At 46.6% G+C, this 70,229-nt stretch overlaps 3 protein-coding genes across 6 annotated transcripts; 2 read left to right on the top strand and 1 right to left on the bottom strand.

Moving 5' to 3' along the window:
- Positions 1–10,071: 10,071 nt before the first annotated feature.
- On the top strand, positions 10,072–15,801 carry LOC121442294 (ORM1-like protein 3). 2 transcript variants are annotated; one of them, XM_041643782.1, is made up of 4 exons: positions 10,072–10,196; positions 13,065–13,258; positions 13,938–14,089; positions 14,324–15,801. In XM_041643782.1, exons 2-4 carry the CDS (start codon positions 13,085–13,087, stop codon positions 14,457–14,459), a joined length of 462 nt encoding a protein of 153 aa, XP_041499716.1. In that variant the 5' UTR covers positions 10,072–10,196; positions 13,065–13,084; the 3' UTR covers positions 14,460–15,801. The 2 variants fall into 2 exon arrangements, with proteins under 2 accessions (XP_041499716.1, XP_041499717.1); XM_041643783.1 differs by lacking the exon at positions 10,072–10,196 and adding an exon at positions 10,231–10,331 and having other exon boundaries at positions 13,060–13,258.
- A 4,664-nt stretch (positions 15,802–20,465) lies between these two features.
- Positions 20,466–31,257, top strand: LOC121442330 (gasdermin-B-like). The gene is made up of 10 exons (XM_041643835.1): positions 20,466–20,575; positions 21,382–21,621; positions 25,316–25,529; positions 27,051–27,216; positions 27,849–27,930; positions 28,294–28,338; positions 29,824–29,984; positions 30,098–30,239; positions 30,567–30,637; positions 31,108–31,257. The coding sequence occupies exons 2-10, from the start codon at positions 21,387–21,389 to the stop codon at positions 31,255–31,257; spliced, it is 1,266 nt and encodes a 421-aa protein (XP_041499769.1). The 5' UTR covers positions 20,466–20,575; positions 21,382–21,386.
- A 10,151-nt stretch (positions 31,258–41,408) lies between these two features.
- LOC121442470 (zona pellucida-binding protein 2) lies at positions 41,409–48,791 on the bottom strand. 3 transcript variants are annotated; one of them, XM_041644055.1, is made up of 8 exons: positions 48,580–48,791; positions 48,392–48,457; positions 47,222–47,347; positions 45,922–46,083; positions 45,159–45,377; positions 44,552–44,634; positions 42,803–42,983; positions 41,409–41,717 (listed from the first exon to the last, which is right to left on the bottom strand). In XM_041644055.1, the coding sequence occupies exons 1-8, from the start codon at positions 48,626–48,628 to the stop codon at positions 41,623–41,625; spliced, it is 981 nt and encodes a 326-aa protein (XP_041499989.1). In that variant the 5' UTR covers positions 48,629–48,791; the 3' UTR covers positions 41,409–41,622. The 3 variants fall into 3 exon arrangements, with proteins under 3 accessions (XP_041499989.1, XP_041499991.1, XP_041499990.1); XM_041644057.1 differs by lacking the exons at positions 48,392–48,457; positions 48,580–48,791 and adding an exon at positions 47,648–47,808; XM_041644056.1 differs by lacking the exons at positions 48,392–48,457; positions 48,580–48,791 and adding an exon at positions 47,655–47,808.
- Between the last annotated feature and the right edge of the window lie 21,438 nt (positions 48,792–70,229).

Genomic DNA, 70,229 nt, shown 5'->3' with positions numbered 1-70,229 from the left:
AAAAGAAGGGACCATCCCACTGAACCCCCTCAGCCTGGAGGAGCTCAAAAGAAGGGACCATCCAGCTGAATCCCCTCAGCCTGCAGGAGCTCAAAAGAAGGGACCATCCCGCTGAACCCCCTCAGCCTGCAGGAGCTCAAAAGAAGGGACCATCCAGCTGAACCCCCTCAGCCTGCAGGAGCTCAAAAGAAGGGATCAACCCGCTGAACCCCCTCAGCCTGCAGGCAGGTAAAACATGTTGGCCCAAAACATGACTAGACTTGTATTATGGCAGTGACCAATCAAAGACCACAACCCAACTGCATCCTTCTCCAATTTCTCCAACCACTTCCTGTTTCTGTTGGTATCTCTCTCACCCCCATGCCACACTTAAGTATTCGATGCTCCTTTGATCATCAGTGATCTTGTGCGGAACTAACTCTCTGGTTCGCTCCCACTAGGGTGGAAGAAAAGAGGAATGGGGGGTGTCACAGAGTAGGGGAGACATGAGAAGTACTCTAAGGAGGACAAAGTCAGACTACAGATCTTCCTGAAAAGAAAAACTTACTGGGTTATTATTATTATTATTTTTGTTTAAGACAAGGTTTCTCTATGTAGCCTTGGCTGTTCTGGGACTTGCTTTGTAGACGGGGTTGACCTTGAACTCAGAAATCCGCCTGCCTCTGCCTCTAGAGTGCTTGGATTAAAGGCGTGTGTCACCACGCCCAGCCAATTATTATTATTATTATTGAGACACTGTTTCACTACGTAGCTCAGACTGGCCACAGAGTCACTATGTAGCCCGGGCTGGTCTTGGACTCACACTTCTACTCCCTTAGCCTCCCAGACCTTGCTAGATTTTGAATGAGCGTGTGTTTGATCAGGACCAGACACATAGCTGTAGAGTCTGGTGCACAATGAAATGTGGGGCCTTTGTTTGAAAACATAAGAATTTCATGGTAGTATAGAGTTTAAGACCCAGCCCGAGGTTTCTCCAAGCGTTGATGTGGGCTTTCCTAGAACTATGAACGTTACATGTCATAAGACTGCTCTTGTGACTTTGGAACAAGCAGTTTCAGAAGCGTGGTGGAGTTAGGACCAGATGGTAGGATACCAGCTGTCATCACCTCTGGGCATGTACTCACCTCTGACTCAGTCTTGTGATGTCAGCAGGGGCATTTCTCAGCTTCACATCTGTCTGAAGAATAAGATTATATATATTATATATATTTCCATTTTTTCTGTGTGGGTGGGTTGCTTTTCTATGTGGGTGGGTTGCTCTTGCATTAAGGCTAGATAGACATTCTGCCACGGAATGCATGGGAGTGCATTTGCGAACCTTTCCATCCTGCTGTTCTCTCGCCCCAGCAGGGAGCTTAGTCAAGGCCCAAGGGTTGAGCCTGGTTGTTTCTGGAGTTATCTTCTTGGACTAGGGCATCTGGCACATCAGAGTGAGACTGGGCTGCCTCACACACACAGGCAGCTGGCAGTCTGCCCGCAGGAGGGGCCTCCAGGAGCTGTGGCTGTGCTTTATAAAGAGAGACCAAGTACAGCACTCAAGAGATGAGCGATCTGAGGGGAGAAGAAACTGCAGTTAGGACGGTGTTCACTACCGCATGTAGACTAATAGAGATCAGAGGAGAAAAAGTTTAGCAGAAATAAGCAGATCTCTGTGAGTTCGAGGCCACCCTTGTCTACAGAGCTGGTTCTAGGATAGCCAAGGCTATTGCTACACAGTGAAACCCTGTCTCAAAAAAATTCATTCCAGGGGTTAATCTGGAGCAAGTACATTAAAATCTTCATGCAGCCGGGTGGTGGTGGCACACGCCTTTAATCCCAGCACTCGGGAGGCAGAGGCAGGCGGATCTCTGTGAGTTCGAGGCCAGCCTGGTCTACAAGAGTTAGTTCCAGGACAGGAACCAAAAGCTACAGAGAAATCCTGTCTCAAAAATCCAAAAAAAAAAAAAATCTTCATGCATTGATTCTAGGCACTAGTATGTTTCCAGTTTTGTCCAGGAATTTCTAATGTGAGCCTACAATAAGACTTATCAGTTTAGGAGATGCAGACATGTTGACACATGTCTTCTTCATACATTAGTCTAATGTCTGCCTTGACTGACATGTGTATAAGGAACTTGAAGCACAGACAAAATATGTAGCAGGACCTGGTGGCTTCCATCTTGGTAACTAGACTCCACCCCCTTCTGTAATGGCCACACGGATTTGGGAGAGTGTGTGGATACTGAGTCTCTGATGACGGAGCGTGATTGGTCCTTCAGACACCTCAGATTCTGTGGCTCACCTTTCCCACTCCTTGGCAGCTAGAAATGGTCCAGATTCCAGCCAATAACTTCTCAGGGGTTGGCTAAAGTATTTTCCGGGACAGTCTTTAATTTGTTCATAAGAGAGAATGGGGCCAGTCCCTTCATGCCACTATGCTTTGAACAGGGAGGGGCAGTCTGGCCGTCTTCTCACCATGGGGCAATAGAGCAGAGGAACAACCTCAGTGGGGTGTTGGCCTGGGCATCATTGGGTCAGTCATCAGCCTTACAGGGGGCACAGAGGGCTTTGGGCTCACAGACAAGCACCAGGGAACCTGGGATGTTAAGCAGAATGGGTTGTTCCTCCAAGGGAAGGGATACAGAGCCTGTTATCCATCCAGAAGGCCATAGGGGACATGCTTTCTAGCCTGGTGACCTTTGCACTCTGTGTGACTAGACACTTTTCTGGTACTGGACCCTCCCTTAGATCCTTCTCATAAATTTGTTCTTCTTACTCAAGCTGTAGAATCCATCTTTATGGATTTTACAAAAGTTTCCACGTAGACACGTCGGATCTGTATTTAGCTTACTTTGTTCCTCAAGGAGATAATTTATGTGTACTTTGTTGTGCATACGGGATCGAGTTAATTATGACCAGAATACTTTCCACCCAATTGTGCAGTGCAGAAAAATGCCTGAAATAAACCATTTGGAGTCAGACTACCAAAGTTTGAAATGACACTGGCTTCTGAGTTGTGTTAAGCTGAATTGTCTTCTTGCCTCCTTTGGCTGTCTCTCTGCTGCCTGTGAAGGTCACAAAGACAGCCCACCTCCCCTTGCACCTCCCTTCACCAGGTGGGATGATAAGCCCCTCCTTTAATGTAGCTACATAATAGGATACTGGCAGCTTTAAGAACAACTGGTGTGGATAAAGGAAAATATAATATGAGATATATAATGGAGGGGTTTTTTTGCTATGAAGAGGAGTAAAATTATGCCATTTGCATAAAAATGGATTGATGGAGAACCTCCTTCAGCCAATGATCTTTCAGAGGCTGGATTGGGTTAGGGTGTGACTTTTGGGTACCCAGAGAAAAACTGCCAGCCTGCCCAGGGCGCTCTCTCTGGTTCCGCATTACACACCTGAGGTTGGACTTCTCTTTCCTGTTCTGTGAGTTTGCCCTCTATAATAAAGCATTATAACTGAAATCTTTTGGAGTTAGCTTGGGATTATTTGATTCACGTCCTCACCCCCCTTTTCAGTAACAATGGATATAACTAGAGATCATTATGTTGAGCATATAAGACTCAGAAAAGTAATTATCGAATTCTTTCTCTCATGCAAAATCCATACACACACACACACACACACACACACACACACACACGAGAGAGAGAGAGAGAGAGAGAGAGAGAGAGAGAGAAGAGCTTGGGGGGGGGAGACACCTTTTGGTATTTATTAAGTTACATATCAAAAGGTTGCTTGCTATAAAACCTTCTCTCTTGCTGGGCGGTGGTGGCAAGTGCTTTTAATCCCAGCACTCGGGAGGCAGAGGCAGGTGGATCTCTGTGAGTTCATGGTCAGCCTGGTCTACAAAGTGAGTTCCTGGACAGCCAGGACTGCTACACAGAGAAACCCTGTCTCGAAAAACAAAACAAAACAAACAAAAAACCCAGAAAACCTCTCTCTCTCCCAATGAGTGAGACAATGAGGGGACTCCAGAGAGACTTAGCTAGCATTATAATCCTTGAACTATACCTGGTAAAGCGGCAGCAGGAGTGACCAGGGCAGCACAGGATCTACTAATGCCCTTTCCCTGTAAATGGAGGTCCAGGTGAGGCTCATGGGAAACTGGAGGTCTCAGCTGGGAAGGGAGAATGGTCTTCAGAGCTTGGTAACTGTGCTGGATTTCCTGCTGCACTGTTGTGTAGACATCTGGGTCGAGGGGATCCTGGGATTCTGCTGCATGTTGTGTAGACATCTGGGTTGAGGGGATCCTGGGATTTCCTGCTGCATGTTGTGTAGACATCTGGGTCGAGGGGATCCTGGGATTTCCTGCTGCATGTTGTGTAGACATCTGGGTCGAGGGGATCCTGGGATTCTGCTGCACTGTTGTGTAGACATCTGGGTCGAGAGGATCCTGGGATTCTGCTGCACTGTTGTGTAGACATCTGGGTCGAGGGGATCCTGGGATTTCCTGCTGCTTGTTGTGTAGACATCTGGGTTGAGGGGATCTTTTTCCTTTCTGGGTCCCTAAGACTTTCCTTGCCCTCGTCTTCGTCCTTTTTTCTTCAAGATGGGGCTTCACTGTGTAGCCCTGGCTGTCCTGGATCTCACTCTGTAGACCAGGCTGGCCTTGAACTAACAGAGATCTGCCTGCCTATTCCCCCTGAGTGTTAGAATTAAAGGCTCGCACCACCAGCAGCCCTGGAATTTTTCCTCAGCCTTCTATCCTGCCTCAGTGTGGCTCTCCTAGGGGTAGGCTTCACTCTCCTGTCCTGAGGAACCCAGAGGATGGAGTAGCTGCATCACCTGGGCGATGGGGCCGGTCTCACAGCGAGGATAACAGCTGAGTGAGGCTTTAGTGTGACTTGGGGTCTGTTAGATGGAGGCAGAGAAGAGGGATCAGAGATTGAGGCAAAATCAAGAGAGTGCAGATGTGTTCTGGGAATGAAAGCCCTAATGGGCGGGCGACTGAGTTCTATGGTTTTTGTGCAGAAACATACTCCGTTTGTCAGCTCTGCACATGCGTTAAACTTGAAGCGAGCAAGCCTAAGCTGGGACGCTGGGTCACCAGTCTGCACACATCAAGTCCTTTGCCCTGGAAGTATACCGAGTGCCCAGCAACTCTTGTTGAGATCTTTCCTACAAAAGGGGCTGGCCTCAGGCAGGGGGAAGAGTGGTCTGGGAGTGGAGGCCACCCAGAATTTCTAGCTAGGTGAGGCCTGCTAGGAGCAGGAACTCAGTCGGGAGGACCTAGTTATTGCCTGGCCTCTGGCTCTGCAAGCTCTCTGGTGTTCTCAATTGCTTTCGTTCTTGAGAACTAACGTCGGTACGCCACAACTAGAAATATGCAGACAAGTATCTTTCTGCCCTTGGTTCCCAGAGGGAGGGGTTCTGGTTCCCAGGTACTGACTAGGGGCCCGGAAGCCTGGCCAGGCTAGTCTTTGGCCTTTGCAGCCCACGATAGCCAACTGTCCAGGTTCCATTCTTCCTGGTCCTGGATGTCCAAACAAAAGCACAAACACAACAGCACATCGCTCTTTCCTTCCTTGAATTCCTGAAGGAAGTAGAGGGCGAGGTGGGGAGGGGCAGGGGAAGGGGTAGCATTTGTGGCCCAGTGGCCCAGTTGACAGGACAGGACATATGGGTCTCCACGTCCCAGTGGCTCTCTTCCCAGCATCTGCGGTGGCTTTTTTCCAAAGAATGTGCTCTCTGTCTACCATCGTATGTATAGGTGGCCAGCTTGGCCAACTATGTGTGTCTGTCACAAGCAGGACCTCCCCAGCCCCAGATGGAATCACCCCAAGGCTGGGGAATGTGTGCCCCACAGCTTACTGCGTAGCCTGCACAGGACAGGGAGAACTTGTGATATTTAAAAAAACTCATTTCATAAAATATTTAAAAGTACTATCACATTACATAGGGCTTGAAACTGGAGAATGAAAAGATCGCCCTGAGTCCGTCCATCCTAATACAAGGGCTCTTTCCTTTCGTTGACTTTCCATAGCCTAGGAAAGGCCTCAGCATCATTCTGACCTGGAATAGACTAATTAGACCTGCACTGAGCACTTAGCTGTGTGCCAGGGACAGTCCCGAGTACTGTACATACTCTGTTCTCAGTGAACGAGGTGGAGTGAGCATTGCCGTTTCTGTGCAGAAATGAGAGGTTCTGAGACTTAAGATCCCAGAGCTGGTAGCTGGAGGAGCAGAGAGCTGAGCGGAATGCCAGATCACCACCCTTGTTTTGCTTAGCGTATGCACAGACTCATACGAAATCCTTTTGTTATGGGCAGTTTCAAACATCCAAATAGAGAAAATAGCATGAGGAACCTCATGTCCCTATCACTCAGTTTTAATAGTTATCAGCTTATGGCTGCTTATTTTCCCACGTCTTCAGTCCATATCATTTTGTAGGAAATCCAGGTATTGTGGTATTCCATCCACAAGCACTTTAAAATATATCTGTCTCTGGTCTTTTGTAGTGCCTGCACTACGGGATGGTATGCAAGCTGGGAACTAAGCTGGTGACTTAAACACACAGACACACACACACACACAGACACGGGGACTCGGGTCATCCTTGATACAAGAATGCCAAGCATGCCCCCTTTATTGTACTCAGGGGCAGCTTCTATAGGGCTCTGGCCACGCCCCCAGACCTCGGGATCTTTCGGCTGCAGTCTCATCAGAACCCACTCCCCTGCCATCGGGGTCTCGTGCTCAAAGCAGCTGCAGGCTGCTCAGAGCAGAGGAAAACAAGTTGTTTACAAGAAATTCAAGGTCTGGTGGTCCACAGTCCCCAACAGTTTTTTTTTGTTTGTTTTTGAGACAGGGTCTCTCTAGACACTCTCTCTACTTAGCTTGGCTGTCCTTGAACTCACCATATAGACCAGGCTGGTCTTAAACTCACAGAGATCTGCCTGCCTCTGCCTCCTGAGTGCTGGGATTAAAGGAATGTGACCTCATACTTGACTTTGCCTTCACATCTGTGTGTGTGTGTGTGTGTGTATCATATGACACATATGTCATGTGATGCACACATACACACTACATATCTCTAATAAGGTAGTCTTAAGCTGTACACTGTATTGTGCGCATGTGTGAAGGCCATGTGCACTCTCGGGTGAGAGGACAACTTCTGGGAGTTGGTTCTCCCCTTCCACCATGGATTCTAGGGATTGAACCCAGTTAACACTTGTTTGGCAGGGGCTTTTTACCCACTGAGATGTCTCACTGGCCCTAGATTTTTTTCGACCTAGCTCTTGTTTCAAATAAAGCCTTTTTTTTTTTTTTGAGTTAGGGTTTCTCTGTAGCTTTTGGTGCCTGTTCTGGAACTAACTCTATGTAGACCAGGCTGGCCTCAAACTCAGAGATCCACCTGCCTCTGCCTCCTGAGTGCTGGGATTCATAGAGCCTTGCTATGTAGCCCAGGTTGTCCTAGAACTCACTATATTCTCCAGGCTGACTTCCAACCTGTGAACTTTGTGTCCCTGCTTCCCAGAATGCTGGGATGACAGGTGCAGCTCACAGCGCCCGTCTAGTGCTCTGTGTGCTATCATACAGTTTGCGAGCTTTGGGCAAGGGGCTGGAGGTTGAAACATACACAGACAGACAGACAGACAGACAGACAGAGACACGGACCTGTAAGCACTGGTATGAAGCCCTTTATTCAATAGCACCATGGAGGCTTATATACCCAACAGTCAGGAGGGCCAACAGGTGAAAACCTTATCCTCTGATCCTCAAGGCCAAGGCAACACGTGCTCGTGAAGCAGAGCTGGTAAACAACTTTGACACAGTTTTCAGTAACTCACATCAGAAGGAAAGTAAGGATCGCTAGCAGGGAAGAGCAGCTGGAGGCCTGGACTCTAAATGGTCCCAACAGACAGGCACTCAGCACCAGGTCCATGTTTCCCTTGATCTAGCCTTTGTTGCTATACCCGAGAAATGCTTCGTCTCTTCCTTATCTTTTCGTATAACCTGGCAACTGTTTCCCCATGCTGCCACGTAGTTTCTACAGCCATAAGCGGTTTCATATTTTTCTATCCCGTGTGGATAGAATGTTCACTCTTTTCTTGGGCACTTAGGTTGCTCTCAGGGTTGGACTACCATAGACATTTCCGGGATATACGGGCTCACACACGGAGTCCTGTCATGTACATGGGTTCACTTTCTTAGACTGTGCTATGGAAAGTACAATCATGCCTTCTAGGCATGGACAATTTCTTCCCTTGGCACACAGCGCCAATTGTTTGTCCACGGGTGTTGCATATTCTCTGGCACCACGAGAGCTGTCACTCTTCCCAAATAGTGCTCAGGCCAACACAGCTAAAGGACCTTTGCTGAAGACTTGGTAATTCTGAAGGAGTGAGTTAGAGATGATGACAGGAACGCCAGCTAACTCAAGTGGAATGTGCCCCACAACTTACCACAAGGCAGAAAGAGCTGGACCTTGGTCCATCTCCATTGTCAAAAGCAACGACTTGATAACAGGAGCTATTAATAGGCCGTGACATGTCCAGTGGCCTTGCCCATAGACTCGGCATTAGTCAGAGGGCCTTGCTGGGATGTAGACCCTGACCTTCAGAGTGATGTGAGAAAGCTGGCAAAGATCCAGAGAGCTCAACCAGCTTGATGGACAATGGGAGAACCCCAGAGAGAAATCAAAGCAATCAAGCAGGTTCACTTTGGAAAAAATGAACCGTTGTTTTGACTCTGCTGCTGAGCAGGTCTCTGCGAGGCATTTTCAACATCTAGGACGATTATTTAGCTGCCAGGATCTAAAGGGCTCTGGCTCTGGAAATGCTTGAGAAGCTGCCTAACTCTAGGTAGGTCATATGCACACTCACTATTTCTCTCAGGGTTCCCACTCCAGCCTGGCGACCACTATTTTCTGGCAGCTCCCTGAGGATGGGTGGGTCGAAGGAAAATGCTCCCCCGGTTGTCTGGGCAAGCCTTCTCCTTCCTGTCCCTGCATATTCAGTTCATGTGCATTTACAGCCGGCCAGGTTGGTATCTATTAACATCTGATCCTGCCATTCCTGCCTTGCCAGGACTTATGGGCACGGGACTTAGGAGATGGGCGGGGGAAGTGGAAACGACCAACAGGAGGGCCCTCTTGTTGACGTGGACATTGGGCGTGGCTCAGAAGAGCTTAAGACCTATTTAGTTTAGTTCCTACAATGTAATAGGTGCTTTATATTACATTCTTTTGAAACATCAAAACCACCTTGGAGGTAGGTTTTCACAGCTGTGGAATTGAGATTAAGAGAGTAATTTGCCCAGGGTTACACTGCCAATAAAGGCGTACCTACATTCTATGTAGCTAGCAGTAAAATCTGTGCCCTTCTCTTCAGAGCTTCCAGACATGAAAATTGCAGGTCAAGAGGCTCACTGCGTAAAGCCACCCATGCTAACCTGAGACAGAGACTTAAAGCTCCTTACTGTTCGTAAGGACTCTTCCTTTGGCACACATCCTATCTGATATCTGATACGGAGAGATCCAGGATGCGGCCAGACCCACGTCAGCAAGGATTAAATGTAGCAACCAGGTAGACCAACGATGCCAACAGCCTCCCGTCCCTACCCTACAGACATGCAACCCAACCAAGGCTCTGAAAATGTGATCCCAAGTGGGGGCGGGTGGGTGGGTGGGTGGGTTCCTTCAGGGCAAAGGGCCGCCCTTCTTGGCTTCTAGAATCAGTCTGGGGCCTAGGCAGCGACGTTTCGCGGAAAAAACTCTGCACTTAAGGTTAGACTATCTCAGCAGGGCCTTACTGCAAGTTATTTAACTCTGAGTCTCTTGGTCTAAAAAACGAGAGCTTGGGCAAATGGCTCTTGCGTTTACTAGAAGGGCGCAGATGCAAAAGCTGGGATTGTTACGCACCAAAGAGACTCCACCTGATCTCACTATTGCGTCAGGATGAGACGTTCTGCCGTGCGGCAGCTCAGAAGCTTGGGGTGAGCTCGGAGACTTAGCCCAGGGAAAAGCCTACAACTCCCAGGAGGCTCCGGGCGGGCGGCTGAAGAGGCAGTGTAGAAACTACACTTCCCAAGAGGCGCAACGTGTTTAGGCGCGTGGCAGTGACGTCACGGAGCCCGGCTCAGGGAGCTGATTCGGCCAGAGCTGCCAGCGGGGTGGCTACCGCTGCTGGTTTGTTACAGCTGCTGGAGCGGCCGCGGCCCGGGTTCTCGGGCTCCTCTCCCGGGCCCTCGACCTCCGGCCCCGCGCGGTGAGTCCTTACGGGCGGCCTCGGAGTGGTGAAGCCCGAAGGCTCCAGGGGTAGGAGAGGCGAGAGGGAAGGTTGCTGCTGAGGAGGCGTCCGCGCAGGAGGAGACCTGAGCTGGGTTGGCTGGGGGTGGAGAGAGTGAGTGCATCAGCCGAAAGAGTTGGGAGCGGGAGGCCGGGGGTGGGGCGTCCGGGAGGAGAGCTTCAGCTGGGGGTGGGAGGCGGGGAACGGCTGGACTACAGGGATAAAGGTTTGGCTGCCTCTGGGGCTGAGTGAATGCGTGGAGATGGGGGTTGGGCCCCGAACCCTGCCAGGCTCCTAGGGCTTAGGTACCAGGCTGCGGAGCAGAGCGGCAGGCCCTATGGAAGGAGTTTCCTCGCTTCTGGTCAGTGGGGCTTCGCTTTCTTTCCATTCCCAAGGAGTCTGGGCCAGCAAGGACCGCCTTGGTCCTGCAGTTTGAAGGTGGGCCGAGGGGAAGAGACACATTGTCTGCTGCATGAACTCCCGGTTGGGATCCCTTGGGAACAAGTTTGCTGCGCAAAGGGCCAGCCTTCAGCTGGGGAGGGAATGGGAACTGCTTACCGGATGGCCACGTTGGGGGATAATCTGGTTTTGGCATGAGTGTCTGACAGACTGTCTGGGCCCAGACGGGAAAGGGGGGAAAAGCTGTAGCAAAAAAAGTGGTTAGCAAAACGGAGTTGCTTCGGGCTCTCATTTGAGGCAGGTTATGAAACCACATCAGGGCCTGGTCCTGGCAGCCACCTGCCAGCTGTGGTAGCTGAAGTTTTCAGCCTGGCTGCCCCAGATCTTTCTGCCTCTGCCAGGCTCGTATTTCTTCACTTAGGGGAGAAAGGTCAGTTGTGTGCTGATGGAAGTGACATGTACACAGAGCCACATGAAAGTCTCAGAAGTGCTTTCTGGCTCCCAGGCTTGTTCTGAGGGGGGGGGGGCATAGTGGGAGAGGGTGCAAGGGGTCTCTCGGTTTAAAGGGCATGGGCATCCAGGCTTGAGGAAGACGATTCCCATGGGGTCAGCTAGGCTTTGCTAAATGCCCTATTGAGCCAGAAAGGGGTGGAAGGTCTTCAAATCCTGGGATTCAGCCAGACTTTTGGCACTCATGAGCAAAGAGAGTTCTGTCTGTGGCTGTGCCCCTGGAGGGCTGGCTTATGGGAAGGGGCAGCGGTTTCTGGGGAGATAACGCTCCTCTCCACCGTAATCATCTTTCAGAGACTGCACATCTCAGTCCCTGCCCCTCACGTGGAGGCTATTACACAGCTGTCCCAGGGGCTGTGTTAGGGAAACTGAAGCCCTAAGGTCTGGGAAGGTAAACAACTGGTTTTCTAGTTGTTTGGGTTTCTGTTGGGACCAATTATCCGCCTTAATGGGCCAGGGGTTTGGTCCCAGGGGTATGACCTCCACCAGGATGCACCCTAGGCCAACTCTTGGGTCTGTTTGTCGGGGAGCTGTTTGTTCTGTTTCCCGAGGTAGCTGAGAAAAGGAAACTTGCTTCCATTATACTTAAGGAACTTATCTGAGTGAATTCTGGCTCCTGTGGAGGAGGCTTGGCTGGAGTCCTAGCTGGGTGAGATAGCATCTGAGTCTGGGGGTGAGGTGATTGCAGCGGGGTGAGGGAGCTGTTCTGGCGCTTCCAGACTATCGCTCTCTGCTATCCTTTTCTGTCCATCTTGAAAAGGTGGCATTGTTAAGCACATTGATGACCTTGGGTTCTTTACCAGGCAGGACCCTAAGCCCGGTAGGTAACCAAGCACACCGATGCCTTCTGCTCTTGTCGGCAGAAATCTGGGGACAGCCAAGCTCCCAGGATAAGGGACAGACCATTCTCCCCTCTGGCCACTGTGGGTTGCTGCTACCATTGTTTTCTGGGTACTGAGGGCAACCCTTTTGGTTCCTCCTGCTGTAGAGCTTTTACCAGTGGAGCTGGGCAAGCAAAGGCTGTTGTTAACTTACACCCACAAAGAGATCCAGGGAAGGGAGGCGAGGTCAGGTGGGGCCAAGAAGGGAGGAGGTAAGAGGGAAGCCACAGGTACTTTTGTATCCTTGGGAGGGGTAGGCTGATACGGGTCCCACATCCCACTTGTGGGAACTATGGATATTGGCTGTGTGCTCTGTCCTGTGTTTCTCCCTCTCTGGTGGGGTAAAGGGCTCTGGTCATTTGGCAGCCTAATGGTAGCACCCCACGAGAGTTAGCCTGAGCAGATGCCAAATGGATAAAACGTCCCAATGGATGGGTCATTGTGTGTTGAAATGTTAGGCTTGCTGTTTCTTTTCCCTCATCTCCTGGCCCTGTCAGTCCTTTTGGGCCTGGGCTTGAGGAAAATCCAGGATTGGAAAAACAGGGCTGGCAGAAATAGTAGCCCTAGAGCACTTCATCCACTGCTGCCTGTGCCCACAGGCCTTGCCTGCTTTTGCTCCTCTGGGGAGGGGCTTAGCGTAGGGGATGTCTTCTATCAGCTCTCCAGTAAGAGCCAGCAGAGGTTATTCTGGAGAGTTCTGAGAGAGCAGCCTCTCATCCCACCCCAGCGGGAAGAGGGCCTCAGGGTATTCTAGGGGGTGAGTTGGGGAACGGACATTGATTTCTATGTCCAGGCATCTCTTGGTGACTTGTCCACCAAGACTTTGTCAGCATGTAGTCCCAGTGGATCGTACGTGTGACAGCCGGAGCTAATCCCATCCCAGCGATGTAATGGCTAGCGTTACATTCATGTGGACTTTCTCCAGCCTCTGAGCTGGAAGATTGAAACAGTGGCCGGTGGTGTGGTGTTCTCAGGGAACCTCTGTGGGGCTCTGGGTGTGAGGGGGCAGGGAAAGTGGTGTGACCTGTCTCACCTGTGTTGCTTGTTTGCAGAGCAGCAGTCGAGAGGGGTGGCAGGATGAATGTGGGCACGGCACACAGCGAGGTGAACCCCAACACGCGGGTGATGAACAGCCGCGGCATCTGGCTCTCGTACGTGCTGGCCATCGGGCTGCTTCATGTCGTGCTGCTGAGCATCCCCTTCGTGAGCGTCCCTGTCGTCTGGACCCTCACCAACCTCATCCACAACTTGGTGAGAGCCTGCTTACCATGTTCCTCCCACCATGTGGGCCGTTCAGTGCCTGAGCTGAGAGTCACTGGACGGACTCCTCAGGTCCTGTCAGCATCTGTCACCAGAGCCCAGGATCGGCTCGTATCTCTGCCTTGCTCCCCCTTGTGGGCTGTAGTATGCCTACAAGAATGAAACCTGCACATCGTCTGTGTCTTCAGGAAGGGCTGGACTGGCTGGTGTGTGTGGAGGACGGCCAGCTGCGAGCTGAGTCCTTGTTGAGGCTCCCCAGGTCCCAGGAATCTAGTGCAGAAGCGTTCCTTTCCCACGATAGGATCCCAAACCGTGTTCTTCTGACTCTCTGCTCCCTAAGACCTGTTGCCCTGTACCACACCTCAGCAAGCAGGCGTCTCATCCTTGCTACTTGGCTTGCTCCTTTTAGCTGGCACGTAGAGACCCAGTCGGAGTGGAGGGCAGCATGTATGCCCATTATGTGGCTAACCCCTCCCCTTACGCAGTTCCCGTGTTCTCCCACCACGTGGGCTCCTGGGTGCCCTGTCATGTATTGAGTCTGCCTGCCTTTGCCACTGCGGCAGAGGAGGTGGCAGTCTACCTGGAGCTGCTTCCGTGTGTGACCGGTGGGGATGTCAGGCTAGGAGTTTACTTGCCTTTTGTATTTTCTGATGAAGTCCCCTCCTTTCAGGGCATGTACATCTTCCTGCACACGGTGAAAGGGACACCCTTCGAGACTCCAGACCAGGGCAAAGCCAGGTTGCTGACCCACTGGGAGCAGATGGACTATGGGGTCCAGTTCACAGCCTCTAGGAAGTTCTTGACCATAACACCAATTGTACTGTGAGTGCTCAGACTCCCCTCAACTCTGGTCTTTGGCGTAGGGATGAGCAGAGGGAAGGAAGTGAAGTATCCGGGGTCACCGTGGGCCTTGGGTCTCCCTGGCTCTGACTTTCCTCCTAGGCCTGGGGTATGCTGGGGGTAGGTCAGGAGGGCTTTGTTAGCTGGTGATTCTCGTCTCTCCACTTCCTATCCGGGACCCTTATTTTCATCTCCCTCCCCCGCCTCCCCTCCCAGGTACTTCCTCACGAGCTTCTACACCAAGTATGACCAAGTCCATTTCATACTCAACACTGTCTCCTTGATGAGTGTGCTCATCCCCAAGCTGCCCCAGCTCCATGGAGTCCGCATTTTTGGAATCAATAAGTACTGAGGTTGCAGCCCCTTCCCCAGCCAGGTTGGCAGGGGAAGGGTAGAAGATCTTTGCTGTGATGCTGAAGACAGGAGTCTCTGGACACTGCCAGAGATGGGGGTGTGCCCTGGGCCTGGCTTCCCCCTCGCTTCCCCAGTAGCCGACTTGGAGTAGCTTGTAGTGGGGTTAGGGTGGGGCCCTTGGGCTCTAACCCATTCTGAAGTTTTTGATCTTTTCCTTTTGCCTTTTGAATAGAGATGCCATGGGGGTGGTCATGAAAGGGGCTGGGCTTTCCGACTGACCGTGGACCTGAGAAGTTGGTACAGGAAGCCAGGAAAAACCCCTGTTGGTTTGTCTGCCTTCAGGCAGTCATAGCACTTTAACCTCTGAGAAGGGGCGGAGGGACGGTACGGCTGGCTTCTGCATTGTCTCACTTTTGTCGCTTGGAAGTGCACACTGCTATGCTGCCTCTGCCCTCCAGGTAGAGCAGTCAGACTTCATTGACGTCCTTGTAAGATGGGGTTGGGGGACACCTGGTGTAGAAGTGGGGGCCAGGATGCTGCCGCCCTGGTCCTGGGGAGAGGGGAGCTCTGAGCAAGGGTAGGGTGGGGTCTTAGAATGGTCAAGAGAACAGCAGCTGATATGGATTAGTGTAAAAAGAGGGTCTGGGAGGAGAAGCCAGACCCAGCCTCCTCTGGGTGTGGGCTGAAAGAAGGGCTGGCTGGGAGGATTCATTTACTCACAGAATGATGGTGATGGGAGGGTGTTGGAGCTCCTGGCCTGGTATGAGGGTGTGCACAGGCTGGAAGAGGGAGGCCTGTGTGTCCTCAGAAGCATAGGTCCAATTTGAGGCTTCCCTTAGCAGTGTATGAGGAAGCTTCAGGGCGCAGCTCTTTTCAGCCCTTCAGCTTGTATTCCCATTTAGATTGTGCCGGGGCAGTGCCTCTTGTGTGGCATGCATGTGAGGGGCCGGTAGGCCACCTCCACATGAGGTCAGTGGGCTCCACAATGCTGTAGGGTCCTTGTCCAAACAGGGCACTAGTAGGGACAGCTGCAGGCACTGTCTCCTCAGCCCAAAGAGAGGTGGGTCACAGAGCCTGACACTAAGCTGAGAGGGGCTGTCTTCTCCCCTCGCTGGTTCGATTGGGGCATGTTCCTTTGGAAAGATGTGGGTGCTTGAGCCCTCTGCCAGGGGCTGGAGGGAAGTCACGCACCCCGTTTTCTTCCCCTCACCCTCATTCTCAACCCCGTGTATCATAGGGAACTTTCACCTTCTGGTCTTTCTAAGCAGAGTGTGAATAGGATTTTTATGCCCTTTGTACAGTATTCTGAAAGAGAAAATAAAGTGCAACGTGTTCTGGTAGCATCGTGTCTGGACTCTGCTTCCCGTTGGCCCTGGGGATCGGCTGGCAGTGTGGGCAGCAGCTCTTGCCTGGCAGTGGTGGGGACTCTCGGGTGGCCCGGGGAGAAAGCCAGAGTGGGTGTGAGGAAGCTGGAGAAGGCCCTGGAAAGTTGTGCCTCCTGCTGTTCCGCTGATCTGAGCCTCTTGACTTCACAGGCCTGGCTGGGGGAATTGGGTCGGGGGGTTGGCCACCAAGCAAGGTCAGTCCAGACAGGGCTTACAAATGGAGTAGGGTCGGGGGTTACTACTGGTGCTCTGATACTGTCTATCTGTCCTCACTTCTCTGTTGTGGAGGGCTGCCTTTGCTCCTGGCCTTGGTGCCCCTCCTGTTACGATGAGTAGGAGGGAAAAGAGGCCCCAGCCGGGAGAGGGCGGAGTCCTTATCTCCTGTGTCTGTGCAGTATTATTTGCTGCTCCCTGGCCAGGTACAAAGTTCTAGGCTGGCAGAGGAGCTCTGTTCCCAGTAGTCTGTGGCCCTGGCCCATCATCATGGTGTTCTTAGAGTCAGGGAGAGTGTGATCTTTACACTAGTCTGGTCAGACTGTCCCCTCTTCAGATAAGGACTGCGATGTTGGGGGAAGAGCTGCCACTGGGCTCAGTCTTGGGAGTGGGCCGATCTACTTGCTTCCTTGGCCTATAAGCCAGTTGGGGTGAAGTGCCAGGGTACCTGAACAGTGATCTTTGTTCAGATGCCAACTCTGCTACCTAGAGCTGTGTGGTCTTATCTAGCTGCCTTTCTGAGTTCTTCTGTCGAGGAGGCGAGTGCCTCTCTGGGCTGTTGTGGCGTGAGCGCGGTGAGTAGTTGAGTAGTAACTACAGTTAGTACCACCGCCACTTCCTTCAGTGTGCTTCTGAACCGGAGGGATGGGGAGGCCAGAAGGTAGACTAGGCTCACTCACACTATCCTCTGAGGGAGGCCAGAAGACTCTAGAGAGGAGAAGGTGGATGAAGATGGGTGGCATCCAGATAAGGAAGGTCTGAGGAGAGGGCACATAGAAATGTGTCACATTGGGGGAGGCTGGGTATGTACTGGACCAGCCTGATTCCTGTAGTTGTTGCTACAGTTAATTTAAAGTCTTCGTTGCTGCCTGCCATACCATGGCATTTGTTCGCTGGCCCTGAGGTCATTTTTGTATTCTTGGTACAGCCACGGCTATTACCTCTCTTTACTTGGGACCCACTCGCGGTGCTCAGGGCAGTCTGGCCACATATATGGGGCCCAGGTCGCATAGCTGCCATGACAGACAGGCTTGATAGAGACCAGCCAAGAGAGTAGGTTTGAGTTTCCATTTACTGGCAGGCAGCACCCAATTCCAGGAAAAGCCATAAGCTGATATCACCCAGGATTGGACCAGTATCTAAGGGAAGTACCTGAATATCTCACCCATTAGATAAGATTAAATAAGATCACCAGATATCCTTGAGCCCAGCACATACCTATTCCCTTCCGCCAAAACACCCCTAGACAGATGTTAGCCAGTCAGGGTCTTGAATCTTGAAAACCCTCTCACCCCAACCTCTACTATGATAAAAAGTCTATCCTGCCCTGCTGGGCAGACTCTGTTGCATCGGATACACGGAGGGTCCAAGTCCGGGCTTAAATGAATAAAGGCTCTTGGCTTTTGCATACGGATTCAGACTCCTTGGTGGTCTTTGGGGAACTCCAATTTGGGCGTAACATTTGGGGGCTCATCCAAGATGCCCCAAGCCCACAGGGACTACCGCCCATAGAGCCTTCAGCCTCAAGTCGGCCTCTGAGTTTTCTGTTTTGTGTCTTTCTGCTTGAATATCCTTCTGCAAGTGCGTCCAGAATCAGTACCAGAAACTAAGAACCTGTAGACGGTCTATGCGGACACGTGAAGAGATCACAGGTGGGTCCCAGGGCCATTCTGTAGACAGCGGATCTCTCTGGTTTCTGTAAATAGATGTGCAGTTGTTGCCAGTGTCTCAGTTTCAGTTCTGCCTCTGGGCGCCAGGGGGCTGTTTATCTGTTCATTGTCCTGTGTGTTGTTCTGTTGTTTGTCCTGACTTAGACTGATGCTGACAATGTGGGCACCTAAGAGTACTCTTACTCCCCTCCCTACCTTTGATTCTGGACCTCTTTCAGGACTTTAGAAATAGAGCAAGAAAAAAGTGACTGGAAATAAAAAGGGTAAACTGGCCATCTTTGGCCAGACCGAATGGCCAGCATTTGGAACTGGGTGGCTGGTAGAGGGAACATTTGACTTACACGTCATTTCTAGGACAAAAGACCTGATTTTTGGCAAACCCAGATACCGGGACCAGATTTCTTACATAGTCACTTGGGAGACCTTGTAACACACCCTCTTCCTTGGTTAAAACCCTTTATCTCCATGGGGCTGATGAACAAGACCATCCTCGCCTTATAGGAAGACAAAAGGCAAGATGACCTTAAGCCCTCTGCCCCTGTGCTGCAAGGGGGTACAGAAGATGAACTCCTTCACTTGCCTCCTCTTTCCGGCTACCTCCCCCAACTGGTCAGGAGGCCAGGAGGGGGGCCCAGGGAGGCTCAGGGAACTTGGGAAGCCCACCTTGCACCAGGGGGCAGGCCTAGTGAGAATTGCCCTGGGAGGCCAACTCTGTCCCTCTTCCCCTGAGTGCGGTTGGCCCACAGGACGGTGAGGGCAATGAACAGATGTAGTATTATTGGTCCTTCGCCATGAGTGATCTCTACAACTGGAAAAAGCAAAGCCCCCATTTCTCAGACAATCTTTTCTGTTATGTTCACTTACCAAACTACTTGGGAGGATTGCAGTCAGCTGATACAGGTCCTGTTTACCACGGAGAAAGAGAGAATTCTGACAGAGGCCCAAAAATTGGTCCCAGGATCTGATGGAAACCCAACTGTCAATTCTGTGCCAATAGACCAAGGCTTCCCCTTGACCTGTCCTAACAGGACAGGAATTTCACCTTGGTAGAAGGTAAGGAAAGGCTCCAAGTCTACTGCCAGGTTTTAATGGGAGGTCTCCATGTGGTCCACCAGTCTGGCCAAAGTCAGTGATGTACTACAAGAAAACACAGGATCCACTCGGGAGGCAGAGGCAGGCGGATCTCTGTGAGTTCGAGACCAGCCTGGTCTACAGAGCTAGTTCCAGGACAGGAACCAAAGCCACAGAGAAACCCTGTCTCGAACCCCCCCCCCCCCCAAAAAAAAAAAGAAAACACAGGATCTCCATCAGCCTTCTTAGAATGGATTATGGAGGGCTTTAGGGCATACTCCCCTATGGATCCTCAGGCCGAGGAAAATAGGTCATCTATGGTCCTGGCCTTTGTTAATTAGACCACGCCTGACGTTAGGTGCAAGTCACAGAAGATAGATGGGCTTACAGATCAGAGCATCCAGGAGCTGTGAGCAGTAGCTCAGTGTACAACAGAGAAGCCTCAGAGGATAAACAGATGAGGGTCATTGCTGCAGAGAATGCAAAGTAGCCTGGAAATACAGCAAGAACCCTAGCAGCCACCGCAGGAGACCCAGGTGAAAAGAAGGACCGACTGAGACGCCTAGCCAGAGGCCAAGGTAAGGACCTCCACCGAAGGGAGCATCCTAGGTGCAAAAAGATCCATGTGCTTATTGCAGGGGAATGGGACATTGGGCTAAAGGGTGCTCCCAGGAGTCCAAACATAAGGACTATGACTCGGGATGTGACTCCTGCCACGGGGTTTGAGTCCCCCTCCCTGAGCCCAGGGAAAACCTACAAATTTAGTAGTAGTAGAACTGGAACTCAACTTTTTTTTAAAAAAATATTTGTTTATTTATTTATTATGTATACAATGTTCTGTCTGTGTGTATGTCTGCAGGCCAGAAGAGGGCACCAGACCTCATTACAGATGGTTGTGAGGCACCATGTGGTTGCTGGGAATTGAACTCAGGACCTTTGGAAGAGCAGGCAATGCTCTTAACCACTGAGCCATCTCTCCAGCCCCTGGAACTCAACATTTGATCTAAACCAAACACCAAGGGAACCTCTCTCAAAAAAAGTCTTGGGTGCAGGGAGCCACAGGTATGAGCCAATATTCATGGACTACCCGAAGAACAGTGGATCTTGAAACGGGTCAGGTATTCCCCATTCCTTCCTGGTCATACCTAACTGCCCCTACTCCTTATTACAAATGTACCAACCATTGGATAAGATTAAGATGTCATTGAACCCAGAATGTACCTATTCTCTTACACACACACACACACACACACACTGTAGACAAATGTCAGCCAATCAGGGTCTTGAATCCTGAAAACCCCCTTACCCCCAACTTCTACCATGATAAACGGCTGGGCGCGCTCTGTTTGTACTGCTGCATCAGACACACAGCCCAAGCCTGATCTTGAATAAATAAAGACTCTTTTCTTTTGCTTACGAATTTGGACTCGTTGGTGGTCTTTGGGGAGGGGACCTTGCGGTTTGGACATGATTCTCATTCCATCTCAGCTCCCTAGATTGTCCAAGTCAACACACCATTCTCTGGCCCAAAGTCACCGAGCCCCTGTGTCAGAATCTCTCACTCATTGCTGAGTCCAAAGAGCAAAGTCTCTTCTGGCCCTGCCATTCCACCTGGGCCATAATTTGCCCTATATGAAGGCTAGATGGGTGGGGCACCTGTTGTTATCCAGATTTCCAGGAAGTGCTGCTGTTAGGGGCTTTCAGGTGCCTCCATTAGCTCTCCTCCAGCCGGGAGCCGCACAGAGATCTGACAGGATTCTGACTTGCCGTCTCAGGTAAGAAGCTGAGAACGGTGCATCTGAGCTGGCTGTGTCTCTGGGCACTGTCCACACACCTAGAATCCCTAGACTGGAAGAGAGTTGAGAGCAGACTACTGTAAGATAGGACAGACAAAGGGCAGTGGGGGCGGGGGTTAGGTGCCTAGGCCAGACATTAGGGACTTAGGAGGTCACAAGGGGTAGGATACAGTGATGGTGGAGACCCAGGAAGCTTTTGCTTCTTTCAGGGGCAGACTTAGCACCCTGAAATTGGGAAGGGGTTGGTAGGGAGACCCAGGAATCCCAACTGGAGCCAAGGGAAGAAATAGCTGTTAGGACTGGTATCCTGAGGTCTGGCACTTGACAATCATCGGACCTTGCTCTGAGAAATGCAGAAACTGGGGTTCACTTTCCTGTGTGGGGCAACTCCACCCCATTTGTCTCAGTAGGTTCTGTGAAGGCCCGAGGGAGATTTGTTGTCTGTGTGTCACGATTGCCTCACTTTCAACACGCAGGGAAGATTAGCTATTCCAGTTCCTAGTTGTCTGGAACTGTGAGCCCTTGCTTGACCCCAGGCTGTGAAAGGCAGTAGATTAAAAATCAGGAGTCAGGGACTGGAGAGATAGTTCACTGGCTGCTCTTCCAAAGGATCTAGTTTCAGTGCCCACCTGTAATTCCAGCTTTTGGGAGGTGGAGGCAGGAGTTCCCGGGGCATCTTTCACTACAAAGCAGGTTTGAGGTCAGTCTAAGCTAGACATGACTGTCTTAAAGCAAAACAACAAAAAGCCCTTTCTGACCCAATACATCTCTCACTGTTGGTCCAGGCATAATGTCTGTGTTTGAAAGTGTCACAAGATCCCTGGTCCAGGAGTTGGATTCTGGAGGGGATATGATTCCTGTCAAAAGTATGGTTGACGCTGGTGCATTCAAGTGTGGTTATTTGGTGAGAGGACGGAAGAGGTTCTGGCGATGGTCCTTCTACCACAAGACAGACCTCACCCTGGAGGACATACTGGACGAAAAGGACGAAGGACTATTTGGTAGGCTGCCTGCGGGATTTAGAGGTCAGTATGTGGCAGGTGAGAAATGACCAGCTTGAAACCTTGCCTGCTTCTATTGTACCCCGTGCTCAGCTCCGCATTGCCCTCAGCTAGTTGATTTGTACACGCTGGCACACCTCCAGGAAGACACACACAGAAGGGTTGGTGAGCAAGAGGAGTAAAATAGAGATTTTTGTTTTGGCTTGGTTTTTTAAGACAGTTTTTCTGTGTAGCTCTGACTGTCCTAGAACTCACTCTGTAGACCAGGCTGGCCTTGAACTCAGAGATCCACCTTCCTCTGCCTCCCGAGTGCTGGGATTAAAGGCAAGCGCCACCACCACCTGGTGAGATTTCTTTGTATTGGAAGTCATTCCTGCATAGCCTCCCTTTCCTGTGTCTCTCTACAATTCCAATTCCTGAGCTCTGAGTTTATATTTTTATAATTAAACTGATGGGTAAATGGAGGAAGATGTGATAGTCAGGATGGACGCAGACTTCACAGCTAAGGTTGCCTGGTTTTGAAGGCCACTCTGCTGTTGACCGGCAGGGTTATGTATGGACAAGCTGCTTTTTATCTGTGTAGGTTTCAGAGTCTTCACCTGTGAACTCTAGATGACTAAGAAAAATGGCCCTAAAAAAAAAAAAGAAAAAGAAAAAAAGAAAAATGGCCCTGCTGGCCATGGGAGGTGCATGCAGACTCTCCCTCCGGTAGCTCTGCTTCTGGACAGGACCCCTCTTCCCTGGGCATGGGCTGAAAGACAAGTTGAACTGAAATTTAGAAGGCATCAGTTCTCAGCTATGGGTCGTGACCCCTTTGTGGGTTATAACGACCCTTTCACAGGGGCTGCATGTTAGATATCCTGCATATCAGTTACATTATGATTCATCACTAAAAATACAGTGATCACATAGCAGCAAAATAATGTTATGGTTGGAGGTCACCACAACATGAGGAACTGTATTAAAGGGTTGCAACATCAGGAAGGTTGAAAAACCATAGCTCTAAGGGTTTTTCTTATCTATCTATCTATCTATCTATCTATCTATCTATCTATCTTTAGTGGCTAAAGAGACAGCTTGGGTGCTGGGAACTGAACTCATATTTTTGGTTGTGAGCCTAGCCTTTTACGGCTGAGCCATCTCTCCAGGGTTTTTATAGGAGGGCTTTACAATGCTGTTTCCTTGCCTCTAAGTTCAGATATTCCTGGGGTTTCTTCTTTTTGTTTCCGCCAACCCTGGAATCCATTTTAGTGTCTTATCCTGAATTCAGAAAATCTACCATATTTTAGGTGAACAAATATTTGAGTATGAAACTAAAGTTGTGTGGTCCAGACCTCTCTGCTGTAGTCTCTTAGTCTCTCCGCCCTCTCATGTTGTAGGACGTCTGTAGTCTTTGTCTCTCCGCCCTCTCTTGTTGTAGGACGTCTGTAGTCTTTGTCTCTCTGCCCTCTCATGTTGTAGGACGTCTGTAGTCTTTGTCTCTCCGCCCTCTCATGTTGTAGGACGTCTGTAGTCTTTGTCTCTCCATCCTCTCATGTTGTAGGACGTCCGCTTTCGCTTGGTTGTTTTCCATATTTTTCTCTGTGGTTCAGCTGTGGCTATGGTTTGGGTAGTCAAGTGCTCTGCACATCCATGAAGGGTGTGCGTGCTGTCTGCTTGCCTTCCCACTGCTGATCACCTGACCGAGGGGGTTTGTTGCGTTTCTCTGTGAAGTTCATATTGCCCTCCCACACTGCACTCCTTGTTTTCATCTTTGTCTTTTCTGTCGAGGCATCTTGTTTGTGTGCATGTTTTACAGATCCGGGAAGAGATGCCCAGCATTTTCCCTCCTCTGTGTTTTCAGTTTGCTCCTTTATGCTCCATGACGTCAGCCAAGGTGGCCACACCTCGAGACGGGAGGGATGAGAAAGGAAGAGCTTTCTAGTCTCTGAGCCACACATCCCGACTGGGCTGATGACCCCACACAGTTTAACCTGCCTGTGAAGTGATGATCAGAATCAAGTTCGCCAGTATCACCCTGCTTCATTGTCATAGATAGACTGGACAGTGACTTTGGCGTGGTCCTGAGAAGGACCTCCTTTCAGTATTAGCACCATTGAGGGCATCAGCCAGGACACTTGTATGCACCATCAAGATGGCTTAGAAAGAGGGCCAACGTGGAATACGTGGAATTCATTTTTCCTTTTTTTCTTTCTAACAAAGTACATATCAAACTTATACTGCTTGAGAAATGAACAGGCCCTGAGACATTAGTGCCCTATGGGTTGATTTTTGTTGTTGTTGTTTTTGTTGTTGTTTTTTGAGATAGGGTTTCTCTGGCAGCTTTGGGGCCTGTCCTGTCACTTGCTCTGTAGACCAAGCTGGTCTCGAATTCAGAGATCTGCCTGCCTCTGCCTTCCAAGTGCTGGGATTAAAGGCATGTGTCACTACTGCCTGGCCCCATGGATTGATTTTAAGTAGTTCCTAATTTGGTCATTTTCTATTTCAAATGCATTTCCTCTGGAAATCCAGCTGGGACCCTCACCCGGCAGCAGGAGCTGTCCTTTTTTGCAGGTCTGTACTTGGGAGGTCTAAGAGGAAGGCCTTCCTGCATCCCCTATATCCTCCCTAAACCACGAGCAGCAGCAGAATCAGCCTACCCAGCGCTGGGCCCCTGATGAATGCTACATCAGACGCCTGGAGTCTGTGCAGATGGGCAGCTTCCCTGGCCACCTCACTCCACCCCTGCACCAGATTCCCATGGCCACCTCACTCCACCCCTGCACCAGTTTCCTTGGCCACCTCCACCCCTACACCAGCTTTCCATGATCACCTCACTCCACCCCTGCACCAGATTCCCATGGCCACCTCACTCCACCCCTGCACCAGATTCCCATGGCCACCTCACTCCACCCCTGCACCAGATTCCCATGGCCACCTCACTCCACCCCTGCACCAGATTCCCATGGCCACCTCACTCTACCCCTGCACCAGATTCCCATGGCCACCTCACTCCACCCCTGCACCAGATTCCCATGGCCACCTCACTCCACCCCTGCACCAGCTTCCCATGGCCACCTCACTCCACCCCTGCACCAGCTTCCTTGGCCACCTCATCCACCCCTGCACCAGTTTCCTTGGCCACCTCCACCCCTGCACCAGCTTCCCTGACCACCTCATCCACCCCTGCACCAGCTTCCCTGACTACCTCATCCACCCCTGCACTAGCTTCCCTGGCCACCTCATCCACCCCTGCACCAGTTTCCTTGGCCACCTCCACCCCTGCACCAGCTTCCCTGACCACCTCATCCACCCCTGCACTAGTTTCCCTGGCCATTTCACTCCACCCCTGCACCTTCATGCAGACACCAGGGACTGAGCTGCTTGCATTTTGTTTTCCACGTATCCTTTCCTTGCCTCATTTCAGAATCCCAGTGGCATTAGCTTGCATCTGTTGAACCCTGTAATGTGTGCCAGGCACTGTCTTAAGTTCTTGCCTGAATACTTGGTGTCCCCAAGCATGGGAAGAACTTAGTTAAGATTCTCTCTCTAGAGAGAGGCCAGATGACTTAACAGGTTACCTGGGAAGAAGGGTGCAGGGCAGGCTGATGCCATGGACGGTGGCCTGTAATGTTGAGGACGGCAGGCTTCACGGAGGAAGGGGCAGTGCTAGCAAGGGCTTTCTGGAGAAGGGCCTTTTAGGTTAGCGTCAATGTGATATTTACTCTTGTCTTTCCAGGTGAAAAGGCTAAATTCCAAGTCCAGGATAAAACAGATTCAAAGCTGTCACTAAAACTGTCGTCAGCAATATTGCCAGCAAAATTGTCAACAATATTGCCAGCAAAATTCCCTGAAGAAATACTTGCCGTTGAAAGACTCCGGTCCTGTGATTGGAAAACCACCATAATACATAGGAAGCTAACCCAGAGATATTTGGATTTGCTTGTCAACAAGTGAGGCGGGGACTGAAGAGATGGTTCAGTGGTCACGAGCACTTGCTGCTCACACCAAGGACTTAGTATTGGTTCCCAGCACTCACATGGGGGCGCCCAACCATCTGTAACTCCAGTTCCAGGGGATCTGATGCCCTTTTCTTACCTCCATCTCTTGCACCTATATGGTACGCATACATACACGCAGGCACTTACACATAGATAGCTACTTTTTAAGATGGGGCTGGAGTCAGGCAGTGGTGGGAACGGACAAGGGGAAGGAAGCCTTCTGGGCATGAGTCATCTCAGGGGCACCCTGGCTGTTCACCCTCAGGCCCACTCCTGTGCTGACCTTCCTTATCTGCCCAGGCAGCCTCCTGGCTCCCTCACAGCCTGCCATCTTCTGAGTGACCGATTGCTGTGGGTCAGATCCAATAGAAACCCAGGACAAAAGACCAACTGTGGTGCCTGTTAGCTTACCAAAGAGGATGCTGGCCCCCAGGCTCACTCAGTAGGGTGGCTCTTCTCAGCTCGCCACATCTGCCCTGTCCTACCGTCAACTTCTCCAGCCCGTGGGCTTTGCTTCTCTTCCCCCAGCTTCTCATTCCTATATAATCCTGCCATTTTGGCCGTATGCTCTTTTGGTTAGCTTTCTCTCTCTCCTCTTCTCTCTCTCTTCCCTTCTCTCCCCCAGTGCCTGCTCCCCACCCCAATCTCATCATCACCTGGTTCAGTCTACTGGTTACATTTAGTCTACTATTTTCTCTCCCTGTTCTGGACAGTTGTGAACCACCATGTGGGTGCTGGGAATTGAACCTGGGTCCACTGGGAGAGCAGCCAGTGTTCTTAACCACTGAGATAGGCTTTAGCAAACAAATTTTTGTTTGTTTTATAACAAGATCTCAATTATTGTAGCTCTGGTGGGCCTGGAACTCGAATGTAGACCAGGCTGGCCTTAATAGTAATCCACCTTAGTAAGAGTCCATCACAATGGGGAAATTTGGTAACAAGCAGCAGACATGGTGGCAGGAAGCAGAAGCTGAGCGTTCACATCTCTGACCACAAGCAGGAAGCAGAGAGAGTGGTCTGGTGGTGGCAGGTGGCTTTGAAACCTCAAAGCCTGCCCTTAGTGCTGCACTTCAGCAAGGCCACACCTCCTAATCCTTCCCAAACAGCACCACCAACTGGGAACCAAGACTCTGGGGGACATCTCACTCAAACCACCATGTACCCCCCCCCCCCCCAAGCCAACAAGTGTAGTAAAAAAAAAAAAAGATGTAATTCTGCCTACATCATAGAGGTGGGGTAAGAAGTCTCCCACCATCTGTGATGGGCAGGAACACACTGAAAGCTAGTGAGATCCCTTCCCATTGAGCACCCTGCCCCCACCCCACCGTGGGTGGAATGGAGGGTGATAGCTGCAGTGTGTAATGTCCCTTGGCTTTGCAGCCCTACAGGAATTTACTCTGTAACGGAGGTAGTTGGTGGACAGGGAGAGGTCACTGAGAGGCCCTGAACTCTTATCCCTTCCATTCCCTCTAGGAAGGTGAAGCAGAAACTACCCGCTTCATTTAAAACAATTAATATGAAAGAAAATATATATCTGGTGACAGAAACTCTGGAGACAGAGGAGGAGGAAACCCTACAAAGAGAAATGGACTATAAAATTTTGAGCTCATTTTTTATGGACAGTAACTATGAAAGCAAGGTTAGTACCCTGGGAGATGGGGTGTGGACCTTGTGCCAGCCACAGAAGCCCCCCCCCCCCAAGGGTGCCTGCCAAGACTAGGCCTACTTAGCTCCTCCTCCCTCAGGCCTCTCGGAGCAGTGCTGGCTGGCCCTGTGCCTTGTGGAGGAAGAGCTTGCCGCCTTGAAGGAGTCACAGGCTGACTCAGGATGCCCTCTTTTCATTTCCTTTCTTCTTTTATTTTTATTTTTTGGTCTTTTGAGACAAGGTTTCTCCACATAGCCCTCCCTGGCTATCCTGAACTGCGAGTACTGCGTGCACCAGCACACTCAGTCTGGACAGTCTCTACCACGTGGTTATTCTGTCCCGTGTCTGTCTCCCTGTCTAGCAGGCAGGAGGAGCTAGAGTCCCTGGGACAAAGCTTGTCTTCAGTATGTTAAATGAACAGTGGAAACAGCATGGGTTTGGGGTCAGACACGGGTTCGAATTTCAGCTCTGCCATTGGTTTCAGCTGTAGGACTGGCTCAGATACTTGTCTTAGAGTCTTAGTTCATCTGTAGACTTAGAATAAAACTGTCTACCTTATAGGAGTGTTCGTGAAATCAGGCAGGATAGCAGTGTAATATCCGTCAACACAAACTTGTTCTCCCTAGAGGCAACGCAAAATCACCGTCCCTGCCAACATGATCCTGGCCTATCGAATGAAGCAGCTCATCTTCAAAAATGGGTCAATATGTAAGCAAGACGCTGTGGGCACAGGAAATGGGGCCCTGAACACATGAGTGGGTGGATGTGGATTGAGCAGAGATCTGTAGCAGCCTGGAATGGGTGGTGAGCCCAGAGGTGGGGCAGGAAGAAGGCTCGAGGGCCAGATTGGCTCTGGCCACACTGACAGGGAATGCACCCACCATGACATCAGCCTGCCCTGCAGGATTGCAATCCCAGTTTCCTAACAGATTGGCGATAGCTTCTCCTTCCTTTCCTTGGTTGGGAGCAGTGTGGGGACTGGGAGGGAGGGAAAGGAGGGCATCAATACAGAAACCACTATTTTCTTATTCTTTCTTTTTTCTTTCTTTCCACCTCTTGGTGTTGGCTTAGTTATTGACTTCTGGAATGAAAGAAGAAGAGGGTCTTTTCAAGGAGGTGAGTGAGCCCCTGGCCTACCCGGTCATCGTCTCAGAGCATGCAAGGACGTTATTAGACACAAGGCAGTGCACGGCAGAGTCTGTAGTCGGATGTGTTCAGAAGGGAGGACGCATGCTTGTGGAGGAGCAGCCTGGATGCACTGTTGGCCCAGGGCCCCCAGGCTCCTTCCAGGGCCACGTGTTAGCGTGGGGTGGGTGAAGGAACTGCACTGAACTAGTCTCAGGTACCCTGCCGTACCACTCTTGCTCATAGCCTCCCAAATCTGGACTTTTCTGACCAGGCTGGAAGGGCTATGGCTCTGTATGTGTTTCCTCTGGGACATTTGGGGCTTTCCCTGTACCCAAAGAGGCCTCAGGAAGGGACGGAGGATATTTGTACCTTCTCTGGGTGTTGGCTGCCGCTCGAGTCACCCAGGCACAGCCCTGTGGCTGCGGGTCACCGAGGATGTGGGAAGGAGCTTGTAAATATAACTTAGATTACGCGGTAAGGATGCAGGCTCCCTGACATGGGCAATGGCGGCTCATCACTGGGAAAAGAATGCCTATAGGGTTAGGTGTGCTCAGAGACCCTGAAGATTTCCTCCCTTGGCAGAGAGAGGACTTACTAGCTATGTGTGGGGCCTTGCCTGTCTCTAGGCCCACATACAGTGTGGCAGAATTCATCTATCCTCAGGTTGATATGATGTAACACTACCACTCGGTGAGATCAGCAGAATGGTGCAGGCTGGTGTCTTAGTTAGGGTTAGTATTACATGGTATTGTAAAACACCATGGCCCAAGCAATGGGGAGAGGAAATGAGTTATTTGGCTATATTTCCATATCATTGTTCGTCATCAAAGGAAGTCAGGACAGGAACTCAAACAGGGCAGGAACCTGGAGGCATAGCTTTCTCTTTTCTTCCTCCTTCCCTCATTCTTTCTTTCTCCCCACCTCCTCTTGCTGCAAGTCTCTCAGGCTGGCCTTGAAGTTCCTAAGAAGCTGAGGTTGGCCTTTAACTCCTGGTCCACCCTCCTGTCTGCTCCTCCCTAGTGTTGGGAATTACAGAGGTGTACCACTACACCTGGCTTTGGGGACTACACTTTGGTGAAAATTAAACAAATTTATTTCTGGATATGGCAAACTGGGACTAGATGGGGTGAACTAGGGAGATGGAAGCCAGGTAAATGGGTGATGGTAGGCATGCCGGAAGAGGGAGTTTTATTTTAACAGAACAAATAGTTTAGAAGAAGGCAAAACACAGAGATGAGGTAAAAACAACAGCAAAAACAAAAAGTAGATTAAAGTCTAGCCAGGCGTTGTGGTGTTCTATTGTGATCCCAGTTCTTGAGGCAAGATGATCAGAAAGAAGGGCAGTCCTTGGCTACAGAATGAGCCTGGGCTACAAGAGACTATCTCGGGGGTGGGTTGGGGCAAGGTATAGTAGACTTTACAAATGGAGCCTGTTGGCACAGTGAGTCAGATTCATAATTTTTGTCTTTATAGAAATGCCTCTAGGAAGACAGGGAACTACTGGAACTTTGAAGGAGCATGTAGAGAACACAGGGAGAAGCCTGCAGGAACTGGACGAGAAGCAGAAGAATGTGCTATGCTCTGCCACTACATGCGCCATCAAGGAAGGGGGGTTGGAGGACCTGGAACAGAAAGTAAGGGACCCAAGGAAGAACTGGGGTGGACACAGAGGACTGTGGAGGGCAGATGGCAGGATGGGAATCAACTGGACAGAACCATACTTAGCTTCCCCCTCTCCCACCCCCAGGTTTCTGCTGTCTTGTTCTCTGATGCTTCGATGCAGACTGAGGGCCCAGCAGGTCCTCTCATTCGCACCCTTCATGATAATGCCGGATGCTTGGTAGAAGCACGTGCAGAAGCCATTCTGATGCTCTTGGATGCCTTAATAGGTGAGGAGGAAAGCAGAGCAAGGAGGCTGGTGGAGAATCAAATCTTAGGGAGTGTGTATATTTCATGAGGGGTAGCCCTCAGCATTTTGGAGACTGTCAGTCTTTCCCAGGCCAGATATTGAGGGGGAATCTCCCTGTTCCTTCTGGTATAGTCTATAATGCTCCATATTTTAACAGGGGAGCAGGAGACATTTGGGATATTCCCACCAGGCCTCCTGGGAGCTCTCTGAAACCCCCTGATGATGTATGTGTGGTGAGCCACTGAAGATCGCCACCAAAGCCACATGTCCCTCGCCTTTTCTACTAACAACCTTTTCCTGCTTCCAGCCCTATCTAACATAGCCAAGTATGTGAACGAAGCTCTGGAGAATGGGAACCTGCGTTTGCTGAAGGATCAGGTGAGACATTGGATAGAGAGGGCTAGGGCCATAGTAGAGACCAGTGCCTGTGTTCTGGAAGGACCTGGAAACCCCACAGTATAGCCCTTTTTACTCTGTAGTTACTGCCTGCTCATGTCTGTGCAGCAGGTTTGTGACAAGTCTCTGGACATACATATATACCAGGAGATTTGACATGCTCTGCTGCCTGCCTGTGGGCAAAGAGCATAGAAAAAGACTAGTCCAAGATGGCATCTGGTGCCATCGTGAGTGCCTGCTGCTATGTGGAGATGGTGTGGGGTTCTTCAGCTTTGCAGGAAGAATTCCATGATGGCTCCAATGTCTGTCACAGCTCAGAACGAAGGGGTGTGGCCAGCTGTTGGCCATTGTGGTCTGGGTGGCGTGCGCGAACGTGTGTGTGTGTGCACGCGCGCACGCATGCGTGCGTGTGTGAGAGCTCCTAGCTTTTAATCTGGTGAGCTTCCTTTCAGGTGGAGTCAATCCTCCAGAAGAACTGGGGCGATCGGCTTAGGCAGGTTGTGCGCTGTGACCCCGAGGCATGGACCTTCTGTATCCTGTATATTGCTTGCTCTCTCCTGCAAGATCTGAACCCTAATAAGTCCACCCGCGTCTGTTCCTAACCTAATGTTGGCCTGGATCCTATGCATGGTCTCTGATTAAAAGTGGCAGATTGTGAATAGTGTCTTCTATCATTTCTTCCTTTTGGCATGGCTGGTTTCAAAGCCAAGGTCTTTACTACCACTAGACAAACGCCCGTGACACTGAGCCACACCCCAGTCCTCCTCCTCCTCTAGAAATCTCATTAGATGGCAGAAAAAGGAACAGGCTAGGAGTGGTGACACACACCTATGACCCCAGCATTCAGGAGGGGAGGATAGGGTCAGGAGGGGAGGGGAGGATCAGGAGGGGAGGGGAGGGCCAAGAGGGGAGGGGAGGATCAGGAGGAGAGGGGAGGGCCAAGAGGGAAGGATCAGGAGGGGAGGGGAGGATCAGGAGGGGAGGGGAAGATCAGGAGGGGAGGGGAAGATCAGGAGGGGAGGATCAGGAGGGGAGGGGAAGATCAGGAGGGGAGGATCAGGAGGGGAGGATCAGGAGGAGAGGGGAAGATCAGGAGGGGAGGATCAGGAGGAGAGGATCAGGAGGGGAGGGGAAGATCAGGAGGGGAGGGGAAGATCAGGAGGGGAGGGGAAGATCAGTAGGGGGGGAAGATCAGTAGGGGAGGATCAGGAGGAGAGGATCAGGAGGGGAGGGGAAGATCAGGAGGGGAGGATCAGGAGGGGAGGGGAAGATCAGGAGGGGAGGGGAAGATCAGTAGGAGAGGATCAGGAGGGGAAGGGGCGGCCAGGAGTCCAAGGCCATTGTACACGTCAGGTGCTCAGAGGATCAGAACTGACGGATGAATATACAAATATTCATTCATTTTATATATAGAAAGGGGGTTTATTAGAATGGCTTACAGGCTGTGGTCCAGTAAGTCCAGCAATGGCTGTCTGTCAACAGAAAGTCCAAGAATCCAGCAGTCACTCGGTTCCCGAGGCTGGATGTCTGGTCTCCAGTATATGCCGGGATCTCACAGTAGACTGTCATGCCAGTGAAGGGATGGACCTGCCAGCAAGAGCAAGCAGGCAGAGAGACCAAGCTTCCTCCTTCCGTGTCCTTAATATAGGCTGCCAGCAGAAGATGTAGCCCAGATTAAAGGTGGATTTACCACCTCAAAAGATCTGGGTTAGAAATGTGTCTTTCCACTTCAGATGCTTTAATTAAGAAAAAAATCCAACTTACACCCAGAAAGACAAATATCACATGTATTCACTCATAAGTGGTTTTTAGACATAAAGCAAAGAAAACCAGCCTACAATCCACAACCCCGGAGAACCTAGATAACAGAGAGGACCCTAAGAGGCATACATGGATCTACATAGGAAGGAGATAAAGATAAGATCTCCTGGGTAAACTGGGAGCATGGGGGCCCCTGGAGATGGTAGAAGGAGAGAGGAGAGGAAGGGAGAGGAGTGGGGAAAAATGTATAGCTCAATGAAAATAATAAAAAAGAACAAAAATCCGTCACAGGTATATCCAGCCATTTGGGTTTTATTTAGTTTCAGATTAACTAACTTGACAACCAAGAACAGCCATCACAATCGTGTCTGCCACTTTGGGAATTTTGAGGCCAGCCAGGGCTACATGAGATCACATCTCAAAAGACAAAAACAGGGCTGGAGAGATGGCTCAGCGGTTAAGAGCATTGCCTGCTCTTCCAAAGGTCCTGAGTTCAATTCCCAGCAACCACATGGTGGCTCACAACTATCTGTAATGAGGTCTGGTGCCCTCTTCTGACCTACAGGCATATACGCAGACAGAATATTGTACACATAATAAATAAATAAATAAATAAATAAATAAATAAATAAAATATTTTTTAAAAAGACAAAAATAAAACAAACCAAACTCACAAAGCAATAGGAAAAAAAAACTGGCTAAAGAGGCCTAACTTAACATTAGTGGAGCCATGATGGGCTGCAGACTAATAATACTGGGACTAGGCTCCACCCTCAAAATAACCAGGAAAAAACGCAAACTGTGACCAATCAGAATTGAGACAAACAAGTACTAGATGCTCCAGAACATTAAGAATAGCTTATATAACTTGTATATAGGTTAGAATTTTCCTTGCAGCAATGTAGTACCAATCCCTGTTTGACAAGACTGTTGCCCCACTCCTGCCCAATCAGGAGTTCAACCCCTATCTGAATCTCCTACCCTTTACCCCTTAAAAACCCTGCCATAGCTGAGCTCAGGGCTCTCCCTGATTCAACTGTTGTGTTGGAACGGATGGAGAGCCCATGTTTGAGCCTGCAATAAAGGCTCTTTGCTTTTACATAGGAACTGGGACTCTTGGTGGTCTCTGGGGGGCTCATGATGTGGGTATAACATTAGCAACAGAAAAGAAGTTTAAACACTTATTTGGGATCTAGAAAGCAATGCAAGCTGGGTGGTGTGGGCCGGAGGGTGCAGAGGAGTGGCAAGAGAATGTTGTTTTCATCACAGGTGTTCTAGAAGAACTGCAGAAGCTCAACACCAGAGACCTAGGATCCCCCAACCTGTCGGGCTAATGAAATGAAAACAATTTTTAAAATTTTTTTCTTATTTATTAAGACTTATTTATTATTAAGACTCAGCAGAAGAGGGTACCAAATCTCATTGCAGATGGTTGTGAGCCACCATGTAGTTGCTGGGAATGGAACTCAGGTCATCAGGAAGAGCAGTCAGTGCTCTTAACCGCTGAGCCATCTCTCCAGCCCCAACAGTTTTTTTTTTTTGTTGTTGTTGTTTGGTTTTTTGTTTTTTCAAGACAAAAGTTTTGGCCTCAAACTCACAGAGATCCCCTGCCTCTGCTTCCCGAGTGCTGGAATTAAAGGCCTGTGCCACCATCGCTGAGCCATGAGTACAATTTTTTTAATTTTTATTTATTATTTATTAGTTTATTATGTATTCAGTGTTCTGCTTGCATGTATCCCTGCAGGCCAGAAGAGGGCACCAGATCAGATGGATGTGAGCCACCATGTGGTTGCTGGGAATTGAACTCAGGACCTCTGGAAGGACAACAGACAGTGCTCTTAAACTCTGAGCCATCTCTCCAGCCCCATTAGTACAATTCTTAAAAGAAGAAACACAATGCTTGAGAAGTATTCAACAGCCCTAACAACCAGGGAAATGCAAATTAAAACTGCTTCTTCAGTCCCTCTCGCCCCAGTTAGAGTGGCTAGCATCAAGAAACAAATGACAAGAAATGCTGGTGGCAGTGTGAAGGAAGAAAAAAAACTATGGTCACTGATGGAGGGAGGGAAAGGCACTGTGGAGGTCTGTCAAAAATCTAAAATGTTCCAGAACCATATGGCTCGGCTACATCATCTTTGAGTCTGTATCTGAAGGGCTCTAAGCCCACAGACACATCACACAGGCGCGTGCACATCCATGTTTGCTGCTCAATTCTTCACAGCACCTAAGCAGTGGAGGGAGCCTACATGTCCATCAGTACATGGATGGGTAAAGTGTTTGGTCGGAAGCACCACCTCTTTATACAAAACCCTGGTACCCCTTTATACAAAGAGCCTGGCATATTTAGTCAGGGGCTTCACCCCAGCCCCCTGGTATTCATTTTTGGAATGTTGGGTGGAAAACTCCATTCCAAGCTTCCTCCCCTGGGAAGTTGCCTTAGTTCAAACTCCACCTCAGAGAAATCTGGCCAAATGGTTAACCCCTCCCCAGGGAAGGTCAGGAACACCCCCACAGGCTATGTAAGCTGCCCCCAGAGAATGAATGTGTGGTCTCCTCTCTTCCCCTCTCTATGTTTCCCCAGGGCCACCTGGGAGCATTCCATTAAACATGGGCATCTTTAATTCGGTCTGATTGGGATTATTTGTGTAGGCAGAGAGGCTCGTCTAAGAAAATACCAAAATACCTAACATAAAGAAAATGTGGTACATACATCCTATGGGGTTCGTGCAGCTGTAAAGACAAATGAGATACAGAAAATGGAAATATGAAAATAGGCTGGACAAAGAGGCACACACCTTTAATTCCAGCACTAGGGAGACAGAGGCAGGAGGATCTCTCTGAGTTCAAGGCCAGCCTGGTCTACATAGCTAGCTCCAGGATAGCCAGGGCTACATAGACTCTGCCCCCCCCCCCAAAACCAAAACAAATTCAAGCACACACATACACATGTGTGCTCACTCACACATACATAAATATACATGCACACACTTGTACACACACACTCATAGATACACGTGCACATGGATGTGTGCATACACACTTTCACACATACTTACATACTCACACACACACACACACACATGTGCATACAAACAGGACCTGCACTGGAGAATGTGCTAGCTCTGTCTCCCTTCAAGGTGACCATTGGACTCAGACTTTGCCTCGGGTGAACCTAGGGTTTCTAGTTTGGGGAAGTCTCCCCAACAGGGATGGCACATACTTTAAGTAAAATACAAGCCAAGGGAAAATCCTAATATAAATTACAAGTTTTTTGGGTTTTGTACTCAATGGTACTAAAATATACATATAAAATCTGTGGGGGTAGGCGAAAACCAGTTTTTAAAACAGAAAAATATGAACTGCCTTAATTATTTATATTAGAAAAAAAAATCAGGGCTATAGCCTGGAGAGCTGGGTCAGTAATTAAAGCACTTACCACGTAAGCAAGCAGTAGGGCTGGAATCCGGATCTCCAGAAGCCAAGCAAATGCTATTTCAGGTGTGGTGACCACCCGGATTGCAGCCTCGGAAGGGGAACCTGGAGTAAGCTGGTTATCGAGAGCAGCCATATCCATTAGCTCTAGGTTTGACTGAGAGATCCTGCCTCAAAGGTGGTGGAAGATTGAGTGAAGACTCAGTAATAGCAGTCTAACAAGTGTGGTCAAGGGAAGATGCAGGTCAACCTTCCTCACTAGCTTAGAGGAAAAAGCAGAAAAAACCAAAACAAGCAATAAAAAGGATCTATCCTTGCTAATCTGAGGTTTCAATCTGGTTTACATTTCAGATTTTTAGCCCATTTACAATTTTAACTGGGCATGGTTGTTCATTCCTATAGTCCCAGCTCTCAGGATGCAGGCTGGAGGATTTCAGCAAATACCAGGCCAGCTGGGGCTACACGGAGAGACTCTGTCTCCAAACAAACAAAATAAACCAAGGAAAGAAATTTAAGAAGGAAAATGATGTGATTGTTTCAATGGAAATGAAAAAGCACTCTGTAAAATTCAGTATGTACTCATTTCCTAGAAGACCAGGAACACACAGGTACTGCTTTAACCCGATCAGAGTACACGGAAACACACAGTAAGCTAAGCCACCACAGAGGAAATGTTTATGTGCGTTCTCTCTGGGTCTGGCAGGATGAGCATGCACACTCACACTGGCTCCTCCTCACACTGTACAGGAGAGCCAGCAAGACCAGGACAGCAAGGGCAAGAGGCCAGGCAGGTGAGACTCGTGAAAGGAGAAGGCAGAAGAGAGCACCGTACTGCGACGAGATGATCAAATATATGCATCAAAACTGCAGATTTACAGACGAATTATGAAAAGAAAAGACAGTATTTTGATACAATCAATATTTCCTAGACAGAACACCAATAAATGCAAAATGAAATTTGTACAATATGAAATACTTCGGAAAGTATTAGGCAAAGGGTATAAGAGGGCTCTACTCCCTTGTTAATATGAGAGATCTTAGAGAAGATTAAACAAAAGATAAATACAATACAGAAGAATTAGAAGACACAATATCGTGAAAATATTGACTTTTCTCACAGTAACTTCAGATCAGTACAATCCCAACGGTTGCCTGTCTGGTCTGAAAATGCAAAGGATTAAAACCAGCCACAATATTAAAAAAGAATACTGCTTATTTATTGATTTACTTTTATTTTTGTATGTGTGTGTGTGTGTGTGTGTGTGTGTGTGTGTGTGTGTGTGTGCGTGCCTGCATGAGCTCAGGTGCATCATGTGCGTGCAGTACCTAAGGAGGCCAGAAGAGGGTGTTGCATTCCCTGGTACCGGTGTTACAGGAGGTTGTGGGCTGCCTGATGTGGGTACTTCGAACCAAACCCAGGTCTTCTGCAAGAGCAGTAAGTGCTCATAACAGCTGAGTCATCCCTCCAACCCCAGCCACAATATTCTTCAAAAAGAACAAGGTAGAAAAACTTGTTCCCCTAGATTAAAGACTGATTATAAAACCTGTAACACTTCAGTGTGATGTTGGAGCTGCTGTAGACAAAAACAAAAGCAGATGAGATGCCTCCGGAATGGATCCCATGTGTACAAGGACATCTGATACATGAGAGAGTAATGACCAAGAATTAGTGGGAAAGGCTAGTGCCAGGACAATGGGACAACCCCAGAGGAATTGTTGAAAGCCCAGCCCTTTACACAGTATTCACTCCAGAAGCACTCTGATTCAACCTGTAAAAGGCCAAACTGTAATTACAGTAACATCAAAACTTCAGTTTCATCGAAAATATATCACAAGTGGGGTAGAGGCAGCACAGAGTGAGAGACGCTACTCAAACAGAGGCACCTTTTGGAGACCGCCATCCGGGACGTGAAGGGGCTCGAACCATTCGGTAACAAAAGAATGAACCACAGAGAAAGAGGTGAGTGATTTCAACAGCACTATTTTTACAGTGTCTATGTAAAATGTCCCGTACGTTCATGTGTTTGGAAACCTCCTCCAGTTGGAAGCATTGTTTTGGAGGTTGTAGAAGTACTGGGATGGAGGGCCTAGGTCCTGACACAGGTCACACAGGGTAGGTCTTCAGGGCGACAGCTTAGCTCTGCTTCCAGATCCCACAAGATGTACACAGGTCACTTAGCAAACTTCTGCTGCCGTGGGTGGGGCTACCCCAACTGCTCCACCTTCCCTACCACCACAGACTGGCAGCCCCTAAGTCAGGGGCCCGCAAGAACTTTCATGCAATGCAAGCTGGTACAACCAACTTGAATATGAGTTTGGTTTATACATAGAAGAGTTGCCTTTACTTTGACGGTAGGTAGCTCAGTGTTTACTGGATGTGCTGGCTCGCTTTAGGACAACTTGACACAAGCTAGAGTCATCGGAGAGGAGGGAGTCTCAGCTGAGAAAATGCCGCCCTAAGATCAGGCTGTAGGCAAGTCTGTAGGGCATTTCCTTAACCAGTGATTGCTATGGCAGGGCTCAGCCCATTGTGGGCTGGTGGTAATGGGTTCTAAAAGAAAGCAGGCCAACGGGCTGGAGAGATGGCTCAGTGGTTAAGAGCATTGCCTGCTCTTCCAAAGGTCCCTGAGTTCAATTCCCAGCAACCACATGGTGGCTCACAACCATCTGTAATGAGGTCTGGTGCCCTCTTCTGGCCTGCAGGCATACACACAAACAGAATGTTGAATACATAATAAGTATATAAATAAATATTAAAAAAAAAAAAAAAGAAAGCAGGCTGAGCAAACAACCGGAGCAAGCCAGTAAGCAGCACCCCTCCGTGGCCTCTGCATCAGCTTCTGCCTCCAGGTTCCTGCCCTGCTTTTGATTCTTTTAATGATGAACTATTACATGGAACTGTGAGTGAAATAAACCCTTTCCTCCTCAAGTTGCTCTTGGTCATGGGGTTTCATCATGGAAATAACCTGTCGTGAAGAGGTGAGATGAAAACTTAGTTCAGACTGACTTCATCAACCTGGATTAAGACTTCAGGGAGGGGGCTGGAAAAATGGCTCGGAGGTTAAGAACACTGGCTGCTCTTCCAGAGGACCTGGGTTCAATTCTCAGCACCCACATGGCAGCTCACAACTGTCTATAACTCCAGTTCCAAGGGATTGCACACCCTTACACAGACATACGTGCAAGCAAAAAACCAATACACATAAAACAAAATAAATAAATAAAAATACAAGACTTCAGAAAGTCTGATACCAGGCAGTATTGCCAGTATATTGAAACAGCATAATTTGGGGGAAAAAAGGTTCCTTGTGTAATATAATCCTCATTGCACAAGAAAGCATAATTACATCAAAATCAACTCAGGTATATGCCATTTCTTTCAAGAAGATGGAGATAGGCTACCAGATAGGCTACCTGTGTATACTAACTTAAGGGCCTAGGGCAGGATCTGGCTTGGTATTGGCCGTACAGATGATATAGAGGTCATTTGAGCTGTTAGCCATCTCTGATCCTGTTGTGAGAGCCTGGGGGAGCCCCTGGCTACACAGATAATGTAAGGATCGTTTAGACTATTAGGTTGTGGGAGCCTGGGGAGCCCCTGGCTGTAAGGGTCATTTAGGTTACTAGGCACCTCCAGTCCTGGTTATAGGAGCTTGATATGGGCTGGCATTATGCAGACCACCATGCTGTCCATCACTTCCTGAAACTGGAATTAAGGATGGCTGTGCGCTACCATGTGGGTGCTGGGACTTGAACAGGGGTCCTCTCCAAGAGCAGTTGAGCTATCTCTCTAGCCTGAAATGTTGTTCTTCAAAGTTTGTATGATCAATAATTTTCTTTTACTTCAATGGTATTTTGCATATGGCTGGAGAATTATTACTAAAGTATATTATTTGAACTATACAGTAAATGCACTAACAGTTTCAAGCAAAAGCACCCACAAGTCAGAAAGGCAAGACTCTCACATTTAAAACTGAAGCCTTTCCACACTGCAGAAGTCAGATGGATATTAGACCAAACAAATGGGATCCAAATGTTCCTCATTAATAATCTACTAATGTTGGAAAATACCCTTGTAGCAGTACAAAGCACAAAACATTTAACCGTGATATTTGGTAGATAACAGTTAGGTGACATTTGACTTCTATGATAGACTCAAGATGAAAGAGGGCTGGGACTTTCCCAACACTACACTGTGAGGATGAAGTGACAGTATTTGTTTTTATTGAATAATGTGAAGATGTAACTTTGTTGCCATTTCAGGACCTGGACAGTCACTGAACTTAATTTCTGTTTTACCATCCAACACGCCCTTCCTATTTTGCTGTATTATATCTATATGGGTTATTTTGGATTAGGGTGTTATGGGTGGGGGAGTGTGACCCAGTAAGCCACCAGGAAACAATTTCAAAGCTCAAAATAATAGTGAGCAAGGGAACCAAAAGTTGACTTCTAGATGCAGACTCAGTAGCTAATTTAATTCATTATAACTCTCTAAGTAGGCAGATTCAGGCCTGCAACCCCAGGACTTGGGAGATAGAGGAAAAGAGGCTTAGGAAATCAAAGTTATCTTTAGTAACAAGTCGAAGCTAGCTTTGGCTACAGAAGACCATATCTCAAAAGATCATATAACATCACAAGAGACAAAGTAAAGATTGCCAAGGTCATGTTTAAGTAGGTAAAGTCGAGTAATAGGAATTACAGGAATCACAGGCTGGCCTGCAACTCGCTGTGTAGCCCAAATTGGCCTCAGCCTCGCTGCAACCTTCCTGCCTGTGCCTCTCGAGTGCTGGGATTACAGGTGTGGACTACCACAGCCAGCGACGATGTTTATTACATTTTACAAGGATGAAGCTTTAAAGTATAAAAGAGTGTGATGCTTGATAAAATCAGCAATGGGAGGGGGACAAGGAAGAAAGCGATGGGTGGACGCATGATTCTAAGTCAACGCGCGAAGAGCAGAAGGGAGAGCGGGTGTGGTGGCTGTGACTGTAACCTCAGCAACCAGAAGGCCCAGGCAGCAACAACAAGGACTTCAAGGCTAGCATGGGCTAAGAGTAGGCTGGTGTCTCCAAAACACATACACACAAAGGAAAGGAAGGAAGGGATGAAGGGAGGGGAGGAGGAAAGAGAGGGAGGGGTTCTACACATGAGGAATGAATGTAGTTTGTCCAGGAGGCAGAAAAATGAGGCTGGTAAGAGGGAAGAGCTCAAACTGAGATTTTTAGATTTTCAGAGCTCTCTCTCCTCATCTCTCTCCTCTCCCTCCCTCCCTCCTGGAACCAGCTCTGTATTCCAGGCTGGTCTCTAACTCACAGATCCACCTGCCTCTGCCTCCAGAGTGCTGGTATTAAAGACGTGCTCCATCACTGCCTGGCATTAAAAAACAAAATTAAAATATGTATTATACATGTCTTGATAGAAGTAATTTCAAACAAATTAATATATGGAAAATAGAAATGTTTTATTATACTTCACTTCTCTTTTTGACCTTAATACCAGGTACAAAGTACGTTTTAGTTTATAGACAACAGAACATATTTCATTTCAAGCATCCACTAATACTAACTTCCTCTCGCACACAGGCGGTACTGAATCAAACCCTTCTTAGCGGTGCCACGTCAGCGCTCTTCTGTTGTTCTAAACGCACGTTCCCAGAGTCTTGCTCTTACTGATCTTACTGTATGGAGGCGTCTATGATGCTCTCAGATGGGAACAAATCTGTCTCCACCTTCAGAGGCAAGTAACCACGCTTTCATCTCTGGGCTTGAAGTTTATGGGCAAGACTTAGCTCCGTAGGTATGGACAGAAACACAGATCTGACAGGTGACATCGGCATCAGGACTGAATGTACCAGGACTACAGACCACTGCAAGAGAAAATGCAGGCCGTCCGTCAGTCACTATAGTTCACATATCAACAATACAAAAGCATTTTCAATATTACACCTTTTTATATAGGATACCTATCCCTATTTAGCCAATTAAGTTGTGAAGATTACCTCAAATTTTGTAATGTGATAATCTTAAAAATGGGAGTGTTGTGGAATATTACTTTGATTATGTGTTATATTTATGTTGCAGAATGTTACTTTAACTATGTAAAGGTGTGTTACACTTGTTTATGTTGCAGAATGTTACCTTAACTATGTAAAGGTGTGTTACATTTGTTTATGCTGCATTTGTTTAACAATGTAAAGCTATATTGCTCTGCCTGTCTAAGGCATCTGATTGGTATAATAAAAAGCTGAATGGCCAATAGCTAGGCAGTAGAGGGATAGGTGGAGTTGGTGGGCAGAGAGAATAAGTAGGAGGAGGAATCCAGGCTCTGGAGAGAATAAAAGAAGAGACCGAGGGAGAAAGAAGACGCCTGGGACCAGCCAGCCGGGCAGTCTCCAGCCAGTCAGACATGGAGTAGGACACACAGAATGAAAGAAAGGTAAAAAGCCCTGAGGCAAAACCATAGATGAAGAGAAACAGGTTATAATAAGTTAAAAGAGGTCATGGGACGAGCATCAGATAAGGCTGAGTTCTCATAACTAACGATAAGTCTGCGCGTCATCATTTGGGGGCTGGTGGTCTCAGAAAGCCTGTTACAGGCAAGAGTCTATAAATACTGTGTTTTTATCAGTCTTTGCCGTCTCAGTGCCTCATTTATAAGTGCCTGCCTGCAGTTTGTACCTCGTGTCCTAGCTTTGTGCTTCCCAGGCAGGACCATTCGGCTGTCCTGCACAGAACTGTATTGTATGTCAGAACACTATGGAAATGCTTTGCCAACTAAGAGACAACAGTACAAAAAATATGCATTGGGATTTAGAAATGTGGGCTTTCAAGGTTTTTTACTTCTCTTTTCTATGAAAGGATCAATGAGAAGATCCAGTTCAATAACCCTTGTGGGTTGTCCACCTTTTCTCTGGAACATACAGACATTTAGGAATTTATATTGTATAATTACCGCAACAGCTAGCACAATTGGTGTGCAGACCTTCGTTCTTCCCAAAGCCTGGCCGACAGTTATCTATGCGCACTACTTGAAAACTGTGGTCCACAAAGTGCATCGCTGGTATACTTTTATTAACGTGATGGTGCAAAATGTATGCCTGGCTCCGGAAAAACTCTTCTATCCGATCTCTTGCCTGAGATTTAGAAATACCAGAGAAAACTACAATTACTAATTCAATAATCAAAGTCCTCATGAATCACAGGCCATAAAATGTAGCAGAAATATTTCTTGCTCATGCATTAAATGAAATCCTGAAAAATCTATGTTAAAACCTAGAGTGAATCTTGCTTTGACTTCACTAATTACCGTTAATTTATACAGGAAGTGGTTAAGGAAAACAGTTATAAAAACTTGTTTTAGGAATGGCTCAGGTGGCCAAGCACTTCCCTTGCCTGTAATCCCAGTGCTGGGGAGGTGGAGGCAGGAGAATTCCTGGGGTGTGCTAGACAGACAGTCTAGCCTAACTAAGAAGAGACCCTGTCTCAAAGGAGGAGAGTGTTCCTGAGACTGACAGAAAAGTGGTACTGTAGCCTACACACGCCCCATGGACTTACACACACACATACACGCACACACACACACACACACACACACACACACAGGCTTGCTTTGATTTATTTATAATAGTTTTTTCATACATAAATTAAGCATGATCTCTAACTTTCTAAGTCACGATGGAGAGATGGCACAGCAGTTAAGGGTATGTTCTTCCAGGGGATCTAGGTTCAATTCGTAGCATCCACATGGCAGTTCACAACTGCCTGTAACTCCAATTCCAGATGATCCTACGACTTTCCCTGGCCTTCTCAGGCACTAGGCATGTATATGACACACACACATACATGCAGGCCAAAACTAATGTACACAAAATACACAAATAAAATTTTAAAAGATCAAAGCAAAATAGAAATCAAGGCTTTAATTAGCATTACAACTAATTGTGTGATTCTGGCTCTGGGACATGTTGTAATAATGACTAAGCCTAAAAGAGGACTTCTTAGATCACACTATAAGTACACTATAGGTATAGGGAACACGACAGAATGAAGACACTTTTTGGCTGTTCTTGTTTTCAAGACAAGGCTTCCCTGTGTAGACCTGGCTGTCCTGGAACTCAACTCTGCAGCCTGCCTGCCTCTGTCTTCTGAGTGCTGGGATTAAAGTGCATACCACCACCACTGGGTCACAAACATAATTTTAAAAATTTAGAAGGAATAAATTTAAATCATTCTTTAAAAAGCTTGAGCAGGCACACGCCTTTAATCCCAGCACTCGGGAGGCAGAGGCAGGTAGATCTCTGTGAGTTTGAGGCCAGGCTGGTCTACAGAGCAAGTTCCAGGACAGGCACCAAAGCTACAGAGAAACCCTGTCTTGAAAAACCAAAACCAAACCAAACCAAACAAACAACAACAACAACAACAAAAAAAACTTGAGCAGTAGTGTTGTGTTTCATATGTGTGTATATGTATACATGTATTGTGTGCAAATGAGTACCACATATGCATATGTGGGTGCGTGCATACCATGGTTTGCATGTGGAAGTCAGAGGACATCCTGAGATGGATTCTTTAAGAATGTTTTTCTTTTGACATAGGTTTTCATGTAGCCCAGACTGGACTTGAACTCCTACTAATAAGACAAAGCATTTACCAAAATCTTTCTAGGTCACTCAAGGGCTTTCCCATCAGGATGTGGGCTCACCTTGAGGATGTTGCGGTTAGTGGCATCTTCACAGTCGGAAGAGTTGTTGCACACACTTTTCCAGCCTGGTGCAAAAGGATTCACTGGAGAGAAAAACAGGACAGGTACACACCAGCTTCTAAAGAGTGTCACACACTCCAGTAAAGCCCCACATGCTTTGGTTGGTATGCAGACATATGTGCGTTAAAGCCAGCTCTAACCAGAATAGTAAGGTTAGGCACACAGTTTGAATAGCATGCACTGTGACTTTACTCCATCTGGGGGCTAGTGGGAGTAACTACAAGATGAGAATGGAAATAGATTGGGTTTGGGTATTCCCTCTCAAGTCATCAAGAATAAAAAACAATAAAATGTCTTTCCTAAAATTGCATAGTTAAAGGTTATGTTAATAAAATGATACTGACTTAAAACCATAAATACTGTATTTGGAGGCAAACAGCTGGTCTGCTGACGTTTAAAGCACAAGCAGCCATTAGTGTATATTAGTGATTAGCAAACATTTCAAACCTGTCATTTATGAGACCTCTCGCATTTACATGACAGTTAATTTTACAATCTTATCATGGTTTTCGACTAAAGTTATACAATCAATGTAAAACTGTTTCACCTTGAAAGGCTATGAATAGCTCATACACGAAGTCGCCCTCCGGAATTTTAACAGAATGGCACTTGTATGATGGTTCTATGACATGGCACAACAAATCAGAGATTAAATTATCCAGGATTTTCTTTAGCACTCGAAAGAGCAGGTCATTATATCTTCCTACACACGATTTCGTGGTAAAACGCACAGCCATATGATAAGAATAATCAGGCTCCCGATAGGCTTTGGGAAAAGGTGAGAAGAAAAACAATTGTGCCTTGCGTTAATCTCTGCTATTAAAAAAAAAATCAAAAACATGTAATATCAAACATCATTAATCTTTCAAGTCAGCTTAGGAATTTTACTTATCTAATAGAATACTCCATAAGTCTGTTTACAAAATACATATAACTAATAATTTTAATGAAAAAAGTCATTGTCATCTGGTATCTACCTACTTAGGACAACTGGCCTCTGTGGGGTGGCAATACGGGCAAGTTAAGAGTATCGAGAACACATTGGAGCTGGAGACACAGCTCAATAGTTAAGAGCTGAGGGGTCAGCACCCACAGCAGATGGCTCCTACCTGCTTATAACTCCATCTCCAGGCCGGCACATGCCCGCTCTCTCTCTCTCTGCGACTCTGCCGGTCCCTGCACTCACAGGCACGTAACCCACACATACAATATACATAATAAATCTTAAAATGTAAGAATGTTTCTGGGGAACTGGGGAGATGGCTCATGTGCTTATACAATTATCATATTATAATTAAATATATTATTACCAAAGATCATAAAGTCATATCTCTTCTTTATTGTAGTTTCCTCTTGGGTTTCTGCTTTGATAGTCTTATAGGAAAGAGTACACGTGTAAAGTCCAGATAATGACTCTATAAAATCTTTCACCACCAGTTTTCCTGTGTTTGTTATATTTATTTGGCGATTCCCTAATCAGAAAGAGGAAATTACTTGGTTATTTAACAGGTAACTTAATCATTATTCAGTAAACTCAGGACTGTAAACAAACATGCCAAAAAATAAAATTAACTATTTCAACTTCAAGAACCCAATAAAAAATTAAAACAGGGTCTCACTGTATAGCCCCTGACTGGCCTTGAACTTAGAGATCTGCCTGCCTCTGCCTTCTGAGTGCTGGAATTAAGGGAGTGTGCCACCACACCCAGTAACCCAGAAAAAAAAAACCCTTAATTGTCATATTACTCTATGGAAACGCTACATAAGCTGGGTACTCTTTTGAAATCTTTGTTAATTTATTTCTTGGTATCTAGTTTTGACAGATTCACGTCAGTAATTCAGTAAATTTATATATGTATGTATACATATATATTTACATAAGACAAATGAATAATGCTGATATCCTAAGGTATCCTTCTAAGATGAAAAATTACATACTGAATCTCTCATATCACTGGCGTTTCATGGGTAAACCTCAGTGCTTATGAAAACTGTTGAATAGCTTTGGGAAGTGGGGCACAAAATCACTGCCTGAGCATAGCAGGACAGCTCAGTGGAAGAGCGCCTAAGAGGCTGACTCTGGACTCAATTCCAAGCACTAGGAAAAAAAATAATAAAAAACTATCTCTTTGGTTAGTTCAGGCTACCTTCAAACTTGTAATCCTCCTGTCTCAGCCTCTTGAGTGTTTTGCTCACAGGCCTGTGCCATCCTTTGGATCTGCTTTAGTTTTTGCATAGGAAGAACTTAAGTCATAGAGTCAAAAAAATAACAACTTACCTAAATGTTGAGCAAATTTAATTATAGTTAAAATTAAATTTATTGGAGCTGGAAAGTGTTCAAGAGCATTTATTTCAGAGAACCTGGCTTCTATTCCCAGCCATCTACATGGTGGTTCACAACCATTAGTAAACTCTAGTTCCATGGGATCCAATACCCTCTTCTGAGCTTCGAGGGCATCAGGCATGCATGTAGTGTACATTCATGCATGTAGGCAAAAAAAAATACACATAAAAATAAATTTGATAAATGTTTAGAATTTGTTCTTTTCAACAATGACAGCACTTTTAAAAACAATGTTCACATCATTAAAATATATTAAAATAATTTACCTTGTAATTTGTTTTCATTTGGCCCAATCCATAAGTAGGCGGGGTCCACTATTTCTTTATTAGCACGATTAATATCCATACAAATAAGGACAGGGCTTTTATGATGTAACTTTACGTATATTTTCACTGTGACAAAACAAATTTTTGCAGTAACTATATTATACCACAAAAGAAACACACTCCTATTTATTTGTCCCAATAATACCAATTAATTCTTTCTGGATTTCAGTACTTAAAAAGTGGTCAGAACATGTTGGATGCTAGTTGTCATTCAGAATGAAGTCATTTTTGCTTCTCATGGTAAGCCTTTAAACCATACCTTGTCGGGATATATAAATTGTGTATATTATTTATAATATATATAAAAATATATGAACAATATATTTATATATTCTGTGATAATCCATTAAAATGTAAGTGCCTTACAACGTACACATTCATAAATAGCTCCAATAATTGTTTGAAGGGATCGTGGAGTTAATGTTCAGAGGATATGAGCTTGACTGATAAACTATTTCAAAACTGAAAATTTGGTATTTTCCTTGCGCTTCCTGTTGTCCCACGACGAGGAAGGTGTTCTGTCGAGATCTCCACTGACTCAGTTGGTGGAAGCTGCGACAGTACGTGATCTCGAGATATTTCAGGCCCAATCATTGCCAGGGTCTGAATCTATAAAGGCTATCGTACAATTCGGTGTAGTTGTGGTGTTGGGAAGGGAAAGGCCTTAAATGTAGAAATGGTCTATACACAACACAGTGAAGTGGCTCAAAGTTATCGCAAAATAGCTGGCTCACTAATGTTTCCTGAAGAGTGTAGGAAAGTTAAACTACAAAGGGTAACACTGGAGCAGGAGCTTGATGAGTAGCGCTGGTTGATACACAAGGAGAGAAGAGCCTTCCAGAAGGACGTCCACCCTGCTAAGTGGTTTTCCCCGTTACAAAGCAGGAGTATTTGGAAGAGAGGTGATTAGATCCCCAGAACTACGATGGAGACTGGGACATAAGACTAGCGTTGCTTTGAGGACGAAATGTTGCAAACTCCCGAAACTGCAGAATTCAGAGCAGACGTCACACCGGCTCGCTCCCTTTCCCCTCCAGGGCAGAACCTAAGCAGGTGCACGGCATCCCCAGCTCTGGGGACAGGCCTTGCGTGGGAAGAGGCACTTATTACCTGGCTGTTCTATCGTGCCGTACACAAAGCCTTTCTTACTGAATAAGGAAGAACGTTGCGTTCCAACTGCGGAGGAAAGAAAACCTCTGAGTTATTAGTGTTTAGAGGACCCAGGGTTCCGCAGGGAGCAGGCGAAGGGAGGCGCGGAAGAGGTGGGACGTGGGAGGAGCCTGCGGGCCAAGCCCCACCTCCTACGAGAGACCAGAGCACCGCGGAGAAGAGGGCCCACGCGCGCATCACGGCTCAGGCACTAGCGGAGACAGCTGGGCTTCCTCCTACCTCAGGCCGGGCCCAACGCCTCCCCATCGCTCCTCTACAGAGCGAAGCAAACCGCCGAGGGCATTTCCCCCTACCGGTCCGTGGCTACCACGGGGGCGGCTGCGCCCGAGAGCGCCTGCGTGTTCCGGCTCGGCGCGAGGGGCGGGGCGAGCGCGCGGAAGGGGAGCCCCGCCTCCCGGCGCCTGCGCAGTCGCAGAGCGCTGCCGCCGCCGAGCGTTTAGCACCTCGCCTGGGGTGCCATGTTCCTGCGCTCTAGCTCTCCTCGGCACGGCCGTGTGAAGAGCGGGTAGAGGAAACGAGCTCAAGATTTCCTCAGACGAGGGGTTGAAGAAACCGATGGGAGAACACAGTGGGTCCCTAGGACCTTGCTGGCGCCGAGTAGCCCGAGGGTGCCATCGTCTGGGGAGCTGAAGAAGGGAGAAGTTTGTGAGACTTTCCTAAGAGCGAGGGCCCAGCTCGGGAACTCCCTGGTCTGACATAAAACTGGCGTTGCCGGATCTGTCAAAGCGTCACACAAAACCAAGATCTCGAAGAGCATTCAATGCCCCGAAAGGGTGCTCCCAGACCTTCCCACGTGGAGAAAAGCTGAACCTTTAGTTTTCAGCTGAGGGTGTGAGATGATGTAGAGGGACACCCCCTTATGCAAATTGACTCGGAAGTAACTTTGCTTTAGAAAATGGGCCCCATCGAAGGGCAAGAGCATATGATCTTTTCCTCAGCTGGTGTAAGATAAGTCCATATCAGGGAGGTCCGAAACAGTCTTTCAAAGGTCCGCTCCACAACCCCACGCCTGGACCAAACCCAGGACCTTCATTCACTGAGCTGATTGTCAACCGCACAGTGCGTGGTCCCATCTTGACTACTATTTAGGTGACCCGAAAGGCCCGGTGTGTTGTTTATTTCTTAGCAGTAGGGCACCATCCTCAGTAGTGGTTTTGAGTAGGTTGGTAGGTAGAGAGCTCAAGGTTCAGATAGGGTGCAGCATGGTTCTTGGGGGTGAGATCAAGGGTTTTCAGTTTTATTTTCTTTGAGCCAAGTCAGTATTTGGACTGTCTCAGATGGTCCAGGAGCAGCCTTTGTCAGTCATTTCGTTTTTAGTCACTTGTTAATTTGATCTATATAGCACAAGCGTGAAATGTGAGCCAATGAGTCAGATCCAGCCATTGTCAGTTACTACGTCTAGACTCATGGTTTACTCTCAACTGTTAAAACTCTGTATGGGTGTCTTGCTTGCACGTCTGCCTGTGCCCTACAGGCTTGCACTGCCCACCGAGGCCAGCAAACGGCATTGGATCTGGAACTGGAGTTAAAGATGGTTGCGAGCTGGCATTTGGATGCTGGGAATCAAACATGCGTCCTCTAGAACAGCAGCCGATGCCCTCAACTGCTGAGACACCCCTCATTTCATATTTAATCAAAGCGTTTTCCAAATGTACAATGTGTTATTAACTTCCCACCTGTTGCAATTGATTCTTACAGACTTTATGTGTTAAAGTTTGACTCCTATGAGAAGAGTCTTAAAAAGAGAATAGTGGGGCAGGAGAGAGCTCAGTGGTTAAGAGTTTATCTGCTTTTCTAGAGGGCCCTAGTTCCAGTACCCTGTTGGGCAGCTTGCAAGAGCCGCTAACTCCAGCTCCAGGTGATCGATCCAATGACGCCTTCTGGACTCCATGGACACTTGCGTTCACCTATACATACTCCCATCCCTCTCATATATACACAATTAAAAAATAAAACCTTTAAAAATGGAGTAGTGGTTTGTATTGTGTGGACTCTTTTAAAGTGAGCTTTGTACTTTGTAAGTTCTATTTATTTTTGAGACAGGGTCTCTGTGTATCCTTGACTGGCCTCACAGAGGTCCGCCTGCTGCCTCTGCCTTCTGAGGGCTGGAGTTAAAGGTGTATAGCATGATGCTCAGCAAAACTAGGAAAAAAACTTAATTGTTATATTATTGTATGGGAAAGCTACACGAGGTGGGTGCACTTGTGAAATCTATGTTGATTTTCTTGATTCTTGACATCTACTTTTGACTGATTTATGTCAGAAATTCAGGAAATGAGACATATTTTTATACAAATCACAAATCTCCCAAGTTACTATTCTAACATAAAATTGTATATTCATCATATTCATATTTGGGACAGATGCACCCTCAAGCAGTCCTCCTTTTTATTTAATTTCTTTTTGAGACAGGGTTTCTCTGTGTAACAACAACCTGGCTGTCCAGAAACTTGCTTTGTAGACCAGGCTGGCCTTTAACTCACAGAGATCCACCTGCCTCTACCTCCCAATGCTCCCAAGATTAAAGATGTGTGCCTCTATGCCTGTTGTGATACAGTGTTATTAAAGTTCATACTTTATTCATATTTCCTTTCACCTTAGTTTATCTGACCAGAGCACATTCAGGCTTCCATATTACATTTGTCTGGTCCCCTCAGGCTCCTCTGGGTTATTGACAGTTTCTCAGACTTTTCTTTCTTCTCTTCTTTCTCTCTTTTGGTTATTGTTGTCTTTGACAGTTAAGACTGCTGTGTTGATCCTGACTTAGGCTTAAATGGTCAAGTATTTTGTAGACAGCCTCTCTGTTGGACTTTGCTTGATGTTTCTTCTCATTATTGTATAGTAGTATGGATTTCTGTGAGGACAGCAGCTGTAAAATGACATTCCCAATACACCATACTATGTTTTAGCACTTTGATGTGAAATGTGTTCAGCTGGCTGAAGGAGCGTTTGTCAGGTTTCTCCATTATAAGGTTACCCCTCCCTCTTCATACTTTACTATTTGGAAGGATGTCACTATGTGTTCCTTACACTTAAAGAGGGGAGATTCATGCTCCACCTACCTGAGGGTGGAGTAGCTACATAAATGATTGTGCGCATCTGCTTTTTACTTATCCCTTCAAGTATCTGTAGTCGGAAATAAGTGTGTGCCCCACGGTAATGGTCTATTGTTACATATAGAGACTATTGTAACACCAAAGTTTCTAACTTAAGAACCACCGATTAACTATTCGTCCTTATCATCCCTGCGAAAGCTTACAGTTCCTCTTCTGCTACTTTTGATGTGCTATTTTTGCTTTTAGAAACTAACAAACAACAAATTTCCCCTTTCAGTACTAAAATTAAACGTTAGTGTTTAGAGTATTTCTCTGAACTCCGTGTTTTCCTGCAGAACTCTAACTCATGTGTCCGTGGCGATGCTGCTGTGGCTCTGTGATCTTAAAGCCAGTTTGAGCCACTCATATGTTATATATGCATATGTGCACAAATATAGTATGTATGCATTATATACACATACTATGTTTATGTACACATGCATATATATATATGTATATATATGCGCTGCCTATACCAAGGCACCAGTTAACATGAACTTAGGTTCATAAAATATAAGTGTGCTTAACTCATAAGTATGAATTTTTTCAAATATGGGTGACTGATGTACAAGTCCTCAGCCTTAAATCTCACGTGAATGTGTGCTTTGTGTGTGTGTGTGTGTGTGTGTGTGTGTGTTGGTCTTTTTCAGACAGTGCCTCTCTATTATGCAGTCCTGGATGTTCTAGAACTTGATCTGTAGACCAAGCTGGTCTCAAACTCAGCATGCTGAATGCTGGGATCGAAGGTGTTCACCACCGTGCCCAGCTTCACATATATTCGTATGACTAACAGTATCATTTTCTAGCAAGAACGACAGTGGGAAGTGGGATCGGTCCTTCAACACCTTTGAGCATCCTCAGAAGTGCCCGTCTGAGGACTGTCTCTTCAGACTTCAGTGTGATGTGTTGAAACACTGCTGGGAAAACTGTCATGTTGTCATTTCCCTCCCCCTCCCTCCAGGCAGATGTTTTCCTCTGTTAGTGCAGATGATGGGAAAGGATGTTGGTTGGTATGTCTGTCTGTGAACCGACACCTTCCCTTGTTTTCCTTCATCTACCCCACAGAGCTCTCCTCTTTACTCTTCTGACACATCATCTGTGTATTTTTGTAAAGTGCCCTATTTAGAAGAAAGAAGATTCCTAGGAAATGAATACACATATGGAGAGTTGTCTTTTTAAGCAGTGGTAAGTCAACCAGTTCTCAGAAAGGACAGAAAATAAGAGAATTGGTCTCTCAAGTTAAAAAGTTGGAGTGCTGTAAATGCCAAGGTACTTTTGAATTATCTTTATAAATCTAGGCCAAGTACTTTTAAAGTTTGTTTTCTGAGAAAATGGCTCATACTGTAGTCCAGGCTGGCCTGGACTTCATGACAATCCTCCTGCCTCAGCCTCTCAAGGCTGGGATTACAGTGGTGGGCTACTCCAACTGGAATGGAAAAGCCAAGGGTGGGGAAACCTCCATAAATAAACTTAATGAAGTAAGTTCTCATTGATAGCTTTCAATGACTGTCATCCCCGAGCCTAGATAAAAAGTTCCAGATCGGTCCGTGTCAGGTGAATCTGGAAGTTGTGCTTGCGCACACCGCTCTCTTCCTGCGACAGCGCCCTCATCCCGGGTGTGTCTGAAGTAGACGTCCCGAGACCATCACTGAGGCACTGTTTCCACGATCAGGGTTCCTCAGGCTTGACATTCAAAAGTGGGTTGAGGGTGCGGAACCCGCGGCGCTCCGAGCGTGCTTTTAAGCGGCCGCCAGCCAGCGCCGCTGTGACCCCGCGCACCGGCTGCTGGCCGGTTCCCGAACTGCATCTGCCATCTGCCATCGCGACCGAGCCATCCCCGGGCCTCCCCGCTCCGGGAATCTCCCGCCATCCGCGTGGGTCCCCACGGCAAGAAGCACGTGGAGCGGCCGCGGAGCCTGAGCGACAGCTGCAGCCCGAGCGGCCCGCGGCGACATGGAAGGTGAGCTCCGCGCCGGGGCGCTGGGGTCTTTGAGCAGCCGGAGCGGTACGCGCAGCGGCAGGGCTTCGTTCTGAATCTCGGTTTTGCTTCTATTTATTTCTTTTTGTTAATTTAAATGCGTGTCGGTTCTCAGACACCCCCTCCTCCAACTTGGGAAAGTGCTAAATTCTCTTCAGTTTTCTTTCTTAGGGGTTGTAAGACGATGGGTGTAAATGGGTCGCCTTAAATCTTCAAAGGAAGAGCGTTCTTGGAGCGTCTCTGAATTTGGCACCAAGCCTGAAATGTAATAATCTTTTCTTGAGTCCACGACTTCAGTGTCCATAGGACTTATGTTAATCTGAGTTACTTGTGGCTACTTCTCTATAATTTTTCTGTGAATTCTGCCTTAGGGGCAAAGCGCTCATTTTAAAGTGATTGACATTTGTAGTTAGTTAGCTTGGAACTCAGTCTTCACTATGAACTTTTTGAAAAGCCCCAAACAAAACTAAGACACATATTAAGGATTTCATGTGAGATCACTTCGGAAGTTATAGCTTTGTTTCTCGGAAGCTCCGCAGTATGAACTTCCTTAAGATAAGTGCAATTTCACATTTTCAGCAAGTGTTTCTAAAACCCTGAAGATGGAAGCTGTGGCTCAATTTTGGGGGTGGGGAGAGGTGGTGTTTAGAAAATCAGAAGTTGAACAGTACGTTCATTAAAAAAAATAGAGATGTTGACACTTATTAAAATGTTCATCTGATAAATATTATGAATATCAGATAGTTCCTTCATAATGGCTGAAGAAGTTTTAAAATAGGAGCCTCGATCTTTGGCATCTTCACTTAGTTCTAGGGTTTGTGAAGCTATGGAATTTGACAGAATGGTTTGGGACACAGTTACATACGGTAAAGCTTTTGTTTCACAATGTGATTGAGCGCAACACAGCCCTCAGTTCCCAGTTTGTGCATGGGTACCTGGCTATGCCTTCTCTGCCTCCTCCTTCTACTACTCATGTAAGCCTACTTCTCTCAATATAACGGCGAGTGGTAATTCAGTGAACAGAAACTGAAATGCCCACTGTTGGATGATGCTTCAAACCTTTTCTCTTCTTCAGAAATCTATATGCTTCTAATGTTTTTAATTGTCAAGGTTTGAAAAATAACTTTAAAGTTTTTTGACATTTAAATAATGACCTATGAAGTTTAATTTTTACATGTAAAAGTTTCCTCATCCAAGAAGAGAGAAAAAAAGTTGGTATTGTATATACTATGGGGAATTTTATTTTTAAAGCAGACTCTTATGCCTAAATTATTACAAATAATCTCTTTCCTGGAGTTGCTAGTCAGTTCTCCAACAACATTTTCCTAGTCCTAACTGTGTCGTTCATTAAGAATAACACAAACCCACAACTGTAGTGTTTCTGTGCAAATGTTATTTTCTCATTAATTATTCAAGGTGAGATACAGGCACTAAGCTAAAAAAACGTATTTTAGAACATGGGTGTCCTACAGGCTTTGCAATAAGACCAGTGAAGACTTTCTGAAGGAGAAAGTAATGAAAACTTGTATAATTCAACATTTGTAGACGTGGGAAAAGAATGTATAGAATATAAGTTAGTGATCTAAAGAAGTTGTAAGTCTGGATGACTAGATTAAAATTAATAAATACATTGAGATAGATGTCATATAGTATATTTAATACACAACTTAAGTATTTAAATAAAAATAAAATTAAAAGGTTAATAAGGGAAACTTGGCCATTTTAATGGTAGCTCCTTGAGGATATAATAGCTGATATAGTAAAATTAGACTAATCTGGCAACTTTGCTTGTTTGTTGAGAGGTGCAGGGTCAGTCTTGCATTCACTAGCTCGTGGCAATCCTCCTGCTTTGCCTCCTGAGTGATGAGATTGCGGGACGTGCAGCACCTCATTCGCTCATGGTTTTGGTATTTAAAATAAAACACTTTGTGCTATTTTGATATTTGGTGTTACAGAGATTTGACCCGCATCACCCCCCCTCTTACTAGTGTAAGAAGTAAAAAGCCCCATGAAATACCTTTGTTTCTGCCTAATTTGGTGGTCAAAGTAACACGCTACAGTTATTGTGCAACACAAGGCTCCCCTGCCATTCCTTCAGTAGATAAAGTCATGTTTTCATTCATTTATCTTTGCATTCACCAACGCACATTTTTGGGAAATTTTCTCTGTGTGAAGACCTCAGATGAAATAGGCCTTTAACACAGAAATCCTGAACTGTGACTATCTTTTTACACAAAAAGGAATCTGCCGTGTAAATATGAAGAGGCAGGCTAACAAATCAAAAGTTATAGCATTTATTTCCTCACGGTCAGTGACGGATCCTTCCCACCCCAAGGCTGGTGTCACTAATGTTGCATGGCTATTAGTGACTAACGCTACAACAGCATCTCTTTCGTCTGGCTTGGTTACGAGAATAGGTCATTCATGAGGGTGACTTTTAGAAGTCATGATGGGTTTCTCACTTAATCTAAAGCCTTCACTTTAACCATATGGAAAGATCTTTTAAGCGTGTGTTTTTTAGATTTATTTATTCTATGTGTGTATATATGTTTTGTCTCCATGTATGTATGTACACCACATGCATGCTTGGTGTTCATGTTCTCATGGAGGTCAGAAGAGGGTATTGGGTGCCCTGGAATTGGAGTTACAGGTGGTTGTGCACCACCAAAGGGGTGCTTGGAACAGGACCAGGGTCCTCTGAGAGAGCAGCTTGTGCTCTTAGCTGCTGAGACATCTCTCCAGTCCCAAGTGTGTATGTTCTTTAGACAGCTTCCTGTTTTATAAACAAGATGCACACAGAGAACTATCCCGGTGCCTCCGGCTTTCCATTGACTACCGGGCACTTGGTCTATATTTCGCTCTTCTGGGGGATTTTAAAATGCCTCTGCACTACTCGTCCCTCATTATGCAATCTTCTTGCTTCTGGCTTCTGTTGCCTAGTTCAGTCCGTGGATTTTTGTGGGTAGCCATTCTTAGAGTCCCCTTCCATGTTTCGGATGTTGAGAGCTAACAGAGACTTAGCGTCTAGGTGGTGTTTCCTCGCTCTGTATTAGGAGTGTACAGAGGTTAAAATAGCAAAGTTTTAAGCAACCACAGCTGTCGAAATGTCTTGGGCTTCTGGTAGAGCGTAATTTAAAACAATTCAGTTTGCACTTTCTATAATCTAATATTGCATCTCACACTTCCGCGTCTCTCCTAATGCCTCCCCCTACCCTCCCCAGGGGACTCAGGTCTAAGTACCACCACCATGAAAACTGCTGAGAAGCCCCTCCGATGACTCCCTACCGCCATTTGGTTCTCACCCCTACCCATTACCTCACTTCCTTCCACTTGTGCCAAAGCCCTCTCCTTTCTGTAGATACTTCTGCTCCAGTGGATATCAATCATGGATTGCTTTATCCTTCCTGTGGGCTTTAAGGGTTTTGTTGTTGTTGTTGAAGGAGGATCTCACTGTGTAACATAAACTAGTCTCAAATACATGATCCTCCTGCTTCAGCCTCTTGAGTTCTGGGATTGCAGGTGGCTACCATACTTGTGAGAGACTATTTTTACTTATTTATTTTTGTGCACATGTGTCTGTTGTATGCATGTGTGTGAATCTGCATGTATATGTATGTTGAGGACAGAGGTTGGTGGCCAGTGTCTTCCTCTGTGACCTTCCACCTTTTTTGTTTTGTCTTTAGAGGCAGGGTTTCTCTGTGAGACTCTGGCTGTTTTGGAACTCACTCTGTAGACCAGGCTGGCCTTGAACTCATAGAGATCCACCTGCCTCTGCTTCCTGAGTGCTGGGAATAAAGGCGTGCACCATCATTGCCCAGATCTCCACCTTATTTTTGAAACAGGGTTTCTCACTGGACCTGAAGCTCACGAATTCAGCTCAAGTAGTTGGCTGGAAAGCCTCGGGAGTCCTCGTCTCTGCTTCCACCCTGCTGGGATTACTGGCATGCACTGCCCAGCCTGGCTTTTTATGTGGGTGCTGGGGCTCCAAACTTGGGTCCTCTTGCCATCTTCCCATCCTTTATGTTTTACTTTTGTATGCCCACAGCTTGGTTTGTAGAAGGCCACCAGAGTTTGTTGCATTCAGTGAAGAAAACAGTACTGAAAATAGTTTTTATGATGTCTATTTAAACTTGTATTATTTATTTGTGGGGGGAGGGGGCACATCCTTGCCCATCACACATGTGGAGGTCAGAGGACAGCTTGTGGGAGTTGGTGTTCTCCTTCCACCATGTGGTAGTGAGCTCTGTAGCAATTACGGCTGTCTGATATTAAGCCCCTGGTCCCCAGAGCTACATAACTTCCTTTGTTACACACTACTTCCTAACTCCATCTTGGTACTGTGGGTGTTATGCTCTAGCAATCAGACTTTGAGCTGTGCATGGACCAATAGTTTGCAAGAAGCGTTTTGTCTAAACCAGTTATGTGCAGTAGAGTTAAGGGAGCCAGGAGGGAGAAACTGTTCATAGTCAGAGTAAAATGGCATTTCTCAAGCTCGCCTCACTCAAAACCCCCTTTCACCTGAGAAACTTTTCTGTGTGCATATATAATTCTATAAAATAAGTGTGCAAGGCCAGGCATGGTGGCATACGCCTTTAGTCCCAGTACTTGGAAGGCAGAGACAGGCAGATATCTGAGTTCGAGGCCAGCCTGGTCTACAGAGTGAGTTCCAGGACAGCTAGAGATACACAGGAAAACCCTGTCTCAAAAACAAACAAACAAAACAAAAAGTGTACATATCAGACACAGGATAATCATAAACCAGAAATCAATTTATTTTGAAAGAATCGTTTAGCATTTGTATAATTTTATCATTTATGAAGACAATGTTAACATTTTCATATTAGTGAAATGGATATGATTATTTTTGTAAAAGAATTAAATCTTAGTTGAGTATTAATTTAGCAAGACAATAACATTTTTCAGGCTTGATTGATATTTTTATTTTATAGTCATCAATACTGAGAACTCTACTTCACAAACACGTAGAACAAAATGGCCAATGTGTGTTCATGGCCATTTCAGAAATTAAAGTTTAATTACAAGTCAAAATTTACTTAATGGTTTAATTCTACAACTCATACAGCAAATTTACAAATGACTTTTATTATGTTTGTGTGTGTGTGTGTGTGTGTGTGCCTATGTGAGTGCAGTATGTATAGTGGCCAGCAGAGGGCATGAGAGCCACTGGAGCTGGAGCTGCAGGAGTTTATAAATCCCCTGATGTGGTTCTGGCAATCAATGAACTGTGATCTCTGTGAGAACAGCAAGTGCTCTTAATTGCTGATCCATCTAACCCTCAAATAGCAATTAAAGAAACATAATTCTAATCCAATCCAATCCAAAGACATACTAACTTACATGCTGAGGGATGATGGTAGGCACATATCAAAAGTGTTTATTTTCCATGGTTAAACCATTATATCCCTATAAAAGGAGAAAATTGTCTATAGTTAAAAAAAAAAGTCAGGTGTTGTTGGCATACACCCTTAATCCCAGCACTCCAGAAGGCAGGTAGATCTCTGTGAGTTCAAGGACAGCCTGGTCTACAGAGCTAGTTCCAGAACAGCCAGACCTGTATAAAGAAACCCCATCTCAAAAAACCCAACTGACTTAATTTGTGGTTATTACACATTTAAAGCTGTTTTGCTGTTGCCAAGGTTTTAGGAACACCCATACTGAGTTGTGTGGCCCACAGTTTAAAAGGCCATGGTGTGGCGTGGCTCTTGCTTTGTGAATCTTAGCATCAGGACAGAGGTGTTTTGGACTGTCCTAACAAACAAACATCTGCATGCTACCATTTGTTTTATGTGTATGGATGTTTTGCCTGCATGTATGTCTGCACCATATGTGTGAAGAGGCCAGAAGAGAGCATTGGATACCCTGGAACTGAAGTTATAGGTGGGTGTGAGCCACCATGTTGGTGATACGTATTGAACCCAGGGGCTCTGGAAGAACAACTGAAGCTCTTGACCTCTTAGTCATCTCTTCAGCCCTTTTCTTTCTTTCTTTCTTCCTTCCTTCCTTCCTTCCTTCCTTCCTTCCTTCCTTCCTTCGAGATAGGGTCTCACATATACTACACTGACCTTGAACTGTCTGTGCATCTAAAGATGGTCTTGAGCATCTGATCCTACTACCTCTACCTCCCCAGGATTACAAGTCTGCATTTCCATGCCAGGTTTTTTGGGTTCTGGGATGGAATCCAGGGCTTCCTGCATACCAGGCAAGCAGTCTGCCAATTAGCTCCATCTTCAGGCTGTTTGCTATCATTAAAATAAAATTTCTCTGAATAACCGAGAATGTATCTGTGAGTAGATGAGAGGATTAGGATAACATTTTAGCATTTTCATACATTCTGGAAATGAAGTTAGGAAACTGAGAAGCGAGAATGAAATACAAAGATCAACCCTTGATGCTGGAGAGGCGGCTCCCTGGTTAAGAATGCTTTTTGCTTTTGAGGCAACTGGAGTCAGATTCCCAGGACCCGTGTTGGGTGACTCACAACCACCTGTAACTCCAGGGGGTCCCACATCCACTTTGGCCTCCACTGGCACCTCAAGTGCATTTACACAGAGAAATAAAAAGAAAATAAATCTTTCTTTAAAAAAAAATCAACCCTTGTATTTTAAAATGTAACCAGTTGCTTTGACTCTGTAAATTATAATGCATATAAAACATAAAAGACATGATAATTTGCAAGTGTTATGATTTATAGATGTAAAGATTTAAGTGGAATAAATCTTACTTCTCAAATTTGAATTAGTAGGGCGAGGAGACCAGAATATACAATCAAATACACAGCTTCGGATCATGCCAAGCCAACAGTACGGCATGCACAGCTCATTGAGAGGAATTTGTATTTCTCAAAGGACTTTATACATAGCTGTTGCAATACCAGTGACCTAGTATGGTCCTGGTGGCTGCAAAGTTAAACAGCTAGAAATTTAACATGGGGTGGGCATGTAAGGACTATTACAGGACAAACAATAGCTGATATCAAGTGATAGAAAGAATTCCTATGGGGCTCTCTCTCTCTCTTTCTCTCTCTCTCTCTCTTTCTCTCTCTCTCTCTCTCTCTCTCTCTCTCTCTCTCTCTCTCTCTCTCTGTGTGTGTGTGTGTGTGTGTGTGTGTGTGTGTGTGTGTGCAGTTCTGCTTTGAGACAAGGTCTCAGAACATCCAGGCTGGCTTCAAACTTGCTATGTGGCTAGCTGGCCTTAAACCCCTGATCTTCTGCTTCTGCCCCCAAACCCTTGGGATTACAGGGTGTGCTGCCATACCTGGCCTTCGATTTTATTTTTACTTGTTAGACTTCTTTTTATTATTTTACATTTGTGTGTGTGCTCGTGCATGTGTGTGTGCGTGATAATGTGAGTGCGGGTGCCCTCAGAGGCCAGACGCCTCAGATCCCCTGAATTTGGAGTTATAGATGTGGGTGCTGGGAACCAAAGTCAGGACCCCTGGAAGAGCAGCTAATGCTCTTAACTGCAAGCCATCTCTCCAGCCTGTAGGTTTCATTTTTTGACAAGGGTCTCATTGTGTAGTCCAGGCTGGCTTGAACTTGGTCCTTCTGCCCCGGCTCCCAAGTGCTGGGATTGCAGGCATATGCTTGAGGACCTATGGATTGTGTACCGCTTTTCTAGCCCCTCTCAGTACCACAGTGCAACAGGAATTATCTAGCCCCTCTCAGTACCACAGTGCAACAGGAATTATCATTAGATGCAAAAATGAGACATAACTTGTATTTAGCAATGGAACGAATTTTTGTTTGTTTGTTTGGTTTGGTTTTTCGAGACGGGGTTTTCTCTGTGTCTCTGTGACTCTCCTGGAACTCACTCTGTAGACCAGGCTGGCCTCGAACTCACAGAGATCCACCTGCCTCTGCCTCCGGAGTGCTGGGATTAAAGGCGCGTGCCACCACCGCCTGATACTGAAACACTTTTTAGTACAGAAGCCGATGAGGCCCAAATATGAGTGTGTGTTCCAGACAAGAGGGAAGAAGCAGGAGAGCACTGTTAGGCCTACTTTCTCTCTAGCAACGGTCAATGCCCTGGGTGGTCCCTCCATTTTGAAAAGAAGTCATTCAGAAGTCACACCCTCCCCATCCCTACCTTGTATCTAGATTTCCATTGTTAGTATATTTGAAGATTGCCGCCACATGATCTACCCACCACAATAGAAGGCTATTCTCCTACGCAGAACACTTCACAGTGTAGCTTCAGTGTGTTTCCCCAGCGATGTTTTCTGTCTTCTAATATTGCCATTCTAGACCGCCAGTGTTCCCAGAACACACATTTTCTTCCCCAACTGCCTATTTTTCTAATGCATTTCTTCCACTTAGCAAGTTCAAAATTGAAGTCATCCCCCGACTCCATCATACCCACACCAGCTTTCCCTGGCTTTCCAACACTGGTAACAGCACCCAGTCATGCCAGTGGGGCTTCTTGTCCATTCATTCCGGTTCCTCCTGGATGCTCTCTGTGAAGAAGCCGCTGCTCATTCCAGGATTCTCTTCCTTAGTTCCAAGTCTAATTGCTTGTAGATGCTCACTCCTCCTTATGTTTAAATGTAAAGTGTTTCTGCACAGTGGGAGTGCATTCTGGTTTGTCCAGGATTGTAACCACCATGCTCATTGGGAGAGGATGCTTTATTTATTCAGCTCACCCCAAATCCTTTTATCATTGCCAGTGCAGTGGCATTCTTCTGGACGCAAGTGCCCCCTTTCCACAGCAACCCTACAGACACATCGGCTGCCTCATCACGCTGGTTTCTAGAATCAATGCTGGTGCCTTTACATTTTGAAATACAGATTATGTATTTTGCTATTAATTTATTTTACATTATAGTTGGGACTTATTTTTAAAAGAAAACTATCTGTCAGAAGGCAATATTTAACCACAACAATGAAAAAAGAAATTTCTTCTGAATGAGGACACTAGATCTTGGTAGGAATGATTGATCCAAAAAAAAAATCTTTCAGATGAATAGAAGCTTATTACATCGTGAGAGACCATCCAGCCACAGTGTAAATAAGATAATGTGTATGAAATTAACTTACTTAATAATAGACACAGAAGCTGAGCTGTGGTCACACATGCCTTCAATCTCAGCACGCGGGAGGCAGAAGTAGGCAGATCTCTGAGTTTGAGACCAGTTTGGCCTACAGAATGAGTTCCAGGATAGCCAGGGCTATACAGAGAAACCCTGTCTCAAAAAGACAAACAAAAATCTCCAAAAGACACAGACTCAGAGTCAAGCTAAGCAGTTTGTGTTAGTTCACACATCCCTTACAAGAATTTCAGGACCTTTTCTGATAATCTTGGTTGTAGGCTGCCTTTAGTTACCATTCTGTTCTGACCAAGGCAGCTTATAAAATAAAACATTTTATAGTTTTAGAGGGTTAGAGTCCACGATGGCTGAGCAAAGGGACAGCTGTGACATCTTGGTCCACAACCACAAGGCAAAAAGAAAAGGTGCTGACAATGGTGGGAGTCTTCTGAAATCTCCAAACCCACCTCAGTGATGCGCCTTTTCAACAAGGCCACACCCCCTCATCCTTCCCAAACAGTTCTACCAACTGAGGCCAAGTATTCAAGCGTATGAACCTATAGAGGCCTTTCTCATTCAAACCACCACATAGACCAAGAACATCCTCATCAATTGTATCATTGGCAATTGTTGCAAGTGCAGAAACACAGGCTAAATACTGAATTGGTACCTTCACCCAGATCCCTGGGAAATCCCTGTGTACTAAAGCGCAACAGCATTGCTCTAGACTGGGCTGGTATCAGCCAAACCTATGACTGCTTCCCTAGTGCCTGTGGCAGCAATGGGTTTGGCACATACATAGACTTAGGATATCATTTGCTTAAATGCCGATTTTATCTTCTTTTTGTTTTTTGAGACAGGATTTCTCTGTGTTGACCTGGCTGTCCTGGAACTCACTGTAGACCAGGGACCTGCCTGTATTTGCCTCCCAAGTGCAGGGATTAAAGATGTAAGCCACCACTGCTAGCTGTTTGGCTAGATTTTAAAAACTTCAGTATTGAATGCCTCTTACGGGTCATATATGCTGAGGACTGGCTATACAGTGAAGGGGGAAGACAGGACTTTGGTTCCAGTCAGGCAAGGCAAAAAATTTTAAGAAGAGGGACTAACAGCTGCACAGTGGTGGTACACATCTTTAACCTAGGCACTCAAGAGGCAGAGGCAGGAGGATCTCTGTGAGTTTGAGGCTAGCTTAGTCTACAGAGCAAGTTCTAGGATAGCCAGTGCTACACAGTGAAATCTGTCTCGAAAATTAAATAGAAAAGAAGAGGTAGTACCAATGGAATAAATTAGAGTTATGCTAAGTACTATGTAGGAAATAAAATAAATGAACCATATGGAAAACAATGGCAGAGTGTTGTAAATAGGAGCAGCGGGGCTGCGTTCCCAGCACCCCGGCCGCCTGCCTGGCTAGCTTATGCCCCGAAATAATTACACGGACACTGTATTCTTTTAAACACTGCTTGGCTCTTTAGCTCTAGCCCTTACTGGCTAATTCTGATATCCCGATCAACCCATCTCTAATAATCTGTGTGAACCGGTCTTACTGGGAAGATTCTAGCCTAGTCCATCCTGGGTCGGAGCTTCATGGCATGTGTCTGCCTGGGAGCGGGGCATGGTGTCTCTCTCAGGCGTCTGCTCCCGAGAGGAGAGCTGTGGAGTCTGACCTCACTTCCTCTTCCTCCCAGCATTTTGTTCTGTTTACTCCACCCACAGGGCCAAGCAGTTTCTTTATTGCTTAACCAATGAAATCAACAGATTGATATATGACACTCCCACATCAGCAGAGGGCAGGGCAGGTGAGGAAGAAGCCTGGCTGAGCCAGGAGTTTGGCCATCTTCAGCACATCAATAGCATTTGAAGCCAGGAGAATGAACAGAATCGCCTGAGGTCTGAGAGAGTGGGGCTCAAGATGAAGCCCCAAGAAAGCTCATGTGTTCAGCCGTGGATGTGAGATAGCGAACTGAAGAAAGGAAACAAGCGAGGCTTTGCTGATGGAACCGTGGGAAATGTGGCTGTCGGTTATAATGGATATGTGAGGCCGGGAGCGTATGTAAGGGGAGCCTTATTCAATTCATAGTTTTGTCTGTTTGGCGTCCAAGATCAGGCAATACCATTGACTTAGCCACTGCTGAAGAAGGTGGGTGGGTTACATCGTGGTGGGCTGTGTGGAGGAACAAGAGGGCATTTCTCAAATTAGGGAGCAGAGATGGAAGAAGGTAAGTCTTACTTCTCTTATAACCCTCTCTTAATTCGTTGTAGACAAGGTTGTGAGGGAAAACCAAGCTCACTTAAGAACTGCCAAGGGAACTGGGTGGTGGTGGCAGCACTTGGGAGGCAAAGATAGACGGATCTGTGTGAGTTCAAGGCCAACTTGGTCTACGGAGTGTGTTCCAGACATCCAGGGTTGTTACACAGAGAAATTCTGTCCCAAAAAACCAACCAAACACACACACACACACATACACACACACACACAAAACAAATAAAAGACCGCCAAGGGGCGTGGCTTTAGAGCACTTGCTGCTCTTGTAAAAGACCCAGGTTCAACCATCCTTAAACTCCAGTTCCAGGGGCTCCAACACCCTCTTCTGACCGGTGATGGCACTGCACACGCGTGACACACAAACATATATGCAGGCATGCAGGCAAAACACCCATACACCTTTCGAAAGAAAAGAAAAGAGCTACATGAGACCTCCCTTCATTCCTTCTCGGGGCACAGTGCTCTCAGTGACTCAAGGACCTTCCACCAAACTGCAACTTTAAATTCCAGTGCCACCACCCTGGGGACCAGCCTTTTACACACAGACCCTGGAGAGGCTCTCAGGTTCTATTCAGACCATTACAATAGGTGAACCAATTTCTAATTATGAGAAATTTAAAGCTATTTAGGGCATTTGGTAAATACTTGACATGTATATTATAAAGATTCTATACTAGAACCCTAAGAAACCTTTGAATTTGGGTGGTTTTTGTTGCTATTTTGGTTTGGTTTGGTTAGCCCTGACTGTCCTAGAACTTCTGTATTTTTTAATATTTGTTTTTATTTTATGTATGTAAGTATTTTGCCCACATCTGGAAGTGCACTGCGTTAGATTTCAGAACCTGGAGTAAGGGAGAAAAGGCAGGAAAGAGGCCGGAGTCTCTACAGATGAGACTGTTCCTTAGCACAGAGCAAGGGGCAGCCGCTCTCCCACAGGAACGGAAAGGTCTGTGAAGGGAGAAAGCTGCTTGGGACCTTTCATAGAGGGAGCAGAGGGTGTGGGAGTGAGGAAATTGATGCAGTTGTAGGGGGCTACCTGTGGATCTGTAATCCCTTCTTTCTGAAACTATTTGTTCAAGCAACACAGACCGTCTCAGAAGACAGATTGTCTCAGCAAATGTTTCTCTTTGTGACCGACAGATGACGGTTGCGCAAGGCTGGCTGCAACCGCATAGGAATTTTACAGCTGGATCACTCTATCTCCTGCATGTGTGCCTGGTGCCCGCAGAGACCAGAAGAGGGTGCTGACTCCACCAACACTAGAGTTATGGATGGTTATAAGCAGCCACCTGGGTGCTGGGAACAGAATCTGGGTCCTCTGCAAGAGCAAGGAACAGAGTTTAATATCTGAGCCATCTCTCCAGCCCTGAAATTCTACATTCTCTTCAAAGTGGGAAGTTTCTCCTATACTTGCATTCCTGGGGTTCAAGATTTTTAGAGAGTTAGGCCTGTTTTGCTTCAATAGATTTAACATTTAAAAAAATTCCATCTTGGGCTGGAGAGATGGCTCAGAGGTTAAGAGCGCTGACTGTTCTTCCAGAGGTCCTGAGTTCAATTCCCAGCAACCATATGGTGGCTCACAACCATCTGTAATAAGATTTGGTGCCCTCTTCTGGCCTGCAGCAGGGAAAACTGTATGCATAATTAATAAATAAATCTTAAAAAAAAATTCCATCTTATTTTATGTGTGCGCGTACAAGTGTGGAGGTTTGAGGACAACTTGTGGGAGTTGGTTCTTTCCTTCCACCAAGGGGGTCCGTCTTAGTTAGGGCTTCATTGCTGTGAAGATACACCATCGTCACAGACAGCATAGGAAAGAAAGAGAACATTTAACTGGGGTGACTCGCCTACAGTTTCAGAGGTTCAGTCCATTATCATCATGGCAGAGACCCTGATGGCATGCAGGCAGAAGTGGTGCTGGAGTTGACAGTCCTTACATCTTGATCCAGAGGCAACAGGAAGTCGGCTGACTGTCACACTGAGGGAAGTTTGAACAAAAGAGACCTCAAAGCCCACCCCCAGATTGACACACTTCCTCCAACAAGACCACACCTCCTAATAGTGCCACTCCCTTTGGGGGCCACTTTCTTTCAGACCACCGCAGGGTCCCAGGGATCAAACTCAGGGCGTCAGGCTTGGCAGGAAGACACCTTTAGTCGTCTTGCTGGCCCTCAGTGATTTTTTTTAAATGAACACACAGTAAAGTACACACACACACAACCTTCTACGTCAAAGTAAGGGATTTGTCTCACCAAAAACTGTTTCCTTGTGCCCATTGATAGTTAATCTCTCCCTCTGTGCTCAGTTAGACATTATTCAGGTCTCTGCCATATAGACCATGGTTGATTACTTTTGAATCTCATTTGAATAGACTCATACAGGACAAGGTAACTTTGTTCCTCTCCTTTTTCTCAATACATTTGAGATCCATATGTGTTATATTTACAGTACTTCAACATCTTTTATTTTTGAATAATATAAAACATAAACATGCAATGTTTTAGTTAGGGTTTTACATATTTCCTTGAAGAGACACCATGACCAAGGAATTTTTGTTTTTGTTTTTGAGACAGGGTTTCTCTGTGTAACAGCCCTAGCTGTCCTGGAAGTAGCTCTTGTAGACCAGACTGGTCTCAGACTCACAGAAATCTGCCTGTCTCTGCCTGCCACGTGCTGGGATTAAAGGTGTGCATCACCACCGCCCGGTTTTAGGGCAACTCTTATAAAGGAAAGCATTTACTTGGGGCTAGCTTACAGTTCAGAGGTTTATCCGTTATCAGCGTGGTGGAAAGCTTGGCAACAGACAGGCGAACATGGTGCTGGAGAGAAGTTGAGAGCTCTCCTTCTTGATCCACAGGCGACAGGAAGAAACTGTGACACTGGGCCTGGCTTGAGCATCTTGAAATCCTCCTCCTTCCCCCCATGACACACTTCCTCCATCAAGGCCATAACCGACTCCAGAAGGGCCACACTCACTCCATGATCACATCTCCAATAATTCTACACCCTGTGAGCCTAGGTGGGCTGTTTTCATTCAAACCACCACAGACAACAATGTATTAATTCATCTTCTGTTGATAGATATTTGATTGTTTCTAGTGTTTGATAGTGGACATTCCTTTATTCATTCATCTGTGTCTGTGTATACATGTATCTTCTTTTAGATATATAAACTTGTGCCTCTTAAATATATACCTAGACCTCGCGTTTCTGGGTAATAAGGAGGTGTTTCCCTTTGGCACGCATTTCTAAATGTTTCCAAAGATGCTGGAGCACGTCACCCTCACACTATCAGTACCTCAGAGTGCCACTTGTCCCACATCTCGCTGACACTTGTTAGTCAGCCTTTTAAATTTTAGACTTTCTGGCGTGTGCGTTAGTAGCTCCTTGTGGTTTTCATTTGCATTTGCCTTATGAGTAAGGGTTTGGGGTATTTTTTCTTGGGGTATTATTTATTGATCACTCAGATGTCATCTTTCACAAAATGGATTGGTTTCTGGATTTTAATCTATTTTAAATTACATTTATTTGTTTATTCATGTATTTATTACGTAAGGGGAGAGGGAATGCACGCCACAGCATTTGTGTGGAGGTCAGAGGGTCACGTTCAGGGGTCGGTTCTCTCCTTCCACAGTGTGTGTTCCTGGGATCCAACTCTGGTTCTTAGACTTGGTGGCGAGTGCCTTTACCATCTGGGTTTGTAATTCAACAAGATTGTGAGGGTTTTTTTTTTTTTGATAAGGTCTTACATATCTTAGGCTGACTTCAAATTGCTTATGTAGCTGAGGACAACCATGAATTTTGATCCTTCTTCTTCCACCTCCAAATGCTTGGATTACAGCCTGTGCCACTACACCCAATGCTGGAGACTGAGCCCATGGCTTTGTGAGGGACTGGCAAACTCTCCACCATCAGAGCTATATCTCTAGCCCTAGTCTGTAAGCCTTTTTTAATATTTGGAAATGTGTAACTTCTTAGAGGTAGACAGCAAATGTTTTCTTCTCTTCTGGAACTAACTTAGCCACTTGTCTGCTAAGCAGAATTCCTATTTCATTTAGTTTTTAGATTTATATGTTTAATGGTAGTATATAACAAAATTAAGTTGTTTTAAAAGCCATAATGTTTTATCATAATTTATAACATAATTCATATCTCAGACTTTTTTTTATTAATCTTACTATATAGCCCTAGATGGCCTGGAGCTCTCTATGTAGATTAGGCTGTTCTCAGACTTAGAGAGACCTGCCAGTCTTTGCCTCCCGAGTGCTGGGATTACAGGCATCCACCACCACATCCAGCCTACATTTCATGTGTTTGTACAGGAAGAGTCTGAGCATGCAAGAACCTTGGAAAGAATTCTGGTGGAGTCCAATAGCATAAGCTATGCCCATCATTTCCTGTACAAATATTCAGTGTAAAGTAGTAGTGTTAAAAGGAGTTTTGTTTCAATGTAGCTTTTTGTTTAGTTTTTTTGAGGCTAGATCTTACTATATCTCCCAGACTGATCTTGAACTGGCAATGTAGCTCTTCGGACTCTGCCTCCCAAATGCTTGGATTACAGGCACGTGCCGCTGTGCCCGCCTACTACACATATTACACATTAAATTATGCTGTTGCAATGAAACCAGGCGTTTTATAGTTATAAAACAAAAGTCTCAGTTTGAATACAATGGGCTCAGTCATTTAAGCGTGAACATTTTCCTTTAAGAAGCATTGGCGTGAAGCGCCAGTTCTTCCATTTTTTCATAGACACTCCTTGGTGGCATGTGACACCTAAGAAAATTAGTAATAGAGATAGTAAAATAGAGATATGTACATGCATACATATATATTACAACTTTAGGGTAACTAACTTCACGAAGAAAGCTAGACTAGACGTTAGGTTTGTTGTTCTGGTGGTAATTGTCAGCACTTCTTCTGTGGTCCATAGTGTATAGCTCTCATTAGACACTTAATCTAGGAGGAAATGGAATACTTTATGTATAAGGGCAAGGCAGGAAGAACAGCTACAGTGGCTGTCTTTGATCTGTTTTTCTTTTCTTTTTTTTATTTTTTAAATTTATTTATTTATTAAAGATTTCTGTCTCTTCCCAGCCACCGCCTCCCATTTCCCTCCCCCTCCCCTAATTAAGCCCCCCCCCTCAGCCCGAAAAGCAATCAGGGTTCCCTGTCCTGTGGGAAGTCCAAGGAACCCCCCACCTCCATCCAGGTCTAGTAAGTTGAGCATCCAAACTGCCTAGGCTCCCACAAAGCCATAACAAGAAGACTTGATATTTCTTATCCTTTTACCGTAGTCCTGGGACTCAGGAAAGAAGAATTTCATGGTCAGGATTGCTCTAGCTTTAAGGCATTCCTTTTTCCCTCTGTCTTGGTCTGCAGGTATCCACAATTAGATT

The sequence above is a fragment of the Microtus oregoni genome, unplaced genomic scaffold (genome assembly GCF_018167655.1).
Source record: "Microtus oregoni isolate MIOR12 unplaced genomic scaffold, Mior012 000091F_ref0000469, whole genome shotgun sequence".
Classification (NCBI taxonomy): domain Eukaryota; kingdom Metazoa; phylum Chordata; class Mammalia; order Rodentia; family Cricetidae; genus Microtus; species Microtus oregoni.
This window is presented reverse-complemented; position numbering and strand designations above follow the sequence as displayed.

Coding starts and splice junctions, on each gene's coding strand:
- LOC121442294 (XM_041643782.1), top strand. CDS start 13,085: ATGAATGTGGGCACGGCACACAGCGAGGTGAACCCCAACACGCGGGTG. Junction 13,259..13,937: donor CCAACCTCATCCACAACTTG/GTGAGAGCCTGC, acceptor CCCTCCTTTCAG/GGCATGTACATCTTCCTGCA. Junction 14,090..14,323: donor ACCATAACACCAATTGTACT/GTGAGTGCTCAG, acceptor CTCCCCTCCCAG/GTACTTCCTCACGAGCTTCT.
- LOC121442330 (XM_041643835.1), top strand. CDS start 21,387: ATGTCTGTGTTTGAAAGTGTCACAAGATCCCTGGTCCAGGAGTTGGAT. Junction 21,622..25,315: donor GCTGCCTGCGGGATTTAGAG/GTCAGTATGTGG, acceptor TTGTCTTTCCAG/GTGAAAAGGCTAAATTCCAA. Junction 29,985..30,097: donor TGGAGGACCTGGAACAGAAA/GTAAGGGACCCA, acceptor TCCCACCCCCAG/GTTTCTGCTGTCTTGTTCTC.
- LOC121442470 (XM_041644055.1), bottom strand. CDS start 48,628: ATGCGCGCGTGGGCCCTCTTCTCCGCGGTGCTCTGGTCTCTCGTAGGA. Junction 45,378..45,921: donor ATATGACTTTATGATCTTTG/GTAATAATATAT, acceptor CTTTTCCCAAAG/CCTATCGGGAGCCTGATTAT. Junction 41,718..42,802: donor CAATTGTGCTAGCTGTTGCG/GTAATTATACAA, acceptor TTTCTCTTGCAG/TGGTCTGTAGTCCTGGTACA.